Below are 72,089 nucleotides of genomic sequence, written 5' to 3'. Positions count from 1 at the left end.
AAAAGACACCACAGAGTGAGTGACATCTCCTCGAAAAGACGTCAAAAAGGCATAAATCCTCTGGTGCCCAGGGTAGTAAAAGGAGAAAAGTGGAGGAAGAAAGGCGGCAAAAAAACAGGTAATATAATGGTAATATGTCGTGAATTAACACTATACCATTGGCGAACCGTCAGGGACTTCAACGCCTTCTCTGAAGGTTAATTGATGTTAAAAAGGATGCTTTATCTATTATATGTAATATATGTTAATAACGCGTCTCCAATTATTTGTATTTTTCCTATAAATCGGCTTTTAAATCCACTTTTCGTACTTGTGATGGAAAAAAGCCTCAGCGGTGAAATAAAAAATCAACCAATCAGAATATTTCACACCGTTGTTTCTAGGTAAAAGAGAGAAAGGACCTTTTACATTGAGAGCTTTTATTATAGATTGGCAGTTTTATCAACCAATCATATTATCGAATTAGAATCGTGGGGGCGTGCTCCAATTGTCTCTCATTTTTATTTGAAACAAATCCAAAATGTTGCCAATCTGTAGCTGTTGTGTTTTTCTTTGAAACCAGCTCGCTTGACTCACAACTAACACTCAATCGTCATTGTGGCTTTATCCCCTCTGTATGATCTTAGTGAAAACTGCCACTGTCATCATACTGCCCAATCCTAGTAGGTGCAATGATTAGCTTAGATCAGCAAGTTTTAAAATAAATATATATTAAAACACACATATGCTCCTCTGTTCATTGCGGATGCACTTTTGAAATAATAATGTTGCAGTAGGCAAATTGCCCTGATTTGCACTGGTGGTAGTTGTTGTTTTTTATTTTTTTTTAATTTATTATTAATATTTAAAAGTTGTTCTCTGCACTTTGTTATGTAAAATAGTTAAAAAAAAATTTTTTGTGCAACACCTTTATATTTATTGCTTGTTATATGGTAATATTGAAGTAATTTGCTTTTTATTTGTTTGTTTAATAGTGACACAATCAACACAATGATTGATAATACAGGGGGCACCAACCAAAATCTCGCCTAGGGCACCACATTGGTCAGGGCCGGCACTGACTATCCTGGTTCACTGTTCACTTTTTTAAATGATGGCCTCCTGGCCTCTGTTTATTAAAAACTCATAACTGAATTTATCCACAGTTAGAGATAGGCAAGAAATGAATGAATGAATGAATGTTTCAATTTATATAGTGCCTTATTGAACTTAGTGAACTTATTGATCATTACAACCCAGCACGTTCACTTCGTTCACAAGACATTTACATTGACAATATCAACACCCAGAACTTTCATTCTAGTTACCTTATACTTAGCTTGATTGTGTGATTTGTTTGTGACTTATGTATTCGTCTATATAATTTGTTTTTGTGTAATTTGTGTGTTAATGGGCCGCCCAATGGAGGATGGGTTCCCTTTTGAGTCTTGGTCCTCCCAAGGTTTCTTCCTATTCCCCACCATCTAGGGAGTTTTTCCTTGCCACTGTCGCCTTTGGCTTGCTCATTAGGGATTTGGACCCATAGTATTGTTAACCTTGTAAATCCTGTAAAGCGCTTTGTGACAACATGTGTTGTGAAAAGCACTATACAAATATATTTTGATTTGATTATCAGGATACCCAAGGCGCTTTACAATTGTAAACACAGCTACGTCACAGACAACCAATGACGAGAAGTGGCAGCCAATTGCGCACAGCGTACTCTCTACCGGGATCCACAGCCCCCTGGGGGACTGAATGGGGTGCAGGAAGGGGAGAGAGAGGACAGACCTTAGTGGCAGAGCACCATCCCCACTGAGCATACAAGCACACACACTCAGACAACAACTTGTTTTTATTGAACAGAGAGAGACATAGACACACACTCAGGGAGAGACACAGACACACACTCAGGGAGAATTTGTCTGTGATTGCCAATTTACCTAACCTCCATGTTTTTGGACTGGGGGAGGAAACCGGAGACCCCGGAGGAAACCCACGCAAACACAGGGAGAACATGGAAACTCCACTCAGATAGGGACTTGAACCCAAGACCCCAGTGCTGAGAGGCAAACGTGCTAACCACCAAGTCACTGTGCTGCCCAAATATAGACATGTTGGATAATTAACTCTAAATAGGCTCAGCTAGCACCTGAAGGTCCACTGGAGCTAATAGGGACAATATTGAATCCATGTTTCCATGGATTCGAGCTGCGTCCCAGGACTGGTCACTTACCCAAAGTATATTTAGATGGTGCCCTTCATATAGGCTGGACAACCACATACCAAACAATATGCCACATAAACAAGTGTTTTTTCAGACGTGTATAAAGTGGTTTAAGACAAGTGCATCATGACATGTAAGCAAAGTATTTTCTTCTATTAGACAAAAATAATAAAGTGTATATTTTACTGTATAGCTGTACCATACTGAGTACGTGTGCCGCTCTCATCGCAAAGCCATCCTTCTACACAACGATGTTGTGACCACAAGTTGTGCAAACATTTGTTATAATAAGCAATTTAACTTTTGAAGGTAACTGTTTGAAAAGATCACTGTGAGTCTATTGTGCATTTGTTCGTAAAGGCAGAAGCGACTCAGTTGTGCGAATGTGAGAATAAACGGTTGTCATGGCGGCTGTAGTTTTTCTTTTAACAAGCTGCAGGACCATGCCAGTCACCTTGGCTATATGCCATCCATTTTCTATTTTGTTCTTCCGTCGAGATACTTTATGACGGACTTGCCCTCGCAAGTGCAGTTCATGCATTTACAATGAACGAAGGGTCGCCTTTGATCCTTCATAGAGCAAGCCAACAATAACACACTTTCCTCTTCTCCACTTTGGAGCTGTAATTTTCTTTTCTAGGAGCCCTGTTCCTGCAGTAAAAAATGTGGCTCTGCCTTCAAGCCTATAGCAGCGTGAACATGTTTTATTTTTTTATTGAACAGAGAGAGACATAGACACACACTCAGGGAGAGACATAGACACACACTCAGGGAGAATTTGTCTGTGATTGCCAATTTACCTAACCTCCATGTTTTTGGACTGGGGGAGGAAGCCGGATACCTGTTTTGTACTTATACCTCTTTTTGTCATTCTTATCTTATTATGTTCATTTACTTCCTATTTTATTTCCTGTTTCTTGTTGTAAGAGCAGTCAGATTTCACTGCTAGTTACCACAACGACTGTGCACGTGACCGATAAACTGAGTTGATTTGATTTGTTTCTTATAGCAAAAAATCGTTCTTCTTTATCTCGTCATTCCATCAAAATAGCTTCTTGTAACGAGGAAGATGAATGAAACCTGTACAAGCCACGAGCAACAAAAGGACTTATTGCGTTACTGTTGAGTTAACGTAATACAATGACCAGTAATGAGAAAAAAAGTGTTTTCAAGGAATGCATCAACCAATGTGTTTGTCAAACAAAAATATTTAATGTGTATGCGAGATGGAAACATATTTTCCGGAAAGTTTTGAAATACTAAAAATCACATTTTCTTTGATGTAATTTGTGAATGTTTAATACGTGTATTTTCTTTTTCCTTCTTTTGTGAATTTCCCACCGGGATTAAATAAACTTCTATCTATCTATCTTTTGCTATGGAATGTCTTATTATAAAAACACGAAAGGAAAAACACACACAATAACGCTGCTCTGTTCCTTTCTTCTTTCTTGCAGCCTCATGGATGCTCACCCGTACTCCCCAGCAGCAATGCAGCAGCCATTAACAAACTCCCCTTCGTGGCAGATTTACAGCCATCGGCACGCCATTGGTCGCCAGCTTGACAGCTGTGATTTAGTGCTCAGCATCTATTGGCTGGGCTGTGACAGGGGGATTTATTGCTCGGTTGTGATTTGCCACATGGCTCTCTTTGAGTTGAATTATGGCTTTAGCGCTGATGGGATGCAGAAGCAGTGTCGGATTACGGTCATAAAATCAGAGTCCTGTGAAGGGAGGGAGCTGTACATTCAGGGATTGCGTGTGTGTCTGTGCTTTGCGAAGGCATACAGAAAAGGCTGCGACTGCAAGGAAACTTTAAAAAGCCATGTATTAGCATAAAGCATACACACAAGCAACAAAAAACTAAACCAAATAAAACAACCGAGTGACGCTTCATGTCGTTAAGGGTCCCTCCAGTCTTTCAAGCAGTATGAATGTTTATAACTAACATTTCTAAATCGTCTTCAACGTGATGTCCATTCAGTACAGTTAAACACAAATCTTCATACTAGCAAGGCCAACTAGTAACCAATGTGACTTTTTTAAGATTATGCAGAAATCGACCTTTAAAATATTAGCAATGTATGTTCAGTGCCCACTGGTTCTACAGTTCATGAAGATAAAGTCTGTGGTTTGATGTTTAAGTCATAATACTTCATTCAGTTTTATTGGCCATGTGTCTCATGTGACATACAATTTCCTAATACAGTCAGCACAACTTATGGGAAGCACACAATGGAGGAAATGCCATCCAAGTACAAGTAAATCCTACAATTAAGCAAAGAAAAAAGTTGCTAAAATGAAAGATACATCAGTTATATGTTATTTATAAGTATTTAATCTTTTTAGTGTCAAACATCAGCTGGTATTAAAATGGTGCAAGATGCAAAAATGCTTATTCAGACCTACTTTGAAAGCTTTGCTGTAACTATGGCTGCACAACAAATAATCCATTGTACATATCATAGATACCAAGCTATGATAAAATATTCATATATTTCTCTTTTACCCTGTACCATTATTCCTTGAGCAGGGGTATGGAAAGATATTTAAATGAGGTTTGGCAAAAAAGGCGTGAAATGGCATTGCATGCTTTATGGCTAAAATGTCGCATGACAGATTTTATGATGGCTCAAAATTAAATTCCCTACCCCACGAGGGGTGGCAAAGTGTGAACACATATATATCAGCAGCCTACCTGAACACATGTATATTATATATAACGTGCTATATATATATATATATATATATATATATATATATATATATATATATATATATATATATATATATATATATATATAATATTCTTTATTCTGGTGGTTATTCTATCTGGGAGTGGGCATTTGAGGGTACAGCACAGTATTTTTGCTGCTCCTAGAATTGCGCTCTTCTGGGCTGAGACTGATGATCTCATTCATGGATCTGTTGGAGCCACTCCTCAAAATTAGGAATTAGGGGTCACAGTTCAAAGTCACCACTGGGACAAACTTGGTGTTAACCTTCCACATTTTCTCTGTTTCTTTTATCAGTCCCTGGCATTCTTCCATCTTCTCCCATTCCTTTTATTTTTTTTTATGTTTCCACTGCTTGGACATTTACTTACTATTTTCTGCATTTTGTTCTCTATCAAGATATCTGTTTGGTTTTGCTGATCTCCTCTCTCTCTAACTCTTTAGCAGATAGATCTCCATCTCTCTAAGCTAGAGATAGAAATTTCAGCTTCTACATCCGTCAGTTATCCTCTCTTCTCAAATAGGAGCCCAAGTACGTAGCCCAAGGATGTTGCAGCATGGCCACTTAAATACAACCACCTAAAGCAAAGCACGTAGAGCCGTATGCTGAAAGAAAAAGTAGGATTTGGCAGCCATCAGTACAACATTACCACTGTTCTCTTCTTGAGCACGAATCACATACATGTCATACCACATGACATTCACAGTGACATGAGGATACAAAGCTGTCTCAAACACGTATACTCCTTGTTCCATCCTTCCCACAAATACCAAACACTAACTGACTCATATCCCTGGATTATGAGATTAAACATAATCTGTTTTGCAGTAGTAGCCTGATACAAATTTTAATAAATCAGTTGTTGAAATAAACCGTAGGAGAAAACTGTAGGGGAGAGTGGGGTGAGTTGTGCCAGTTTTTACTTAAAGTGATTTTAAAGTGAGACTATGACAGTAATGCTTCCAACTAGAATATGTATGTAACGTGCAAGAACTAGGAGAAGGACACAAATGCTGCTGAGAGTCAGATTTATTAGTAGGAGGGGGAGTTTCCTCCTGTCTCCTACTTAGATTGGCTCAAATCGGTCTTGAACGGCGAGGCATTACATTCACGTAAACACTCAGAGCTTTCAGACACCGAAACTCTGTGAATGTAACAGTAAAACTCTTAGCGTGTATACTAGTACACAGATTACTCAGGTAACACCTCTCAGGCACAGCAGAGAATACACATATGACGAACAGGTTCTTATACAACCAACAGACAAACAAAACACACTCTAGATGGAATATACATTAAACCGAAACACCGCCAAATAGACCTTACAAAAGAGACTAACCGTACTGACTAACACTCGAAGAGCCATAACGAGCGAACTCAATAATGATCACAACACCCAACATGGGACGATCTGTAAAGCAACACTAAACAAACCTGATACTATCAACCAAACACTGAACACGCAATATTCACAGTTTAAATACCAAGGACAGGTCCAAATATCAAAACACGGGGAACAGAACATACGAACACTAGCAACAATACACACCAGAATGACTCACAAGGAAGGACTGGGCACACGGGAATATAAACCAAACAAATCAGGACATTAAACGTAAACAGCTGATTGAGACTAATAATGGGCGGTAGGATCAGGGGGTGTGACAGAAGAATACTACGGAGATGCAACTAAACCCAAAACTAAGGAAAACAGATCTCACCCAGGTTGGGGCGGAGCAAACGTTACAATGTACATATATTTCAGGATGTGGTGCATCCCTGGAATCTGTCACCAGTGCGGGGTAAGTTGTGCCATTGGAGAGAATATATTGGGGTAAATTGTGCCATTGATTACTGAAGTAAAACAATATATTTTGATCTCAAGAACTGTAATGCTATATAAAAGCTAGACAAATTCAATACAAAATTACTAATTTAAGGTTTATTTAAAGTTACTTTACAACATCAAAGGCCAATTTTCTACAAGCCTATTGTGCCACATGAGCACACCAAAGGTCAATTTTCTTAAACAAGGCCTAGCACTTCAGAACAAAGTTCAGTTCAAAATGAAACAAAAACAGTAGAAAATATTAAAAGTTTATTAGCATAATTAGCATATCTCTTCATTTGTCCCTTATTGAGCCATTGCAGTTTACATTTACATTTGCATAAGTTGTAGCTATACGCTTTAAATAAGTACCCAATTTTGTTTCTGTGAACTATCTGCATTGTGATAACTGATAATGAGCACCTGACGAATGGACTTGCCCTTGTAGCGGATACATATATTAGTTTATGGATTATGAACGGGGCACCATCCTGATTGCTCAGGAACCAGTATTGTGATAACGGAGTTAGGTGGAATATGGTTTGATCAGTCTCATTACTAAAGGGTTAAGTTCTGGTTCCGCGCAGTGACCTAATACCATCGACCAAAATATGCATTTACCACCGTGACCAGATGAATAAATGTCCACATTTATTAAATGGTTAATATTACAATTGATACAAAGCATATGAATGATTTGGCTCAAATTGAAACTAAACCTATATGTGAATCTACTAATTTAAACCAGGGATATAATAGTGAACAACAAAGAATATAAAATTAAACAACAATAGCGAATGATAAACAACTGTCGGATCATGAGATTTATTTATTTAACTATCCTAAGGCTTGCCTAACTAGCGTAGGACCCAGGGACGGACACGAGGTCTTTAGAGAGAGAATAGAAAAGAAGAAAGAGGAAGTTTGGGCAGGTTAATGGTAACAGTATTTACTATTTTGGATTCCGGGAGAAATAGCAGCTGGCAACCCCAAAACAGCATATGAACTGAGCGTCTTACTTCGAAGGAGAGACGTGGTTACGCGGACCAACCGGTGCGCGTTCACGGTTCGTTTCTTGAGGCGGCTAAGGTCTGCGGAGCAGGTCACGTGAGACAGCTCGGGTCGCGGAGACTTAGCGGTGACGTCACAGTCGAAGCTTGAGGGCGCAGACAAACTTGTGCAGATGACTTGACTGAGAAAGAAGATGAGCTTGACTTGAACGACTAGACGAAATAAAAGTACTTTTGACGACGAAACGTAGAATAAAGAAAATAAAATAAAATAAAGAAGAATCTTCTGTTGGACTCGGTGAGAGCGTTAGTTGCGGTTTCTTGGCATCGCTCTTCTGGACACTGCGGTGTTCGGCGTGAGTCCAGCGAACAGTCGCGATGGTTTGGCGTGTTCGAGTCTTTGAGTCTTGGCGACTCTGGCGAAGTTCTCCAAGTCTTCCCAAATTACCAGGCTGCCAAGCTCATTGTTTCGCTTCGAGCTAGGGCTTTTAAAACAAGTTTTAGGGGCGTAATTGTAAGGCGCTTTCATGTTCATCAGGCCATTGACCATTGGCCTTTATTAATGAATATTCATGACCTCTGCCCAGACAGGGGAGAGAACGAGAGAGAGAGAGGGGGAGAGCGAGGAGTGCCCGTCTTTCCAGGTCTAGTTAATGACTTAACCAAAGAAGACAGATTAACACAATTCGAAGACAAAGTAAACTAATCCTAAATAAATTGTCTTACATACTCTGCCTAAACAAGAACTAATTTGGTTCTATTAGTCTACACATTGAGCCATTCTCAATTTCCACTTTTGGACAACAAATGACATAATGCACAGACAGGCATAAATGTGAGGTCACATACGTACACATGAGAATGATTACATTCGATGAGTAACATACAAACTAATACATAGATATGCATCAATGTGGTGTGTTTATACAGTAACACGTATTCTAATAAGATCACTTAATACTGAATACATGAAAGATCATAAGTTGTGTCTTTATATCAACCACATGGCACAGTGTTCACATTTAAATGGTCTTGTGGTCCTTTGTTCTTAAGGCTGGAATGCTGAATACTGGTTTCAAGAATAATTAATCTTTCCTTGTATGGAAGGTAGTCAAGTTCGGTGTCTCTAGACTGCATTCGCCGAGCTGGTTCCTGTAGGCTGAAGCCCAATTCTGTGTACAGATCAGATTTGGAGTTACAGAGATCTCTGAAATATTTGTATCTTCAGCTCTGGATTATAACACAGGACATAGAGTGGGTTTAAACTGTGGGCGATCAGATAAGGTTGGAATTTAGAGTTTTATGGTCCTTCCTGACTGTGGTCCCAGTGTCCATCGACGAAGGTTGGTTTTGACCAGCCTCTCTTAGATGGCCTCTCTCCCAAGCTCAGGAGATCATAAGGTCAGCATTGTAGGCTTTTGGGAGGTAAACACCACTATGGATGTGGGTCCTTTGGGGCCTGTTGCTGTGTAAAGAATCAGTCTTTAAATTTACATGCAACCAAAGAGATGTGAGTCAGTTTCTCAGTTCAGTGGGAAAGGATTCCATTTTGGGTGTCACAGTGAAATGGCGTTTAGCTGTCTCCACTACACCCTTCTCCACCTCTTTCACTGCTCTGTCCATGTCCTCTAGAGGAGTAGAGGCCCTGCATGTCTTCCTCTTATAACTCCGTGGCATGAATTTCTATTTTGGGTCTAAAATTAAGAATGTCACATAGATTAAGTGATTAAATATAAGAATACAATGTACAATTACAAAAAAAAAGAATATTATTTAAAATATTCACAAGTGGGGCTGAGTTGAGCCACTGGCACAACTTACCCCAACCCCACCATTTGGGAAAAAATGCATGTGACGGGCAGGGTGAGCAACTCAAAAAGGAAGCGATCACGCCAAGTCTCAGGGAAAGAGGATGGTTTAATAGAAAGTGTGCAAACCAAAAACCCGTGCATTGTTCCAAATGAAGGAAATAATAACCAGCAGTCAACTGGTACAAAGACAAGACATATATAGACGAACAAACGACCCTCAGGTGAGACGGATCATGGGTCCTGCCCACCTGAAGGACGAACATCACGTGACAAAAAACAGGACCGCTGCCGCTGTAACCGGCGGCAACTGGTAGGGGGCCCCCCCACAACGTGACAATGCATCATCCAGTAATTTTAGGCTAAAATCATGCTAGCTGCATAGACTCATAGTGTAGCTTACCAAAGCACTAAAACATGTGTAAAATGTTTTCATACTTCTCTATAACTGTTCAGACACAACAATAAAAAATCCTTGATCATAGAAATTTTACTTTGAAAGGCAAAAAACAGTTTTTTGAACTTAAATGTGCTTTCCTCTCATGCAATGAGGCTCTCTTCTTTACAGCATGAGTAAAATGAATGACTTTTCAAAAATGTGTGGTCACATAACCAATTTCTTCTCTGATTCCCTAGAAACAGGGGGTGGCACAACTTCCCCCCTGGCACAAATCACCCCACTCTCCCCTATAGAAACACACCTTCTTCTTCTTTCGGCAATTCCCGTTTAGGGGTCGCCACGGCGGATCAAATTCCTCCATCTGGCCCTGTCCTGAGTGTCCTCCACTGACACACCAGCCACTGTCATATCCTCTACCACTGCATCCATAAACCTCCTCTCTACCTCTCCTCCTCTTGCCTGGAAGTTCCGTCCTCAAGACCCTCTTACCAATATACCTACCCTCCCTCCTTTGTACATGTCCAAACCATCTCAATCTTGCTTCTCTAACTTTATCTCCAAAACATGCTACATGTGCTGATCCTCTAATAAACTAATTTCTGATCTTATCCTTCCTCATCACCCCAAATGAGAATCTCAACATCTTCATCTCAGACACCTCCATCTCCCTCACCTGTCTCTTTGTCAGTGCCACTGTCTCCAGTCCATACAACATACTACTGTCCTATAGATCTTTCCTTTCATTCTAGCCGACACCCTACTATCACAGATCACCCCAGACACTTTATCCCATCCACACCACCCTGCCTGCGCTCTCTTCTTTACCTCTCTTTCACTTCCTCCATTACTCTGTACCATCGACCCTAAGTAGGTAAACTTAGGGCCATTCAAGATGGCGCCGGTGAGGGCGGCTGCCGTCACGACTGCTCCGCCAACTTTTTACTTATTTCTATTTATTTACAAGTTCTTTATCGTTTTTAATCTCTTCCTCTTCTCACCATGGTTTGTATCAGATATGATAGAAGTACTCTTATTTCTATTAGTCTACAATCCACCCACCTTTCTTCGGTTTTAACTCCGTACTCATCGTGGCCGAAGGAAGTCCTGAGGGACAACAAAGGACTGAACCCAAAGCGGCAGCCGAGAGGAAAACAAGAGGAGGTGGCGTGTGCAGCCCCGTCAACAAGGGGGGACAACCAGGGGGGTGTTCCAGAAAGCGGGTTAAGTGACTAACTCAGGGTTTGTTAACTCTGAGTTCACTAAAACCCGGAGTTTCCTGTTCCAGAAAGCGGGTTAAAACAAACTCTATGTCAGTTGCTATAGCAACTTACGCTCTGAAGCGAACCTGCTCGCTGGCAGGTTAACTTGGACCTGACCCAGAGTTACAAACACGTCATCATGACGTGTCCTTTCCTCGAAGATCATGTGGATATTGAAGCTCAGTTTATTCGCTGAGTTCTTCGTCGGGAACGCCTTATAAAACCCCGAATAGACATAGGCCTACTATCATTTTCGGATTATTTTTTTAATGAACGTTATCGTTTTCAGCACAATCCATTACTTACATCAATAACTTTATTATTATAATAACATTTCAAAATATTACACATCGCGGATCAGCCCTAAATTCTCTCCAGATTGTTATATATCGGTCTTCGTTTTTTGCTAGTGGAAGTTTTCTTTATAGTGTAGGAGATGCGGAATCTGTCAGCAAAGCTACTGTATGTCGGTCTGTCCGAAAACTATGTCCGGCATTAAAATGACTAGTGCCCGGTTTTGTGGTGTTTCCTGGGCTTAAGCCAGTTATGGACATCAAAGAGGAATTCCACAGCATCATTGGTTTGTCTTTAATTCACACGGACAATAAAGAAATTAAGCAAAGGAGAAGCAATATATGACGAACTTCATTCCATTTACATTTTAAGGATTTCCTAGAGTGATTGGCTGTATTGATGGAACCTACATATGCTACCTATTCCAGCACCATTAGAACATGAAAATTCATCCATAGCATTAATGTACAGGTACTAACCTTTATAATCCTTAATGAATAATGTACTTATCTTTAATGGTAACAAAAATAACGTAGCTATTGTAACTGACCGTTCTTCCCATCAAGATCATATGTGATGCTTCCCACCTCATCACAAATGTTGAAGCCAGATGGCCAGGATCCGTGTATGATTCCACACTGTACAACAAATCTGAACAGAGTAGGCCTGCGGTAGTTTTGCTAGTTGTTCACATGCAGTGTAATAGTTAAATCATTGCAAACCCTAGTGTGATTATAGGACATGACGGCCTCCTTCATGGAGACAGAGGGTATCCCTGCCTCTCCTATAGGCCTACCTTATGACTCCCTATTCAGATCCTGCACCTGGACCACAGTCCTGCTACAATCAGGCCCACAGCAAAACCAGGGCAAGAATTTAAATGACCCTAGGAATCCTCGAGGCCAGGTTCCAGTGCCTGAAGGGGCTCAGAGTAACCCCTGATAAGGCGTGCCACATAATAATGGCATATGTGGTATTACACAACATTGCAACCATCCAGGAAGAGCGACAGCCTACCATCTCTGACATGCCCACAGACGAGGAACCTTACATGCATGTAGGTGACAACAGAGATGGTGGAGTTGTCAGAGACTCCATCTGCAATCACTGCTTTCCACATTAAATCATGTACCACCACCCACCCCACCCCACCATCCACCCTGTAACCTTTTAATATACATTACAGTCAAATTCACTGTTATGTTTCATTATTTAATTTTTCCTGTAAATAAATATATTTTATAATATATTTTAAGAATAAGATATAGTTATGTACAGCCATACCACTTTGTACAGTATTCTTATACTTCATTTTTATCTGATGCCATGTGTGTTTCACACCACTCAGATTAGACCTGGAATTAGTAAGTGTTCAATAAAAAATATTTAAAAACTCAATTATAAAGGTGGAGAAAATAATAATATAATCGCACCCTTCTGCTAAATATAAAAATATCATTTTCACTCACGCATTAACTCTGTTGGCAATTCTTTGACATGCTGACTGCCTTTCTCTAGCAGCTACCGCAGTATTACATTTACGTTTAATAATATCTAAATATTCTGCATACGCAGTCATTAATACTTCAAGCTACAGTGGTGTGAAATACGATGTTCGGCTGATTTTCGCGTTTAAGTCCATGATAAATCCTATTTATCTGCGTTCCATTAAGAATGCCTTTCATAGTTACGCGTGAACGCGCTTCTGTCTGGGTCAACCTACTCAGAGTTGAGCGACCCTGATTACTTTAACTCCGATCCGCCGTTTTGGAACCGAAAACTCTGAGTATGTCAGATCAGGGTAAGACAACTCCGAGTTCAGGGTTAAGTTTAGAGTTTGTTAACCCCGCTTCTTGGAATACCCCCCAGTTCTCGTGAAGACGTTAAGATTGGGCGTTTTGAAAATAAACATACATTAAATACTGTGATAAAAAGCGAATTATTTCGAATCATTTCGATTATATGTATAAATATTTTACTTAATTAAGTTTAACGTGCTGGTAAATATTGAAATGAACCTTGAAAGTGACGTACAAGTGCTTGAATTCCACCTTATAAAGGTGTATGAACCCTGCAAACATGACTTTGTTCATTGCGCTGAGGCGCGGCGCGCGCGAAGTTACAAAATTCGAGAGGTGCACGATCAACAGCGCGTGAGGCCCTCGCGCACGGGCGGTGCGACTGCGATTACGGCATTTTCGCGCGAACCCTCGCGCCGCTCGCGACGCGTCAAATATAAACCAGTCAGCTGATGGTTAACAGTAAGTGGTGTGATATCACTAATATTGTCCTTCTCGCACGCTCCTGCATACATAACATGGAACTTCTGGCACTCAAGGTTCGTCCTTTCTACCTCCCTCGCGAATTTACTTCGGTTATTGTGAGCACCGTTTATATTCCACCTCGGGCGAACACGGACACCGCACTGTCTGAACTCCACGATACACTCACACAATTCCAGTGTAATCACCGGGACGCTGCGCTTATTGTGGTGGGGGATTTCAGTAATGCTAACCTCAAGCGCACAGTACTGAACTTTTACCAGCATATTACCTGTCCCACCAGAGGAAAACGGACACTGGACCACTGTTACATTTAATTTAACCCCATTGTGCAGCCACATTCCAGGCGGCCATTTTTAAAATTCCTCAGATGCCCGACATAGTCCACTATAAAACTAGATATCTCAAGTTGTATGAAAATGATCATTCATGGCTCAAACTGAAGTAGACAGTTGGGGGAACATATTGATACACTTCAATATCATATTCCTCGTTTTTTTTTTTTTTTTTTTGAGCCTCTGTCGCAGATGCTAATATGCCAGGAATGTCAGAAATGCACACTTGAACTTGAGCATCACAAGCATGTATATTCACATAGTTATTCAATACGGTCTATAAATTTGCAATATATTTCGCTATGGTCTTTTCTAATAACACAGAAAAATGAAGCAAATCCATGCAAGCATTGCAAAGTTATTCCACTTTGTTCCAAGGAATGTCAAGTTCACCACACCCTGTCCAAATATGCCACACCCGATACACACCCTTAGCCAACCAAGCTAACATGCTAACATGTGGGTGTACCGTCTCACTTCCGGGTTGGCGAAAATTCCGAAAATTGCTCATATATTCCATACAAAGTAATCCTTTTATGTTCGAAAGTATCCGCAATCGGAATAAAAATGAACAAAATAATCCACGGCTGCTTCAGTTTCGCCGAACAGTGTGTTCTGGGGAGCTTGGCTTAGGTTAGCAATGGTTAGCTTATGTTGCTATGCTAGCGGACCGACATTGGAAATGAACCGCGACTTACCGAGGGCTCAATTTAAAAATATAATTCATGGCAATCATGGCAAATGAGGGCTGGTTAGCTTCAGAAGGAAGTAAACTATTGGTTAGAACAGCTTCCAATCACTTCTGAGGCTCCAGCTTGTCTCTGTGGGCTTATAGGTTCACCTTCCACCCCCGCCCCTTCACACCTCGCCGGTGAGAGGTTGTAAAACCTGTCATTCAAAGTCACTACCCCCCCTTCAGACCAATAAAAACCACTCAAGTCAAAGCAGAACCGCTGCAGCTTTGTAATAAGAGGTCAAATCAGCTTTCAAAACGCTTCGGTGACGCTTAGGGGGCAGATTTGTCGGAGCGCCTCATTCAGGAAGTGGATTACGCAAAATTTTGCTGTGAGGTGAGCAAGCTTTTTAAGGTACTTAACCACAACGGATCTACGATGTTAAGGTCTTAAATTAAAGCCTTATTAGTACACGATTTTTAGGTGACAAAACATGGTCATCTTACTTCGCATACTTTTTAAAAGGACAATTTAAATGGCAAGTCAAGTTGCACGTGTAAACCACATGCTGTAAACACGGTGTGTCCAGAAGGGGATTTCTTGAAAACAGTTGCTTGTAGATGGCTGAAAATCGGTATGCAGGATGTTATTAGGGCTCTCAAGTTTAGAATTCATTTCAGAGAGAGTCGGTGGCGAACATAAGTTGTTGAGCGGGGGGTGGCGAATGTAAGTTCTTGAGCGGGGGGGGGGGGGGGGGGGGGTACGAACGTAAGTTGTATATCACGATCGATTGCCAGTGGAGGGTGACATACATATGGATCAGAGGTAAATAAACTAGATTATATATATATTTTTTTTTCGCTGTGTGAAATCAGAAGTGTGGCGTGTGAAGACGGTCAAATGCGTGTATCACACGCTCAATGCGTGAGACTTGAGAACACTGATGTTATACTAGTTAAAAAAAATACAATCAGTGTGTTGTGTTTGCGTTTTAGGAATTTTCGGCGATATTAATTATTTTGTGTGGATAAACAGATTTTGCCCGGCGACGGGATCGCTAGAGGGCGCAACTCTACAAAGAGGTTAAGGACAGTTATAAGGTGAAATTACATCCACCACTGGGAAAGTCTGATCATGCCGCCAACTTCCTTCTGCCTAAATATAAACAGAGGCTGAAACAGGAACAACCAGTTCAGAGGGAGGTGACGCGCTGGACGGAACAATCAGTGGCTGCCTTATAGGACGCTCTGTATAACACAGACTGGGATATGTTCCGAGAGAGCGCTGCTGATGACGTCAGCGAGTTTACGGAAGCGGTCGTAGGATTTGTTGGGAAACTGGTGGACGATACGGTGGAGAAAACCGTAGTGAAAACTTTTCCCAATCAGAAGCCCTGGGTAAATAAAAGCATTCGCAACGCTTTGAACTCTCACACCGCTGCTTAAAACGCGGGACTCATCAGCGGTAACATGGAGGAATATAAAGCTGCGTCTTACGGAGTACGTGAAAGAAGCGAAGCAACGATACAGGGAGAAAATAGAGACTCAATTCCAGCAGAGTGACTCTAGGAGCTTGTAGCAGGGACTACGTACCATAAAGGACTACAGAAGCCCCCCCTCCAGACTGGTGAGTGCGGACGCGTCCTTGGCAACCGAGCTGAATACTTTCTATGCACGCTTTGATGCTGCAGCCGGTAGCGCTGATAGCGCTTCCACCAGTGCTGCCAGTGTGACCAGCATGCCCACAACGCTCGTTGGAACGCAGACACCACCACTCATCATCAGAGAGAGTGATGTACGGAGAACCTTCAGGAAGGTGAACACCAGGAAAGCGGCAGGACCGGATGGGATCGCCGGGCGTGTCATTAAAATCTGCGCCGATCAGCAAGCACCAGTGTTCACTTCAATTTTTTATCTATCCCTGTCTCAGTGCATCGTACCTGCGTGCTTCAAACAGTCCATCATTGTTCCGGTCCCAAAGAAGAACCAGCCAGCCTGCCTCAACGACTTTCGCCTAGTGGCCCTCACATCAGTCGTGATGAAGTGCTTTAAAAGGATCATCAGAGACCTCATCTCCTCATCACTTCCGGACTCTATGTATCCCTTACAGTTTGCTTACCGTCAGAACCGCTCTACAGACGACGCCATTGCATACCTCCTCCACACTGCACTTTCACACCTGGACGCCAGGAGGGGTAATTATTTTAAAATGCTATTTGTTGACTACAGCTCAGCATTTAACACGATTATGCCCTCCAAACTCATCATCAAGCTGGAGAACCTGGGACTTCATCCATCCTTGTGTCGTTGGATCTATAGCTTCTTCACAGACAGAACACAAGCGGTGCGGGTAGGTCATCACACCTCACCTACACTCACCCTTAGCACTGGCACCCCTCAGGGCTGTGTCCTGAGCCCCCTGCTATACTCACTGTACACGTATGACTGTGTGGCCACTTCAAGCTCTACCACAATTGTCAAGTTTGCTGACGATACTGTCGTTGTGGGCCAGATCTCCAACAACGATGAGAGGGCCTACCTCGATGATGAGAGGGCCTACAGGGCAGCGAACACAAGTACTCACGAATAACAGGATAACCGGCATGAACACAGAAACACGAACCAACCGAATGAACAAAACCACAGATAACCAGACTGTGGAATCACAGGGACTAATATACGTGAACTAAACTAGGAACAGGTGAAGACGATGATGACATGGGCGTGGCAGACAGACAGAAACCAGGCAGACAGACAAGCAGGGCGGGGCTAACTGGCAAGGAACAACAGACACGAGGGAACCCAGAGTGACAGCTAGGAGAGGGGGCGTTGCCATACGTGACAAGCTCTGAACGTTACCCTTATTCTTGAAAATATCTCCACTCCTCAGGCATTTTCTGACCTTCCAAGATTCTCTTAAATAACCCAGTCAAAAACTCCACTGCTGTCTCTCCCAAACATCTCCATGCCTCCACTGGAATATCATCCGGTCCAACTGCCTTACCACACTTCATCTCATTCACACACATGTACTCTGTTTTACTCCTGCTCACTTTCATTCCCCTGCTCTCCAAAACATATCTCCATCTTCCCAAGCTCACCTCCACCTGCTCCCTACTCTCACTACAGATCACAATGTCATCAGCAAACATCATAGTCCAAGGGGACTCCTGCCTAACCTTGTCCATCAGTATGTCCATGACAATTGCGAACAGGAAGGGACTCAGGGCTGATCCCTGATGTAGTCCTACCCCAATTTTAAACCCGTCTGTCATTCCTACCGCACATCTCACTGCTGTCACACTGTTCTCATACATATTCTGCACTACCCTCACATACCTTTCTGCTACTCCTGACTTCCTCATACAATACCACAGCTCCTGTCTCGGTACTCTATCATAAGCTTTCTCTAGGTCAACAAACACACAATGTAACACCTTCTGTCCTCCCTATACTTCTCCATTAACACTCTCAAAGCAAACATAGCATCTGTGGTGCACTTAGCTGGCATGAAACCATACTGCTGCTCACAGATCTCTACCTCTCCTTTAAGCCTAGCCTCCACTACTTTTTCCCAGATTTTCAGGCTGTGACTGATCAACTTTATTCCCCTGTAATTACTACAGCTCTGTAACGCGCTGCGGAGCGAGGAGGCGGACACAAACGCTGAGGAGAGCGAGATTTAATAAAGGGAATACCAAACTCAGGGTCAAACAGAAATGCATTGGTCAAAGCCGAAAGGGAGTCCGAACGAGAAACACGGAGTGGCATGACGAAACATGGGACTAGGCACTGAACAATATACTTAAACAAAACACGTGCAGAACGCAGAACAAAACAATGGATCCAGGTAACAGAAACACAGGGCGACAGGGCAGCGAACACAAGTACTCACGAATAACAGGATAACCGGCATGAACACAGAAACACGAACCAACCGAATGAACAAAACCACAGATAACCAGACTGTGGAATCACAGGGACTAATATACGTGAACTAAACTAGGAACAGGTGAAGACGATGATGACATGGGCGTGGCAGACAGACAGAAACCAGGCAGACAGACAAGCAGGGCGGGGCTAACTGGCAAGGAACAACAGACACGAGGGAACCCAGAGTGACAGCTAGGAGAGGGGGCGTTGCCATACGTGACAAGCTCTGAACGTTACCCTTATTCTTGAAAATATCTCCACTCCTCAGGCATTTTCTGACCTTCCAAGATTCTCTTAAATAACCCAGTCAAAAACTCCACTGCTGTCTCTCCCAAACATCTCCATGCCTCCACTGGAATATCATCCGGTCCAACTGCCTTACCACACTTCATTCTCCGAATTGCAGCCCTTACTTCCTCCTTGCTCACCTGAGGCACTTCCTGATTCACAACCTCTACCTCTTCTAACCTTCTTTCCCTTTCATTCTCTTGATTCATCAGTTCCTCAAAATACTCCTTCCACCTTCCCAATATACTTTCCTCACCAGACAACACATTTCCATCTTTATCCTTTATCATCCTAACCTGCTGCACATCCTCTGGGAGTAGCGAGCCCCTGGCGGAGGGTTCTGTCATGGTGACAGTCTCGGACCCTTCCCTGTGGGCGTGCCGCTATGTCGTCTGCGTGTCGTTATGTCCATGTTTGTACTTCCGTGGGTGTGGGTTGTTTGTGAGCGTGTTCGTAGTCGCACCTGTGACTTGTCTCGAGATCACGAGGGTACGTGTTAATCACCTATTTAATGTGCGCTCACGCAGTGTCTTGTGCTCGTCTTTGTCTAAAGTTTCGTGTCTGTGTGAGTGGCTGTTTGACGCTCTCATCCTCCGCACGGAGCTCACGTCAGTGTTCCAAATAAACGTTGTATGTTCACCCTTAAACGTCGTGGTGCCTGCCTCCTACACCCGCCGTTACACCGTCAGTGCGCATATCGAACTGTCAGACAGGCACTGTGCAAAATGTCAAAAATATTTTAAATAAAATGTGCCTGCCTGAAAATATATAAAAGATTGCCACACAACATACAAAAATTATAAGTAAAGGTTCAAGTAACGAGGTTTAGAAAGCAAACAACAACAAAAAATGTTTATAGGCCTACTTGCCGAGATGCACCGAGACGAGACGAGACGACACGATCGAAACGACAAACGGCTTAACTGTTTTTTTTTCACCTTACGCGTTTTAAATGGTATGCCATGTTGGTTGTTGTCGTGCGAAATGAAAGACGTTGATGACATAACTTGCACTTTACTTTGTTTGATTCATCTTTATCTTTTTCAAAATACTTTTGAAGTTTTTTTAGTAGCATTATAATCCCGGCAGATGGGCTATCCTGTAGCGTGTTCAGCTCCGCTCATTTGGATTGTGCAACTGCAGGGTGTGATTTATTAATGTGTAGTAAGGAAGATGCCTATTGTTAATGCATACACATCATTTTAAAATATTTATTAACAGAAATTAGGATGATTTTATTTGACAAAGGGCTATATATATAACAAAAACAAAGACATTTCATGTAACAACCAATTTTTAGCAGCATCCTTGAGCACCCCATGCAGTTAGAATGGTACATTCGACTATGAGGTTCATAGTCGACTATAGTCGAATCAGCGACTATTGCAGGTCACCCCTAATAAGCATCACCCCATCAATCTCTAACTTTACACAGATCACCCTGACACTTACTCTCTTTACCTCCACTACACTCTTACTAAACTTATCCTTCAGGATTACCCCTACTCCATTTCACTTCCTGTCTACACCATGATAGAGGTGTTGGAAGCTACCACCAATGCACCTGGCCTTGCTCCCCTTCCACTTGGTCTCCTGTACACACAGTATATCTGTCTTCCTCCTCTCCATCGCATCAGCTAGCTCTCTCCCTTTACCTGTCATAGAGCCCACATTCAACGTACCAACTCTAACCTCCACCTTCCTGCTCTGCCTCCTCTCCTTCAGCTTCAGAACCCTCTTCCCCCCTCTCCTCCTCCTCCTTGTCCCAACAGTAGTCCAAATTCCGCTAATGCCCTGTTGGACAACAGCACCAGTGGCGGTCATTGTTAACCCGGGCCTCGACCGATCCGGTATGGAATTTCTGTTTATGATCCGCATCATTTGATTTGACACAGTTTTTACACCGGATGCCCTTTCTGACGCAACCCTCTCTATTTATCCGGGCTTGGGACCAGCACTAAAATACACTGGTGTGTGCACCCTAGTGGCTAGGTTATAGAAACACACCAATGATAAGTTTCATGTTGTCAATCCTAAGGGGGAAAAGGTTATTTATTTAAAAACATTTGATGCATAAGGTTTCTAACAATGTAATCTTTACGTGCTATTGTTGCCATTTAGGATTGAAGTAAAAATTATGATCTTACTTATTGAGGTGAGGTGAACTTCCTAGGTTACACCAACAGGCCAGGCTCCGTGCACATGCAGCACAGGAAGGTGGAGGCGGTTGTGAAATGGACGCAGCCTCACACACGGTGCGAACTACAGAGGTTTCTGGGCTTCGTGAATGTCTATAGGCGGTTCATACGCGCGTATAGCCAGATCGCAGAGCCCCTTACTGATATGCTGAGAGGGGGAGGTACCAGGCTTCGCTGCACAGAGAGGTCTACGAGAGCGTTTAACCAGCTGAAGCAAGCATTTGTCGACGCGCCGGTTTTACACCAACCGGATCCTAACCGTCCCTTCATTGTGGAGGTGGATGCGTCAAATGTGGGAGTAGGTGCGGTGCTTTCCCAGCGGCTGAAGAAGCATAGCTCCCTCTCTATGCTTCTACTCAAAGAAACTCACCGCTGCTGAACGTAACTACGGGGTGGGAGACCGTGAGTTATTAGCTATGTGCAAGGCATTCGGTGAGTGGCGCCATTGGCTGGAGGGGGCTAAGCATCCATTCACCATGATTATGGACCACAAGAACCTGGAGTACATCAGGACCACGAAACGGATGAACGCCCATCAAGCCAGGTGGTCTCTGTATTTCTCTCGTTTCAAGTGAAGTACTGGCCAGGAGAGAAGAACCAGCGTGCGGATGCGCTATCTAGGTCCTTTCCTGGTAGCACGGAGTCTACGAGCGAGGAGCCTGTGCTTACACCCGAGTGCTTCGTGAGAGCTTTGGAGTGGAAGATAGACCAGGAGATCGAGGCAGCGAACCCGCATCCAGGTTGCCCGCCACACCGTAATTACGTGCCCCCCACGCACCGTAGTGCCCTCATCAGCTGGGCTCATACGTCGGTAGGGACGGGGCACCCAGGGGTGTCAAAAACGGCTCAGTTGTTGGGGGCTCGCTACTGATGGCCGGGGCTGCACCGGGACGTACTGCAGCAGGTGGCATCCTGCGCGGTGTGTGCGCGTTGCAAGGTGCCACACACTCCTCCTGCGGGTAAGCTCCTTCCTCTCCCTACACCCAAGCAACCATGGACGCACATCGCTCTGGACTTCGTCACGGACCTCCCTCCGTCCGAGGAGAACATGGTCATCGACCGGTTCTCGAAGATGGTTCGCTTCCTTCCCCTGCGGGGCCTGCCCACCGCATGGGAGATTGCGGATCTCCTGTTTCGGCACATATTCCGGCAGTTCGGTCTGCCTGAGGATATTGTGTCGGACAGAGGACCGCAGTTCACCTCGCGTGTGTGGCGGGAGTTCCTGTCTAAGCTCAACATCACAGTTAGCCTAACCTTTGGTTACCATCCGCAGGCTAACGGACAGGTGGAGCGCGTGAACCAGGAGGTGGGAAAGTTCCTGCGCGCGTACTGCAGCGAGCACGCGGACACATGGTGTGCCCTTCTGCCCTGGGCCGAGTACGCACAGAACTCAGTTGTCGGACAGATCCGCCTACCTCGTGGAGAGGTTACTGGACTCGCGGCGCAGAAGAGGTGGTTTGCAGTACCTGGTGGACTGGGTCGGATACGGACCGGAGGAGCGTTCTTGGATACCGGCCTCTCAAGTGTTGGCCCCTCCCTTATCGCCGACTTCCACAGGGAGCATCCAGACCGGCCGACTCCGCGGCGACGGGGAAGACCGCGTGGGAGTCGACGGGAGGGGTCCTTGGGGGAGGGCTCTGTCATGATGAGGGGGCCGGGTCGCCACCAGAGGGCGCGCATCCCAGCCAGCAGCCGATCCCAGCACACACCCCCGAGCACGCAACCACTTCCACAGTCACAATCACCAGTATGCTGAAACACCTGTTCCTTGTTACGTTGCTCTTTTTAAGCCCGCAGGTCAGGTCGTCTGGTCCAGTGCTGCACATTGCCACTACATGAGCTTCTCTGGATCCAACATGATCGTCACTTGTGTTCCGTCCTGTGTACGCGCTGCGAGCGTTACTTTGCATCACTTTCTGTGTGTGCGCTAAGAGCTTTACTGGTTTGGTTGCTAAGGAGAATAAACTCCCTTCTGTTCAACCCACGTCTCCGGCTGCCTCTGTCCCGACGCCCTCGGCGTTACAAATAGTGTGAAAAAGAGTGAACACCTCTCCATTTACATGGTTACCAGCCTATAATACATAGTGATAAACAGTCTAAGAAGCTGTTTACAAAAACAACAACAAAAAACAATAGCCACAAAAACAAACCTTTCACCACTCTCCAGGAGGACCTCAACAATAATAGTTATTATGATTTAAAGTCTGTCCAAGTGACCTATGTAATTAAATTTACAATAATATGATTATTTACCTTTAAGTTACACTGCACACAAAAAGTTAGGGATATTTGGCTTTCAGGTGAAATTTATGGTAAAGGTAAAAAGGTCACACTTCAGTGATAAAATATCATAAAAGCAGTGCATACAAGTAGAGGCGGCCCTCGGGTCATTGAGGTTCTGGGGTACAGAGTTATGAGCCTCTACATGGCGACTCAGCTGATCCTGTAGGTTTTCTATGGGATTTAAGTCTGGAAAAAATGCAGGCCGCTCCATTTGAGGTACCCCAGTCTCCAGCAGCCGTTCCCTAATGATGTGACCTCGATGAACTGGAGCATTGTCATCCATGAAAATGAAATAAGACCTGGTTGTTCATGCAGAGGTACAATGAATGAATTACTTATGTTATTGTAGTATGGGCTTGACACAAAGTGTACGGCAGTTCTGTATTGTCTAGACACACCTGGGCACATTGATACCACCACCACCACCACCACCACCACCACCAAAGGCTTGTCTGGTGATAACAGTGGCTGATGCATAGCAGTCTCCTTGACATCTCTAACATCGTTGACAGCCATAATTTCTGCTCAGCATGAATCGACTTTCATCAGTGAACAGCACTGAGGCCGACTAGTCCCTCGTCCAGCGTAAATGCTCTCTGGCCCATGCTAGAAGATGATGCCTGTGCCTGGTGGTGTGGTCAAGTATCCTTGTAGATCATCTAGCATGGAGACTACTCTTATGTAAACAGTTTTTAATGGTCTGCCATGACACTGGGGTGCCTTGCACCTCCCTTCAATGTGCCTTGAGCAAGGTACTGTTCACAATGAAGCAATCATCATTGTGGGATGAGGCCAAAGCACATCCACTTCTATTCGTTTCTGTGACTCTTCCAGTCTCACTCTATGTTGTGAATTTCTCCATTAAGCTCATTGTTAAGAGAACAGTAAGTTGGTGTGTTCAGAACAGCAAGGACAGCAAGCAAAATGTACTGAAACGTTGATCAGTTCAAACATGTGCATTCAAACGTTTAGAGAAGGTAACACTAAGTTCAGCTTTTATGCTCATCCTGAAATTTTATCTGAAAGCTAAATATCCCTAACTTATGGTCATTAGTGTATCTTTCTAACATACTAAGGCAAAATCTCATAGGTAACTATTCCTCAAATTGATTTTATTTGAAAGTTTCATTTAAGACAACTATTTAGAAATCAAGCACATACTAAAGTGTTTTGGTTTTTCATTACTAAAAAAAACTTCTTTCTGCTTAATTTAAAAACATTTAACATTTAGGCCATTTAAGGTTAAATCTATTTTAGCTTTTGTCTGGTTTGTTTACATCCCATAAATAATAAATTATATAAAGATTTTAAAAGGAAGTAAATAATAGATGTAATGGGTAGAGCATCAACATTTTTACAATTAAAGCATTCATGGGTTTATGGTTATTATGGCATCATTTGATTTTCATATATATAAATCCTACCAGCACATTCCTTTAAGGATTTTTGAAAGTTCATTAGTATGACTATCCAAATTACAACCAAGTAGTCCTATTCTATGTATGAATCTTAGGACTGAGCAAGTAACTGGTACAACACCAACACAAACCACAAAAAATCCCAAGATATTTCAGTGACATGCATATCACAGCTCTTCAGCACAATTCAGACGTTTCACTAAAATTTTATTATGAAACATTGATATTTCAGTTACTTGAACCATGTTTAAATAATTTGTTACATTCAAATATGTTTAACTAAAACGCTGGGAAAGTGTGGAGCTATATAAGAGAAATCCATTTTATTGTACACAATTTATGTTTAACAAACATTGCACTTACCAATAATGTACAGCCCAAATGTAAAAATAACGATGCAACTTTTGAACAGAATGTGACGCTGGGTGGCGGCAGACGGACGAGACACAGAGTCCTTGTTGTCACAAACGTCACTTTTAACTTCAACAGGTATTGCGCAATATAGCGCACGAATAACAGAAACTGTAATACAGAACGTGTAAACATTAGACAACGACGAGCACAGGACACTGCGCGAGCGCACATTAAATAGACAAACCACATTAGCCCCACGTGATTACGAGACGATTCACAGGTGAGACTTATTAATCACACGACATAACCCCAACCACGAATATCCACTGACGCAGACAAAGCACGTGGACAACGTTGACACACGCCCAAAAGGGAGGGGCCAGGGTCCTCAACGTGACAGACGCCCCCTCCAAGGGCACTACCCGTCCCGGGGTGCCAACAGGACCGAGTGCCCCGAACCCACGATGATAGGCGGATCCGACGCGCTCAGTCCTGCGTCTGGGAGGTGACTGCCCTTGGCGAAGCGTCCATCACGAATCGCCTATCACACCCTCCCTGGGAAGACGGGGGAAAAGACGTTAAACACATTAAACGGCACAGGAACAAACACACAAACAGGCACGCTTACACACATCGACACAAACGGGAAAAGGGGGTTTGGTACACATACGGGCAGACTTACGATTACAGGAACCAGGGTTCATACACTTTTTTGACAATTAATTTCCATGACTTTTCCATGACTTTTCCATGACTTTCAGGCAAATTTCAATGACTATACATTCTCTAAACATATGTGTAGACATGAAAAATAAGAAAAAATCCAGGCCAAAAGTATGGAGATGATTCCGTGCCTATTCGAAATGTAATCGCTACTAGGCAAAAATGGAAATGCAATCCACAAAATGCATTGCTTTTCCATACAAACATGCAAAATACGTGCCACAATGAAATGCAAAAGCACTATTACATTACATTTCAATGCACTTTATCTCTTTATTGAAAAACAATACACAAGAATTACCATTCAAAACCAAAACGCTGAATTTGTGCCAGAATTGAATATAATACAGCTCGAAATGTAATCACGGCACCAAGGTATTGCTTTTCACCGTACGGTATTTCTGACATAAATGTCTCCTTTAAATGTAATGATCACGAGATTGATTTAAACACTGATGTGATGAAAACATGCCACAATGAAAAGTAAAAGCTCCAGTGTGTGTGGATTTGTATTTAAAGAAAGAAACGCTGAATTCGTGCCAGAAGCCACCTTGAAATGCAATCGACTGAACGTCATTGTATTCCACTGTGTGTCTCTGCGAAGCTGTGTTCGTGCCAGAATGAAATCTAATCACTGTCCAATAGGAACGCTCGCCTGAATTTGGGGCGGGGCTTAGACTCCAGTCAGAAGCAATCGCTCATAGTTGGACTTGAAAGCAGCAGAAATGTCTTTTCACGACAGAATAAAAGAGGAAATAAACAGTCTAATTGGACAAATTGAGGCTGGTGCAGTTACAGACGACTACGTGCTTAACTTAATTAAGCTGAAGGTGCTGGACAATATTGAAAACGGACCTTGAAAGTGTCGTACATGTGCTTGAATTCCACCTTGTAAAGGTGGATGAACCCTGCAAACAGCGCTGAAGAGCGGAACGCGACCTTGACCCGCCACAGCGGAGCCCCCGCGATTGCTACCCGTATTTTCCAGATTATAAACCGCTACTTATTCCCTCTCGCTTTGAACCATGCGACTTATAATGAGGTGTGGCTTTTCTGTAGATGTTCCTTCACCCGTCAGGGGTGGAACAGAAAGTTAATCAGGTGGTAGGACAAAGTTGTAAGTCAAAGAAGAAAGTGCTCATTTTCATTTAACTCATGCAAGCAGCAGGCACGACGGAGAATTTTTTCCAAACGAGCGTGTTGTGCCGAATTCCGCCCCTCATCCGGAGTTACAGTGATTTAGATTTAGTTAGAACTTAGTTCATTGAGCACTCTAGTTTTGTCCTAACTAGATATTTAGACATAAAACTGCTGTAATACTGCAAAGTCGTGGTCAGAGGTGAACTTCATATAGCCAGAGTTAATTTAAAATAATTAACACCCTTGATCCAGTGTGGCTTTGGACATAGATAATTCCGTGCCGTTTGCTGTGATGGATAATTAAAGTCTAGCTCTTATTTATGCATAGAAACATAAATCGCAATCTGTAGCGTCTTTATGCGCGGATAAACGAATTCAACACAACACCGGCCGAAAGACCTTACAGGCATGAACTCTGAACTGACAGGCACCGTTCAGACACTGATCAGTTCAGTTAAATGTACAATGAGTCCCGGCTTAACGATGGGTTTAGAGACTGAAATGTCCGTCGTAAAGCAGCTTTCGTTGTTAAGCGTGACCCTAGATTTAGATACGCTTTAATTTTTACGCATAAATACAGTATAAAAAAAACGAACAATGTTCTCGTGCGTACAGCGTGAGAAAGAGCGATCGCGTGGCCGAGATGAGCTTATCGTACACAACACTCCACTCCACAATCTTCGCAGTTTGAGATTCGTTTGGTTACTTATTCGCAGCTCCTTATTCGGCAGCTGAAGTTGGTTCCTTATTCAAAAAGGTTATGTTCACGATGCGTGTTTGCTGCGCGCTTTGTTTAAAAGAGATAGATTAAACAAAGGAGCATACATTTAAGAGGTTATTGTTTTCCATACTGATTTTGTGAATGTAGAAAAAAATAAAAATATAATGAAAGCATTCCTTATGTAAAATGGTTTCTATTTCAAGTCGTTCCAATTGTATGCGATTTGTACATGATGATTGAATTCGTCAGCTTTTCTAACGTAAGGAAACATATTCTTAGATTTGAAAACTAAACACAGAAATGCTAATGGGCAGGTTCAGAAGCTTATTGAAGGCCTCATTGATGGTGGACCAGAGAAATAACAAATGCATCATGAAGAACAGGTCACTTCTTAAGAGAGGAACCTGATTTTAGCCTGATCCAACATCATTTTATACCTCAAATATATCTGGAAACACAACATATTGAGTAGGTAAGCGCACAGAAAGCGCACTGAAATTATTCAGAGGGGTTCAGAGGCCTGCTGTATGCCTATAATGCGTTGGGCCAGACAAGCAACACATGCATCATACGTAAACGGTTACTATCTGTAAGAGAAACCTCATTTTGGCCTGGCCCAACATCATTTTCTGCCTCAAATCTAACAGGAAACATGGCATATTGAGTAAAGTGCACAGGTGAAATGGTTCAGAGGGGCAAGCTCAGAGGTATGCTGGATGCCTGTAAGGTCTTGGGCCAGGCAAACCTCAATTGCATCATACATAACTAGTTCTTATATGTATGAGACACCTGACTTTGGCCTGGCCCAGCATCATTTTATGCCTCAAATCCAACAGGAAACATGGCATATTGAGTAAAGCGCACAGGTGAAATGGTTCAGAGGGGCAAGCTCAGAGGCCTGCTGTATGCCTGTAAGGTCCTGGGCCAGGCAAACCTCAAAACTTGCCCCTCTGAACCATTTCCACGTGCACTTTTTAGCGCATGTGGAACACTTCATTATTTAAAACATTACAAGCACATGTTGAATGAAATTTGACTTTTATTTGTAACATTCTCTAAACGTGAGTTTTCAATGGAAAAAGTCACACCACTAACTGATAAAATCCATATCCAATATATACAGTCATTTTTAAGTCCTTCAGTTAACTTCTGTTTACCCACTGTCTGCAGGCCTTGTTGCATATATTTTGCAATTATTAAATCTATAATATAGGCCTACAATAAAGACAGTAAAAAGACCAAAAAGTACGAGAAGGAGTTATAGGCTACTGAGTGTTTTCATTACACGAATGCAGATGGGCATTTTTCACAGGTAATGGGGAACTTCCCGTTTCTTCTTTCACAAACCAGTGTGTTAATTTATGTTGCCTAACAAAACCTATACAACAGAAAACGTTCAGCTTAACACATAGATTTGCAAACTCTACCTTAATTATTTGTATGTGGTCGTCCTCACGTTATCTATCGAGCGACTAGTTTATCAGGTGACCAGTCGGCTAAAAATGCTTAGTAGTTTGGTGCTGTATGAGACATTTTACTGCACAAGAAAATGGTTTCACGTACGAAGTTCACCTCTGACCACGACTTTGCAGTATTACAGCAGTATTATGTCTAAATATCTAGTTAGGACAAAACTAGAGTGCTCAATGAACTAAGTTAAAATCACTGTAACTCCGGAATATCATCTGTAGCGTTTTTATGCGTGTGCAAACGAGGAGACTCTGAATTCGGCACAACAAGTTTGTTTGAAAAAAATTCTCCGTCGTGCCTGCTGCTTGCATGAGTTAAATGAAAATGAGCACTTTCTTCTTTGACTTACATCTTTGTCCTACCACCTGATTAACTTTCTGTTCCACCCCTGACGGGTGAAGGAACATCTACAGAAAAGCCACACCTCATTATAAGTCACATGGTTCAAAGCGAGAGGGAATAAGTAGCGGTTTATAATCTGGAAAATACGGGTAGCAATCGCGGGGGCTCCGCTGTGGCTTGTCGATGTCGTGTTCCGCTCTTCAGCACTGTTTGCAGGGTTCATCCACCTTTAGAAGGTGGAATTCAAGCACATGCACGACACTTTCAAGGTCCGTTTTCAATAAGCACGTAGTCGTCTGTAACTGCACCAGCCTCAATTTGTCCAATTAGACTGTTTATTTCCTCTTTTATTCTGTCGTGAAAAGACATTTCTGCTGCTTTCAAGTCCAACTATGAACGATTGCTTCTGACTGGAGTCTAAGCCCCGCCCCAAATTCAGGCGAGCGTTCCTATTGGACAGTGATTAGATTTCATTCTGGCACAAACACAGCTTCGCAGAGAGAGACACACAGTGGAATACAATGACGTTCAGTCGATTGCATTTCAAGGTGGCTTCTGGCACGAATTCAGCATTTCTTTCTTTAAATACAAATCCACACACACTGGAGCTTTTACTTTTCATTGTGGCATGTTTTCATCACATCAGTGTTTAAATCAATCTCGTGATCATTACATTTAAAGGAGACATTTATGTCAGAAATACCGTACGGTGAAAAGCAATACCTCGGTGCCGTGATTACATTTCGAGCTGTATTATATTCAATTCTGGCACAAATTCAGCGTTTTGGTTTTGAATGGTAATTCTTGTGTATTGTTTTTCAATAAAGAGTTAAAGTGCATTGAAATGTAATGTAATAGTGCTTTTGCATTTCATTGTGGCACGTATTCTGCATGTTTGTATGGAAAAGCAATGCATTTTGTGGATTGCATTTCCATTTTTGCCTAGTAGCGATTACATTTCGAATAGGCACGGAATCATCTCCATAAAAATTCCACAGTATATCATAAATTAATGAAAAGCCACGTGGTTTAATTGAAAAAATAAACATTTACCGTATTTTCAATATCAATATACGTCGCACCTACAAAGTTTTTTTAATGGAAAATGTTGTAGCTATAAGCCGTATCCGGGCTAAAAGTGAGTCCCCGCTTACCGACGGGTTTGGTTAACGACGGACTGGAGTTACAACCGACTTTTCGTAATTTTGCGCGGTGCGCGAAGGTGCAGTGGCAGCACAGTGGAGTGTAGTGGAGTGGTGTATAGTGTATGATAAGCTGAAGCAGCACAGCCTCCACCGTAGCCCATCTCGACAACGCGATCGCTCTTTCTCGCGTTGTACGCACGCAGTTTTTTTCTATACTGTATTTATGATTAAAGCGTATCTAAATCTAGGGTCACGCTTAACGACGAAAACTGCTTTACGACAGACTTTTCAGTCTCTAACCCCATCGTTAACCGATTGGTTAACCACACAGTGCACATTTTGCACGTCCTTGTCTTTCTCAAACCACAGCTTGTATTTGTCCAACTGAAGCAGCCATTGTTGAATCGGCATTTACCAGCATTACGCTGATTTACATGTCAAAGTACAATCTACAGCTCCGTTTGGAGTCCGTCGCTAACGCAGCGAACTAACGTGTGAAGTTACGTTAGCGGTCCGCACAATGAAAAAAAGGCTATATATATATATATTTCTTCCGGTTATCAGAACAACAAACATTTATTGTGTCAAGCAAATTTCCATGACTTTTCCAAAACATTTGAGTATTTTTATTTTTTCCAAAACTTATCCAGGCCTGGAAATTGCTATTTTCAAATTCCATAACTTTTCCAGGTTTTTCATGACCGTACGAACCCTGAGGAACACACAAACACGACATAGGCGCCAGGCTGCGCGCCAGGAGAAGGGCGAGTAGGGGAGAGAGACCAGGAGCTACTGGTGCTGCAGGCGCTGCGGTGGGCGGTGTTCCTCTTGTCCCTGCTGCATACCCTCCACCGGGTGCAGCGCGGCTGGCGGACGTGCCCGGTGCAGCACGGCTGGCGAACTCTCCCCCCAGCTGGTCGTATGGGCTGGCCATCTCGCCTCGCGACCGCCCTCCGGAGTCGACTGTGGGCGCGTCCACGTCCATCTCCTCCGCCTCGCTGCCCCGGCTCCAACTCATGGGCTGCTCCGGGCTGCCACCCCGAGAGCAGTCCATGCTCTCTCCTCCGGTGCGATCGGCGGACGAACTCCACCTCCCCCTCACAGTCCCCGCAGAACACTCAGAGGGGGGCGGACTGTTCTCTCCCTCCATGTATAGTTCGCTGTCCGTGTACTCAGAGACGCCTGAGTGCACGGACAGAGGACGATCGTCCACGTCAAGCTCCTCCTCACCATAGTCAGAGGGGTATGCGGAGCGCTCCGACGGCGTGTAGTCCTCGTTGTCGTCCTCCTCCCCTTTCTCTATGACGGAAGAGGGACCTACGGGCGGAGGGAGGTAGTCCTCTTCCTCGGACTCCTCCTCCTCCTCCTCCCCGTAGTCTATGGTGGACGCGTCGTCCAGCGAGGGGGGGTAGGCCTCCTCCTCTTCCCCACCGTAGTTTACGGTGGAGGCATCGCACAGCGAAGGAGGGTATGCCTCCTCCGCTTTGTCCTGCTCCTCCTTCTCCTCGGAGTCCCCCTCCCCAAACTCATTCTCCGGGGTGGACTCGACAGCTCCGTAAACACCGGAGTCCACCCGCAGCGGTGAGCGGGCGCAAGATGGAGGGGAGTGTAGCTCCCTCCAAATTCTCACCACGCCCTGGCGGAAGATCTCCGCCAGCTCGGGGTTACTCTCCTCTACCCTCCGGGCTGAGGCCAGTTGGAGGGCGCACACCGGGTCCTTCTCCAACTGTTTCTGCATTGGCGAGGTTATGCGGCGCGGGGGAGAGGAGGAAGAGCGGTGGTGTCGCTTGCTGGAGCGAAGTGCCTTCTTTGGCCTGGTGGCGTAGCCTGGCATTTCGGTGTCTCTTGTCGGCTCGTCGTTCTGTGACGCTGGGCGGCGGCAGATGGACGAGACACAGAGTCCTTGTTGTCACAAACGTCACTTTTAATTTCAACAGGTATTGCGCAATATAGCGCACGAATAACAGAAACTGTAATACAGAACGTGTAAACATTAGACAACGACGAGCACAGGACACTGCGCGAGCGCACATTAAATAGACAAACCACATTAGCCCCACGTGATTACGAGACGAATCACAGGTGAGACTTATTAATCACACGACATAACCCCAACCACGAATATCCACTGACGCAGACAAAGCACGTGGACAACATTGACACACGCCCAAAAGGGAGGGGCCGGGGTCCTCAACGTGACACAGAACCTTTAAAAAGAGCCTTGAACAGTTTAAATACTTCTATATAAACAACCTTCAGAGTTTGGTTTCCTAAAAGCAACATATTGTAAATTTTAATAGATTTTTTGGGAGAAGTTCACCCAAATATAATAATAATAATAATAATAATAATAATAATAATACATTTTATTTAAAAGCACCTTTCAAGTGACCCAAGGACACTGTACAATAGATAAAAAAAATAAAAATAAATAAATAAATAAATAAATAATAAAAAATAATAATAATAAAAAAGGTAAGTGCACATACAACTTAAAATGACCATAGAGACAGATACATAGTATCATCCATATGCTAGTTTAAAAAGATGAGTTTTGAGTCTGGTTTTAAAAACATCTAAAGATGAACAAGCTCGCAGTGCGTCGGTAAGACTATTCCACAGCTTTGGACCCGCAACACAAAATGCTCTATTTCCAATGGTGCTTAGCTTAATATGTGGGACCTCGAGCAAATGGAGGCTTGAGGACCGAAGAGTACGCACTGGAGAGTATGGTTGCAATAGACTACTTAGGTAAGAAGGGGCAAGGTCGTGCAAGGATTTAAACACCAACATAAGCAATTTGTACTGTATTCGGTACTTTACTGGAAGCCAATGAAGACGACTTAGGACTGGAGTAATATGCTCCCAAGATCTTGTATGGGTCAGTACCCTAGCAGCAGAATTCTGCACATATTGCAACCTGCTCAAAGCCCGAGCAGGGAGGCCACACAACAGAGCATTGCAGTAGTCAAGTCTGGAAGTAACAAATACATGGACTATAGTCTCGGCGGCAGTGAGAGAGAGGAAAGGGTGAATCCTAGAGATATTTTTGAGATGGTAGAAAGCTGTCCTACATGTGTTGTTGATATGTGAGTCAAACGATAATGTACAATCAAAGATTACTCCGAGATTTCTCACTAGTGTTGAGGTAGAGACAACAAAACCAGGGATACAGACAGTAGTGTCACTAAGCCTCCTGACAGTAGCAGGAGAAGCAATTATGATGGCTTCAGATTTATTATTATTTAAGCTCAGGAAGTTCTCAATCATCCAAGCCCTCACAACAGTTAAGCATTTCAGCAAGGCACCAGGTGGCAAGCTGTGGGATGGTTTTGATCAAATATATCAACAGTGAACACAGTGAAACTGCAGCCCATGATGTCTAATGATGTCACCAAGAGGAAGGATATACAAAATAAAGAGCAGGGGCCCGAGAACAGGCCATGTGACAAGGAGCATGTGTCAGATCGAAAACTACCCATTGAAACAAACTGCTACCTACCAGAAAGATACGATTGAAACCAAGCTAATGCAGTGCCAGTTACACCAACCGTGTTATTGAGCCGAGTTAGTAAAAGGCTATGAGACACCATATCAAAGGCTGCAGTAAGGTCCAACAGTACAAGAGGACTCAGCAGTCCTTGGTCAGCTGACATCAGCAAGTCATTGACAACCCTAACAAGAGCAGTTTCAGTGCTGTGATTCCTCCTAAAACCTGATTGGAAAACCTCAAACAGATCACATGATTGAATATGTTCTGTAAACTGAGCAGCCACTGTTCGCTCCAACAGTTTGGCAAGGAAAGGGAGATTAGAGATGGGCCTATAATTTGCGAGGTTCTCAGGATCTAAGCCAGGCTTCTTGAGAACTGGAGTAATAGCTGCCAGCTTCAAAGAAGCTGGGACCATTCCTGAACTAAGTGAAGCATTGATAATATTGGTAATAAGAGGACAGATAAATGGAGAACAGGCTTTCACCTGCTCTGTAGGAAAAGGGTCAAATTGGCATGAAGTTGCCCTTAAGAATTTAATAATCTTTTAAATAAGCTGTTGATTTACCATATTGAAGGTAGAAAAATAGCTGCTGCTGAACTGAGGAGATAGTTGTGGAATGTTTAGCCTGGTTGCAGAGGGTTGGAACTGGGAGTAAATTGTAAATATTTTGTGATTTAAAAAGTCCATGAACCAAGAGCAGAGTTCAGCTGAAAGAGCCATAGGGAAACTTTTCACAGGTTTCAATAGGCTATTAACAGTAGAAAAAAGAGCTCTAGGGTTACTGTGGGCACCAAGAATAACACCAGAATAATAGTGTGTTTTAGCTTCCTGAAGTTTTTCCTTATAAAACAAGACATGATCACTATAAGCAAGGGCATGCACAGTCAGGCCAGTTCTGTTTGAGAGTCGTTCAAGCTGGCGACCAACAGCTTTCAGCTTGCAGAGCTCAGTAGTGTACCAGGGAGCAGACTGAGAAAATGTAACCAAGCATGTTCTTAGAGGTGCCAGGTGGTTTAAAATATGTGACAATGTTTCGTCATAGTGGGTCACTAGCAAATCAGGATCTAAGCAGTCAGGTACCGGACTCTGACTGAGCATCTCCATGACAGCTAGAGGACTGATATTTTTAACGCCCCGGAATGTAAACTGGTGTGATTGACGCTGCCCTCGCTGTTGAGATGATAGTGGAAAGTCAAAGAACACAGCTTTATGGTCAGATACACACAGATCAACGCCTCTCACATTAAAAGGGGTTTTACCTATAGAGCAAACAATGTCCAAGGTATGGCCCTTATTATGTGTAGGGAAATCAACATGCTGAGAAATACCAAAGCTCTGTAAAACATTCAGAAAATCTTTAGCAAGCAAACAGTTTCCAGAATTAATATGAATATTAAAATCGCCAAGCAGCAACAAATCAGAATAAACAGGAATAAGTGTGGAGATCAGAAAACTCTGCCACAAAAACAGATGAGGTTTTTGGGGGGCGATAGATAAGCAGAACCAATAAAGGTTTAACAGCAGAGACCAACAGTGCCAAACACTCAAACGATGTTATATTTGGCATTAAAACTGTTTTCACTTTGAGGCCAGGGCTGTACACCACTGCAAGACCTCCTCCTCGTCCAGTTAAACGAGGTTTGTCCACGTATTGATAATGTGGAGGCAAAGTCTGATTGAGCGCAAAATACTCATTGGGCCTCTGTCAGGTTTCCGTGAGACAAAGCAGGTCAATGGCATGTTCCTGAATAATATCTGTGACAAACGTTGCCTTATTATTTAAGGAACGAACATTAAAAAGAGCACATTTAAGATTATGATCAGTGCTCGGAGCATGTAGAGATGTTGTAGACACATAACACAGGTTCCGGTTGTTTGCGCGATCAGTTGAGCCTGCCGTCGCCTGGGAAGATTTACGGCGACATGATGACCACAGCGAGGGAATATTGTTGGGGTGCAGATAGTAGTTATGAGTCCGACCAAGACCCCGATGACAATATTTAGGTCGTCGCAAAATGCCAAGGTGACGATGGGTCAATCACGAAGCAGGAGTTTTACACTGTGCATTTCGGAGCACAAAAAGTATATCTAACGGTGTTGCTAAGCCAGTGTTGCTAAGCAATTATCCCTTTAATAAAATCTTGAAAGAAATCGGCTCTGTTCGAAATAGCCTACTACATACTGGATACTGCATACTGGACTCAGTATATACTGGATACTGCATACTGGTCCTCGTAGTAGTATGCAGTACAGTTTCCAGTATGCAACAAAAGCAAAGCATACCACGGGGTCACGTAGCGTTGCATGATGGGATGCAGTACACCATGAAGATAGCTCTGTTCGCGTACTGGAATATTTTGCGGAAGTAGTAGGTCATCCGGGTATGTTTCGCGTACTGGAAAATTTCATTTTGGTCACATATTGCAAACGGCATACTGATTTGGGGCTCGATCAGTACACCAGTAGTATGTAGTAGGCTATTTCGAACACAGCCATGATCTTTAGAACCTACTCTGCTGCATAAAATCTAGGTTAGTAATGTATGGGCAAAGCTGACAAAGTTAATATACAGTGGGGTGCGAAAGTTTGGGCACCCTTGTTAATTTTCCTGATTTACCTTTATAAATCATTGAATGTTTGGATAAAAAGTGAAGAAGTGAAATTAAGTTTATATGATTTACAGAAAGTGTGTAATAATTGTCTAAACAAAAATAGGCAGGTGCATACGTTTGGGCCCTGTTGTCATTTTATTTAAAAACCTTTAGAACTCATTATTGGAACTCAGATTTGGTTTGGTAAGTTCAGTGACCCTTGACTTCCATACAGAGGTGACTCCAATTATGAGAAAGGGTAGTTAAGGGTGGCAATTGTAAGTTTTTCTCCTCTTTGCATCTTCTCTGAAGAGTTGCATCATGGGAGTCTCAAAACAACTTTCAAATGACCTGAAAACAAAGATTGTTCACTGTCATAGTTATAGATTTCAGCTTTCAGTCTCCACTGTGAGAAACATTGTGAGAAAATGGAAGAAGACAGGCACAGTTCAAGTCAAGGCTCGAAGTGGCAGACCAAGCAAAATCTCGAATAAACAGAAGTGAAGGATTTTGAGAACAGTCAACCCACAGACCAGCACCAAAGACCTACAAAATCATCTTGCCACTGTGCATCGTTCAATTATTCGGCGCACTTTACATAAGGAGATGCTATATGGGAGAGTGATGCAGAAGAAGCCTTTTCTCTGCCCACATCACAAACAGAGCCGCTTGAAGTATGCTAAAGTACATTTGGACAAGCCAGCTTTATTTTGGAGGAAGGTGCTGTGGACTGATGAAACGAAAATAGTTATTTGGCCATAACAAGGGCCGTTATGCATGGAGGAAAAATAACACAGCACTCCAAGAAAAACACCTGCTACCTACAGTAAAATTTGGTGGTGATTCTGTGGGGCTGTGTGGCCAGTACAGGGATTGGGAAACTTGTTAAAGTTGAGGGACACATGGATTCCAGTCAATATGAGCAGATTCTGGAGACCAATGTCCAGGAATCAGTGACAAAGCTGAAGCTGTGCCGGGCCTGGATCTTCCAATAGGACAACGACCCTAAACACTGCTCAACATCTACTAAGGCATTCATGTAGAGGAACAAGTACAACGTTCTGGAATGGACATCTCTGTCCCCAGACCTGAATATTATTGAAATATTATATTATTTATTGAATATTATTGAAAATCTGTCCATGCTTGGAAACCATCAAACCTGAATGAACTAGAGAGAACTAGTTTTGTAAAGAATAGTCTAAAATACCTTCAACCACAATCCAGACTCTCATTAAAAGCTATAGAAAGCGTTTAGAGGCTGTTATTTCTGCGAAAGGAGGATCTACTAAATATTGAGTTAAGGTTTTTTTTTTGGTGCCCAAACTTATGCACCTGCCTGTTTAGACAATTATTGCACACTTTCTCGAAATCATGCAAACTTCATTTCACTTCTCAAATATCACTGTGTTTGTCCCCTATATGATATATCTGATAAAGGTAAATCAGAAAAATTAACTAGGATGCCCAAACTTTTGCGCCCCACTGTAATTGTACTGAACTTGACACATTCTTTGGCTGCAGTGCCAGGGTTATCCTGAGTCTTGGTGACGGGCTGGGCAAGGGTTTCTGGAAGAAAAAAAGGGAACAGCACCATCTTGTGGGGTAATCAAATCTGTTCAACGTATTTTATAGTTTCACCTGTTTGTTGAGTTCTTACCAGAGCACTAACTCAGCTGATACCACTTGCTGTTGTTCTTAAATTGTATGTCTGTCTATGGTTATTTGTGTTTCTTGGCAAACGTCTAACTTGAAAAACACTAGGTAATGACATTGACTCCTGTAGTTTAGTAGTAGTCTGACTCTATGGTGTCTTGAATTCTGGCCCCTAGGATGTATTCTGTGATCAGAAGCAAAGCACTTTGTAAGTCGCTCTGGATAAGAGCGTCTGCTAAATGCCGTAAATGTAAATGTTATAGATGCCATTGGCCACCGTTTCAGGACACCTGTAAAGTCTAAAGAAAAACAGTAAATATGAACTTAAAATCTGGTATTTCCGTCCCAGATTCTGTTTTGCCCTGAGTATTTTCAAAGATATTCAGTCATGCCAATTTCTTTTAAAGGATTTTATTTCTGCATAATGGAAGCCCCTCTCCTCACTCCACACAATGAAAACTAATTGGATCACAAGGTTGTTTGGATTCATTTGCCCATGTTTACAATAATTATCAATACAGCATTTTTAAGGAAGAAAAAAAAAATCAATACAAGTTTTAACAGTAATAACTGCAATGGCATGCAAGATAAAATAAAGAACTACTGTTAGCTACTATTGATGCAGTTTCTTTCCTAGCGTTTCTAACCATATAATTCACTAAAATAGTGTGGTGGGAAAGATTTTCTATGACATTTCTACCAATTCAAATAACTCCCCCCCCCCATTTTCCTTAAAACCTGAACATTATGGAGGAACCATGATAAAATACCATTCCAAACTGTTCAGTCCATCATTTCGAAGAGAGGCTTTGTCTAATGACTACAAACCATTTTTAATATAAAAACAAAAAATGTCTCTAGTTTAACTTTCACTTTTTGCTCCAGTGTTTTAAATTTATATTAGAAATAAAAAACGTTATTAAAAATACACACAGCATGTAGCTACAGAACTAAGAGAAGTTGTAGTCCATTTCTTGATATATAAATCATACATAAAACACAAAGGGAAAAATATGTTGTTTCATAAAAACGTGGCAATGTCTTGTGTTACTAGTCAGTTAGCATCTCCCCACAATACACCTAATTTAATATAGAGTTTTCCAGATATCACCAAGTGGCAGATATTTGCTCAACTGACAAACTGGTATGTTAATTGGTACCAAGTACACAAGAAGTCCACAGAAAATGGTGGAGATCTACACTGAGATTAAAAACAGAATGGGGAGACATTAAAATTGTTACTAAGCTATTTGGTACAATTATCATCAGTTCATATTTCACTTTGTAAGCAGCCCATACGTGTTAAAGGCATTTAGTATGCAAACTAGGTGTGGGTAAACCTCTGAATAGGATAGAGGAAGAACCCTGCACTATATAGTTGAGAACCAAAACAAAGAACATGGCCACGGAACTGACAAGAATGAGACATTATCACAAGGTACCATACTGGAAATGTTCTTGATACTAGTCAAACTTATTAAAATAAGTTTAACAATTTATAGTTATTATAAAAAATGGGATGTTTCAGCACAGTGGTGCTTACAGAGACGGCAAGATATAGTTACAATGATGGCTTAAAGGAAACAAACAAAAATATACAGGCAGTGACTGTCCACATCTTTTAACATCCCTGTAAATTTATGCACTTATTTTTTTGAGATAACCAAGTAAAAAACAAAAACAACAAAAATAAACCCCCCCAAACAACCACTTCAATATGAATACATGATTACATCCTAAGGCCACAAATTCTTTAAAAATGTAGATCTGCAGGTTATGTTTAGGGTCTTTTGGGAACTTCCATTGCATGTAGATACATCACTGACAGTAACACATTATGTAGTAGTAATGTGATTGAATATGAACTATTGTAGATGGACAAGTGTTTATCCTTGCACTGTGACTGCATATCACTTGTGCCATCTACACCAAATTAGACAAAAGTTACAGCACAAACCAGTTAATAGAGTTACATTTAAATATAAATCCTTGAAAGTCATATTTAGTGAGAATATTGGTGTGAAGTTATAGTGGAGAGAAAAGGTTTGTTTAATGAAATGAATAATGAATGTATGTAACCATATTGTGCCATTTTCACAAGTTGCGTATTGTAGACAGATCCTGTACTAGTTGAAGGACATTTCCTGAGTCCTCAGCACAGTAGGGTACTGGAGACAAGATGGTGGATTTTTTTGTTTGTTTTTTATTATTATTATTTTTTTTACAGTATACGTCACTTTTTTAGGTCCAGTAGAACAAGCATATTTGTGTAAATGGTCATCTTTTAAGTCTGTAACGTTCCACTGTTGAAAAGCTTAAGAGCGCCTTCACATAAATCCTCATGATTTCTCTTACTGGCTAAATCTGGTAGTCGTGCTTTTGTGAAATGTTATTCAGTCATTCTTCCCTGATTGGCTCAACCGTGATGTCCCCTGACCCCCTTTTCTTGTTCCCATCTTCCACGTACCACCGAAACGGTCAGCCTATCTTTGAAAAAGGTGAAATAAATCTTTTAAAGTATAAAACAACCCCAAATCTCTCTTTCTCTCTCTCTCTTTCTCTCTCTAAATAATAACATGGTAGAAGGTAAAGAATATTTCCTCCCTTATCCCTCTGAAATATCAGTCTCAGCCAGTGGGTGAAGCCACTGTGCAAGGCGGCAGCGAGAGGCAGGAGCGTCCGCATTATTTTTAAGGGTGGTTCTTGGAGGCTAACAGGAGAAAGTCACACTGCAAGTCGGCCAGGGGGTGGGTGCAGGGGACTCCAGGTAGCTGGAGGTGCTGGGGGTGGCTCCTGGGGGAAGGGGCGGGGCTCACAACAGGGCTGAGCCTCCACTTTAGCCACACCCCTGCCTTGGCACAGCCGCCGATGCCTTAGCAGCCTGTCTGTACGCGAGAAATTCTGTGAAGGGTGGGTGGAAATAAAATGAAGAAAATTAGGAAGGAGAGAAAGTGACAAATAATAATAGACAAACCGAAGAAGCAGTAGCCTTGCATTTGATAATAAGCATTTTCAATTAAAATCATGTACTGGTTTGTTTTAATTTGGGTTTATTAACAACTACTAGTTTTCTTTGGCTTATTTTACTGGAACTAGGCACTTGACCAAGGAGCACTAATGCTGTAGATCAGGGGTGCCCATTACGTCGATCAAGGAAGTGTCGGTCCCCCAACTTCACTCCCTTATTGTTTTCATGGTTTCATAATTCATGAACTCCTAACTCCAACGGAGCATCTGAAGTTCTATTTGACAATTTGAGCATTTCAGCAAGAGACTTTGATGGACATTATAGTATAAGTGGTTAATCGTCTCTTGAAGACAAATGTTCATAAATATTAATTATTTTTAAAGTGCTTCCTTATGTAACAAAATATTTTGTTTTTGATCAGTCATCTGAAATAGTCATGTGAAAGCTATGTCTCACAGTTACACCATCACTACAGCAAAGACTTTTGCATTTCATGTTCATATAAATTTCTCTTGTGAAATGTAAAGAGAAAAAAAACTGACATCAAAGTTAGTATATTGTGCAAAGCAAAATATGAATTTCCAGCTTCCTGAGAAAGTTAGAACCTTAGAAATAAATACCACCACAACAAAACGGAAAACATAAAATCAAAATCACCGTGTTGCTATAGATACATGCAGACAAAAAAATCCACAAAGTGTAGATACAGGTTCAGTAGGCGGAGTATCAATTTTCATCTTTTTTTGCTCTGAATGCCATTCAGAACTGCAGTGAAACGTAACCATGTTTGCCAAAAGTAAACAGCCATGTCAGTTTATGGACATTTCTGCATTTGCCTTTTATAAGCAGGGTGAAAGCAAGTCCACAGAGTCTCACCTGCTGACACCGCTCGCACTGATAAGGCTTCTCCCCGCTGTGCACACGCTTGTGTCGTTCCAGGTGGTACCTCTGGATGAAGCGCATGTCGCACATGTCGCACGCAAATGGCTTCTCCCCTGCCAGACACAGAGGTCAGGGTTAATTAACTCAAAGGGCTTTTCATCACCATACAATACAAATCACTATTCATGCATAATGCAGCAGACTGAACACAACAGAAATTATTAAACAGTGTGCAAGTAATCCTCAAATGATGCTACAGCTATACAACTAGTGTCTGGGGATGGGGGTGGGGGGCTTCATCCAAACTCGAGTTTGTAGTGAAGGCCAATATTCAAGAACTGCGTGATGACGTAAATGCAACATGGCACACCGGGGCATGTTTAGTGTTCTATTGTGATGGACACCTAATCTCCATGGTCTTTATTTACTCCTCATATTAATGTTCAATTCCTCAAAACACTGATACTTTAAAACAACACTGTGAAATCTAGTTCTCCTAAATGTACCGACCTGTATAGTTATAAAATAAAAAATACAAAACATGACCGATATGAAGAGAAAAAAAAAAAGAAAAAAAAAAAAGTTTAAATTAACTAAAAATCTAATAACCAAATAATGATATAGCCTGATGTTTTTTTATGGTGAAAGACTAGTTTTAGTTCACCAGTGACTCACACTTGTCAAATATGATCATCATCAACTGTAAGGTAATATAAAATACTGTCGAGCTCTATACATACATATGTGCGTGCATGCATGTATTTTATATTTAAAAAAATGTGACAGGAAAAATAGAAGTACAAACCAAAAAGAGTTATGGTCTGGAATACTGGATACAAGGAGTTAAATAATTAAAAACTGGTGCCATGTGTCTTTAATACAATGACTGAATCATGACTAGCTAACTTCACGATTTAAGCCAGATCCAAGCGTTGCTAAAAAATTGGTGGCTTTACCAGGAGGGTTACAGGGAAAGAACACATACCAGTATGAGTGAGGCTGTGTCTTTCCAAGTGGTAACGTTGGAAAAACCGCATGTCACACATCGAGCAAGCATACGGCTTCACCCCTAAATGCACAGAGCACCAATTCTCAGTGAACCTCTACATTTAACATTGAAAGAAAAAATAAATTCTGCAATTATTTGAACAGTGACCATTGTTGTTGTTTTGGCTCCATATGCCAGGTTACAGTTAGATCTTCTCAAACTATCTACAAAGGAAGTGCAAAATATCAACTTGTACTGGGTGAACCATGGCATTACATCATTACTTCATGCATAGTGAATTTTAAATGGTTTGGAATATTAAATGGTCATCTCTCAACACAAGGACCGAACACATTTCAGTACCTTCAAAACAGGCCAATGTGAGGCTGAAAAATTAGCAAAATCAGAGTCATAACTAAGCCATTAATTATGTTAAATAGCTATGTGTGACATTAAGCTGTGCTTCCTGGCCACAGCATTCTACACTTGTGGAGGAATTTAATTCATATGAAAAAAGATTTCAGCTACAGACCAAGAACATTGTTCAATATGTTGGAACCTACAGTATGAGCAAGAAAACATCGACATGCAAACCAGGAATAAGCATTCGGAGTGATGAGAAGGATAATATTTTACAATCACAAGACAGAACTGTATGATGTTCCACAAGGTCCTGCTTTAGGAGCCTTATTGGTCTCCCTTCATGTATAGCCCCCATGGCATGTAATTCACTAACTGGCCTTCATTTATATGCTGACAACACACAGTTAAGCCAAACAACTGAGCGGGATTCAGTAGCTCACTTTTTTTAAACTCTTCTAACAAAAGTACTGATGTTCACAATTCTCAAAGTAAAGTTTTAGCCTAGAACTTGATAAACTCAAAAGCTGTAGAAAATGATCTAATTGTAACCCTTGATGCTTTGATGTCTTCCATTTGAATAGCTTTTCTGAAACCACATTTGGAATGAACACAATCCAATTTTAACATATATTGCTGATCTGAAGCATTTATACTCCATCTAATCCAATTCAGATAGCTGAAGCAGGTCTACTGTTAATTTGTAGAACCATTTGTAACTCCGATGGTGATTGGGGGTTTTTCGTATATAGCTCAAACTCTGGAACACTGTTCTAAATATTATTAGGAATGCAAACTCTGTAGGACTTGTTACTTAGGAGGCGGTTACCATAGTCTATAGCCATTTCATGATATGCAACAATTTTATTGCTTTATGTATTTTAGAATGTAAACTTTTTAAAAATAAGTAATAAGTAATTTTTTTTCTACATACAGCATTTTGAAATACCAAACAACATCTGACTGAATTTCAATTTTGATGAATGTATTCCAATTGCGATCCAAATATGCTGAAGAAACGAGCTGAAAAGTAGAAGGTTCTTGTCTTTCAATCACCAGAAATACCTGTATACCACAGAGTATTAAATACATTTGCTGAAGACAAGGCTGAATATACAAAGCTCTCACCCAAACTCTAGTCAAGTGAAAAGCGCTCTCCCATACTCAATGTAATTGATTGAGATTTTATTAAATTGCTCTCTGAAATGGAAATGTATTAAGTGGACTGTGGATCTGAGATGGTTCACCCAGCAAACACATGTTTTAAAGTGGACATTCTGCACTTTATATCAGCTGTCAAATCCTACATGCCTGAATACAAAATTAAGAAACAACATATTGCCTAACTGACTAATTATCTGTGGCCTGCATTGTATACAGTTTTACACAGTATACTATATTGCATGTGCATTATTTTTCTGCCGAGCAGGCATGTATTCGAGAAAAGAAAGTTTATTAATGCTTAATATGAAAAATGGCTTATAAGCAAGTGGGCCTGCCAGTTCTGGAAGATTCGTCCACACACAGCTCAAAATCTTGATTAAAAAAAAAAAAAAGCAAAAAACTATGCATATCCAAGAGGTTTCATGAAAGAGTCTAATCTTTCTACCATGCAAGAGTGACTCAACCTTTCGCAGTGCTCAAGTTGATATCCACAATTAGTTCCTTTATGTCTAACATACATTTTTTCGTGCACCGATAAAGGCAAAGCCGGTAAAATGAAACCACACATACCCGTATGAGTGAGGCTATGTCTCTGCAGATGGTATCGTTGAAAAAATCTCATGTCGCACATCGAACAAGCATATGGCTTCACCCCTGAATACACAAAGCACCAAGAGTTCATATATGCCCCTTTTTGTTTTAAATATGTAGGACCTAGCGTAAAACCTATGGCTGTGAAAATTATATCTGTGTAAATATCTGTTACCTAAAATCACTTACATATTTATTTTCCCCAAAAAAAGGAAAAAGGGAGGAAAACCCTTAATAATAGCAAATGTTGCATGTGCTTTGTGTTTTTTAAATTGATTTTGTACATATTGCGATATATTAGATCACCATCTTACTTTTAGCCTGAGCACTTAATAGTGCTCATCGTGAAAGGCAGCATTTTTTGTTGGGTTTTTTTTTTGGGTTCGCAGATAATCTAATGATGTGCTGATGTGTACTGATGACTCAAGTCCTATTGCTGCCTTTAACGTTCAAATGAGGATTTCAAAAGAAATGCAATGCTGCAATGGTTACAGTGTTTTCACAAGACAGTATGAATGAACTAAATGAATGACACACGAGGACCTCCATCCCACCCAATGGCCACTCCAGCAGAGGAATTTCTAACACCCCATAGTAAAACACACACCATCTGCTTATCCTGAATAACACACAGATCATTAGCCATATGTCCTAGCACTGTACAGTAAGAAATCCTACACAAGGTTAGATCTAAAAAGAAATAATAATGAAAAGTAAGCAACTGTGCGCATTTGTTCTAAGAGATGGAGGTCAATCAGCCTGTGAAACTAAATGCCAGTCACCATTTTAAGTGCTCTATGTCGGAGCAACTTCAGATCAACCTTTATATCCAAATCAAACTACAATAAAGCTACTCAGCTTATAACCATTAAGATTCCTCTAGTAAATATGTCTCATCCAAACATGCAATATGCACCTGCTAATTACAAACAAGGAATGCCATCACATTATTAGTCAAACTAAACACAAATTGTGATCGGTCATAATTGTGCAGCCATAAAATGGAATATGCATGAAATATTCTTGTAATGACAGTTACAACACAAAATGGGCACCACCATTAGAGGCATAACCATGGGGTGAAGTGGATGTTGTAACTGGATGTTCCAGAACTACAAACTCGAGTTTGTTTTATTTTGTGTGTTCACCTCAACATTAAGAACACACCATGTGCAATTACTCTGGCCGTGCATTGTATGCAAGGGGTATGAAGAGACGACACCTACCCGTATGGGTGAGGCTGTGTCTCTGCAGGTGGTAGCGTTGAAAAAAACGCATGTCACACATGTTACAAGCGTAGGGCTTCACCCCTAAATGCAAAAAGCATATGTGTATTAGCCATATGGCTTCCCAACAGACTGACAGCAATTACCACATGAACTGCCAACAACGTGTTCCTGTTGGAACAAGAGTTGTGATAGTGTGGTGGCAGGTGAGTCATAATCAAATTTTGATGGGGTGTTTAAAAAGAGTCTTACTTGTCAGTCTTACTCTCACATGTTTTCCATAAAGGTAAAATATTACAGTAATTACATTTTCCAGCTTGAATACAATGACTCACACTTACTGACATAAGGTTACCAAAAAACACAGATATTACCAATTATATCAAGCAAAATTTACAAACATCATACAGAAAGAGTTGTGTGGTTCATGAGGATTTGATTAAGCATGCTGAAGCTCATGACAGTGTTGCCAACTTGAATGTATAATCAACAATTCTGTGCATCATCTGGAACTAACAGCACTAATGCTAAAGCGAACAATAATGTAATTTTATAATGAATCATCATATTTTTCATGAATCAATCATTTTTATAACATACACACACATTTTTTGTTCCTCCCCTCCAGGATCAAAAACTCAATTAGCTATTAATTATGGTTACAAAAATTGGCAACAATGCTCAGGTAGCATCTGCATGGCCTGTATCTAGAGAATTGGGGGTAAGGTGGAAAGACACATACCAGTGTGAGTGAGGCTGTGTCTCTGCAGATGGTAACGGTGGAAAAAACGCATGTCACACATGGAACAAGCGTAAGGCTTCACTCCTAAATGCACAGAGCAAATTATTAGTCATGTGCATTTGCTTTATCAAATATACACGCTAAAGCATTTACAATTGCAAACATGGCTCCCTGGTACAACACCTTGAGAAGGTGAGATTGAATGTTTCCATCATCGACAACACATGCTTTTCATTTCCTTAAAAAATTAAAACAAGGTTAGCCACAGGCTAGCCATTAAATTAATCATTTATGCACTTAGGATTAGTTTAAAGTAATTCTCAAAAGGTTGGAAATTGCATTAAGAAACACTAAAGATGACCATATCAAAATTAACGCATTGCAGTCAAACGCAGAGTTTGAAATATTTGATATATCAAATTATATAATAGATTATATTAGATATCTATTATAATATTTAATATATTTAATATATTAGATTATATTAGATATCATTTGATCTAAATATAATTTGGAAAACTCAATTGCAAAAATCAAAGTAAACAATCAAAACATCAAAGTAAATGTCTATAAAGAGTTACATGGAGAAAAAAGTAATACCAAGTATAAAAAAGAGGCAGCTGTTAAGTTTTTTTTTTTTCCATGATGTTTGTTACTGCAATAATAGCCAAAAATGGACACATTATTTAAAACTATCAAAGACTTCTACAGAGTATCTACTTTTGCATAATCCATATACTCTTCTATATGAACTTTCTTAAAAAGTCCTGCCGCAACTCAACCCTACTTCCAACATACGGTTACAAGTATGAATGTGTATGAGGCTTAAAACAAACACTATCCTGATGAATCTTAATGCATTTCCTGGCACAGCTAAGAATCTTGCATATAAAATATCTGCAAGGTTAGAGAGGAAAAATGGAACAAAATACAAAGAAAGTATAAATTTCTAAGTGTGCAATACTAAGGGTGACTTGTGTTGGGATCATGGGAAAACCTGCATTGGGGTTGACTGTGTGGGTTACAAAGAGACAAGACATACCCGTATGGGTGATGCTGTGTCTCTGGAGGTGGTAGCGTTGGAAAAACCTCATATCGCACATGGTACAAGCAAATGGCTTCACCCCTAAATGTAGAGTACTAGTATTAGCATACGATATATATATTTAATGGGTTCAGTGAGGTCACTAAATCAATAAAATTTCCTATCCAATCTCAAAAGCTGTCTTGAAAGCAAGCTCTTTATCCATTTGTACCTTTAAACGTGTATGCATGTGTGCATGTAAATACTGTATACAACACCAAGAGTCCTTAATTAAGTAAACAAACAATGAAGTTAGGAATAATAGAGGCCAGTAAAAGTAAAAGGAAAAACAAAATACTGCAATTAAAGCCACCTAAAAGTGGTCAAATCCGAGGTGCATTTTATCACAACCTTTTGCTACATGCTTCTCTGTAATCAATATTGGTAACGTCAAAGTAAAGGGGCACAATGAGGGGACACGTACCCGTGTGGGTGAGACTGTGTCGCTGAAGGTGACAACGCTGAAAAAATCTCATATGGCACATAGAACAAGCATATGGCTTCACCCCTAAATAGAGTATGACTGTATTAGTATTGGGTGACCAGCAACAATTTCTTCAGCTCAACTCTAAGCTGTCATTTCTAAAGTAAAAATTCCTCTGCTGGCATTCGACCCACTCTCAGAACGTATTATTTTTGTGATACTAGTTTTTAATCCAGGTCTATCAGGTCTAGGCTGGTGTACAATTAAATCACTCCAAATTGTTCAATACTGTGTTTACTTAAATACCGGATGCATAAATATTCAAAACCTTGATACCTTGAGCTGTGCAGTGTTTGACTTATTTTGTGAATGAAATATTTGAGATTCATCATCACGTTCAATAGTTATGGTTGCCTTTACATAGTTATTAGCTGGCATTAACATTAAGCTGAGCCCAGTATAATAACTGGACACCCATTGACAGTCCCATTCATTTCTTTATAAATCAGAATCATATGCTTAAGCTAGTCAAATTGAAAGGTTACTGTTTACTTATATTTTTACATAAGTATATTATATACTACTTATATTTATGTAAAAGTTTTCTTTCTACATATTTAAAACTTGCTTTTTGCCAGTAATTCTGAGCAGAGACGTGCCGAGGACACGGAGCACAACTGACCAATCTTAAACTCTCCCACTGCTGCTTGTTTCACCAGTGGCAAATGTGGAAAGAACATATAAGAAATTAAGACTTCTGAAAACATTTGTGCCTCCTTTTCTAAGCAGAAAATATAAAGTCTTTCTGTGCCATGTATACATTTGTAAACATTAATGGGAAGTTATTATTGACACTATTGTCACATAAAATACTTTAACTACCTTAAATTTCAAAATGACTCAATTTGACTACATAAGAATCATCACCCTGTACTATCTGTCATGAGATCCATTCCTACCCCCACCCCCAAGATAACCAGTGATATATGAAGTCTGCAAGCCAGTTATGCCAAAGATCAAAACGAACTGATGAATAAAATGAATAAAATCAGCATGCCATGAAGACGTGTCTGGATGGAATAATTGAATATATTAAAGCTTGCAAAATATATAGATATAAACTTGCACCTCAAGATTTGCTTTGAATTTGGTAAAGTAGCCTACAAACAAAAACCTCTGCAGCCTGTCTAGATGAATTGTAGAGCTAATTCAGATTGCCCAACAACAGTGGTATACATTTTTTAGTGCAGTTTGATTGAAACAAAACAGAGTTGATGTCACCAAACAACCAATGTTTGACAGTAATTCAGATATCAACAGACGCCAATATATTATTGGTCAGTAGCATTTCTGTGGACGAGTCTTAGAATCAGTCAATTATGTGGTGAGCAAATCACCAAACTTCACTAAATGGATGAACCAATGGGTGGCAGGCAATGGAAACCTGTACTATGCATGATTCTTTTCCCAGAAAGTTTATAATTTCACAGCTATCATAGCGAAAATGACCTAATAATAAGCTGTTCTTGCAGACTTTACCATAGCTCATATTATTGTACCATGGCAGCTAGTTCAAAAAAGAATATGTTGAAGGCATCACCACAAATTCCAAACACTACACAGCCATAATTACAGAATGTAGTTTCTGTGATTTTCTAACAAGCTGAATGACAATGCACCAACAGAATAGGTGTCACATTTAATAACTGAAACTATGAAAATTCTTCTCCAAGAAAAGAACAAATAGCACAGCTCTAAAAGCACCAATGACAGCTGCAAAAACACACTTAAGTGTTGACACCCTTTACTGCAATAATAGCATTTTCTCATATTACCCACCCCTAAATTATTTGACCTGATGCTAACTAGGTCTGAATAGTTATGCAACCAGTATTTTTCAGTTTATTACTGTGATTAGTGTTGAAATAAAAGTACAGAACAATGCATGTTTACAAACATTTGTCGATTAAAAATGCATCCTGAGCATCCTTATATAATGTTTACAGGAATTTAAAGGATCTGGCTATGGTAGTCCATCAATCTATTTATAGATTTATTGCCATCAATCTATTTATTGGGTTGTAGCAAAATGTAGTAAAATGTTTTTTCTCCTCCCAACTAAGATTTTACTCTATATTCCATACACTTCATGAGTTCCATGCAAAGCAAGGCAATCTACATAGAGATCTTTACTTAAGTAAGCTTACAAAAGTAATTACAAAAGATACCCAACAAAGGGGTCTTGCATGGACACATACCCGTATGGGTTAGGCTGTGTCTTTGCAGATGGTAACGCTGAAAAAACTTCATGTCACACATGGAACAAGCATACGGCTTCACCCCTAAACACACAGAGCACCATTGTGTTAAGCTTTAGTAAACAATAAAAACGTGGCTACGTATCGTTAATACCACATTGCCCCCGTTTTCAAATCACCACATCCAAACTCGAGTTTGTTGCAGCCAGACCATCAATGGAGAGGACAGACAAATGTGGCACATGAAATTAAGACTCAGGCGCATTGTTGCCAACTGTCTGACCCGGTACTTGTCATCTGAGAAGGAGGGGAGGAAAGGGGGATGGGGTTGGCCATTGGGACACAGCGTGTTTCTAATTGGATGTCAGTATTGCTCATCAACTCCCACTTGTTGAAATGCAATTAAAAGCCAGATGCCAGCCAGTGGAAAGTTGGCCATGCAGGTCCTGCTTTTTCTTGTTCAAGAGATTGTTGAAGCTATAATGAAAACCCATCCTGACTTTATCAGTCATCTGCCGAGGATGAAAAAAATCCCTCGTCCATTGTTCTAAACAAGTTGGCAACAGTGCTAAGCTGCGCATCTGTGTGGCCAGTTGCAAGAGTGCAAGTTGTAAGTAGAGACGACCCATACCCGTATGAGTGAGGCTGTGTCTCTGCAGGTGGTAACGTTGGAAAAAACGCCTGTCACACATGGAGCAAGCGTAGGGCTTCACCCCTAAACGCACAGAGCAAATAATTAGCTCACAATGAGGATCAAAATCATCAAAGCACATTTTATCCAACACGCCTGTAGGTCACTTTGACAGGCACTGACATGAAGTAGCATGCTCCTTTATCATTGCTTAACACTTGAACAAACCAGACAAGAGTTATCCACAATATTTTCAACTATGCTTCTTTGTGGAAAATGATGGGCCAAACTTTTGGTCTTAAAACAAAAGGTGCAACCATTTTTTACTTTTACCAAAGAAAGTAGTTTGTCTTGATGCACTCCTGTCAGTCTTTGATCTATAGCATAGCTATTGGTCGACAACTAATTAAAAAATACACGTTGCTTAGTTACATCAGCATATTTACAACCAATATTATTGGCCACTTTTAACCCAAAAGACAGCACTGTGGAAAATGTATCAGCCATCAATAACCAAAATGTTAAAAATAGGTTTACTAGGAAAGAACAGTATATTTAAAGTTTTTTTTTATATGCAAGGTCTCTTGCTGATGAAAACTTATTCTTTATACAATTTACATAAACATTTTACATTCACTTACATTTTAGTATGCAAGTTCATGAAATACACATATGAATGCTTAAAAAAGTGTACCATATAGCAGCAATGAAGCAATATGTCCATGCATCCCAAATATGAGAAAAGAGAGGAACATAAATAGTAGCACCAGAACACTTACAATGTGTGTTGTTGTGCTAGATTAGATATGTTGCTTTGGACCAGTGTCTTCACAAGCATATTGTGGTGATTAACAGTTTGTAAACCTTCTAGAAGTTTCTATATTTCGGCCTAGAATTGACCTAAAATGTTATCAGGTTGTCACACAAGTCCAAATGAAACAAATGATAAACAATAAGACCATCCTGTGAGTGGCAAAATATGCAAACCTTTAGGATTATCAGAACATTTGAAACTGAAATTTGAGTTAGGTGTTGTCAATCAATGGGATCACAATCAAGTGTGAGTGGGCACTTTACTAGATCCATGCTCTTTAAAGAAAACAAAGTTTATCAAACGTTCACATTTATGCAAATGGCACAAACAGGAGATTTCTGAGGACCTGAGGGGAAAGGGGAAGAAGCTGTTGTAGCTCATCAGGCTGGAAAAGGTTATAAAACAACCTTTAAAGAGTTTGGACTCACCAAACCACAGTGAGACTGTGTATAAATGGAGAAAATTCAAGACTATCATTGCCCTCCTAAGGGACAACCAACAAAACACACACCAAGAGCAAGGCATGTAATTGTGAGGTCACAAAGGAACCCAAGGTAACTTCTAAGCAATTAAAGGCCTCTCTGATATTGGCTAAGGTTAATGTTCATGGGTACACCATCAGAACACTGCACAACAAAGGTGTGCATGGCAGGGTGACGGAGAAAGCTGCTGCTCTCCAAACAGCTGCAGCTTTCCAAAAGGAACATTGCTGCCCATCTGCAGTTAGCTAAAGATCACATGGACAAGCCAGCCAGGTCCTTGAGCAACATTTTGTGGACAGGGGAGATCAAAATAGATCTTTTTGGTTTAAATGAGAAGCATTATATTTGGAGAAAGGAAAACACTTAATTCCAGCATAAACAAATGTTCCCTTCTGTGAAATATGGTGGTGGTAGTATCATAGTTTGTGCCCCTTTTGTTACATCTGTGCCATCAATAATGGGGAAATTTCATATAATAAATTCTATCAGCAAATTCTAAAAAGTCAGGCCATCTGTCCATGAGCTGAAAGAATGTGGGACATACACCAAGAAAATGACCCTAAGCATGCTTTGTTCAACATTAATGAATAGAATGGTAAAGCTTCTGGAATGGTCAAGTCAACAGACCTGACCTTAATCCCACAGGACTAATCAACAATTACCATAAAGGTTTTGCTACTCACAGGTATATAACGCAGGATCATTATCCCCCCAAAATGAATAATTTTATGTCATTTGTTTGACTTCGTTCTCTTCTACTTTTAGGCCTTGTATGATAAAGTTTTAGGTCATACCAATACTGAAACATAGAAACTTCTGAATGACAAACACACTTTCACACAGAACTGTAACTCATTAATGCATGTGCTGTCAAATGTTTTGGTTCCTCAAGTTTTCTATACTGATCTTACACAAAGTTAATGATGCAATTCCTCCCTGCCCTCCCCTTCTGGGGCACAGGAATATTGTGGATACTCTGTAAAATACTGGCCCATTAAACACTTTTTATCTATATTCTTAGCAAACACAAAGTATGATATTTGCAAATAATATAATACCATAACCATAGCCATTACCCCATAAGTTTTTGGGAGACAGCCATATTTGGTAATTAGTTTATTTACCTATTGCCAAAGAATGACAAAAGACAAAAGAAAGGACTGCCTTGGAAATAAAGCAGAAGCCATGCTAAGAAGCGTGGTAAACAGATTGAACAAAAGCAAACTGTGGAAGGTTTTGTGCTGCAAAAGTGGAAAGTGGCAAAATTCCACGGAAAAGCTATGTTCAGAAAGCCAATTGCCCAACCAACTATCACAAAGATGAATAAAAAAGTTATGTGGTGCTTTGGTGCAGTCGGCTGCAATAGTGCAAGGGGCAAGGGGTTAAGACGAAAGGGGTCATACCCGTGTGAATGAGGCTGTGTCTCTGAAGGTGGTAACGTTGGAAAAACCGCATGTCACACATGGTGCAAGCATACGGTTTCACCCCTGAACGCACAGAGCAAAATGTAAATAAAATGCTTCTGTAAAACAGTCAACCTATTCAGATAATTATGGTGACCACCCATTTGATATGAGGTACAAAGAGCCTGGAAATATCTTGGTTAGGTCCTAAAAGTAGATCTGCTATAGTTACAAGCTATATGCAGTCAGTCCACAAGTTACAAGCAATTAGGCTAATATTGAATATTTAACACCTTGAAGCTTTTGTTCTGTGTAGACGAACACTGTTCTATATTTTTATAGCTATTCAAACATTTAAAAAGCAAAGGCAACTAATCCTGCACTGCAGCAGGCTGTACATGCTCTATTGTAGTTTGTGCATAATTGTTTTTTAAACCACACAAAAAAGTTACAAATAATAAATCAGTTATTTAATTTATCTAAAAAAACAGAACACCCTAAAAGACATGTAAAACATTGAATATTAAAGTTAACTAATGTAATTTTTTGGTGTACAGCATGTTTGGAAACGAAAGCATAAAATATAAAATGGGCTAAAATCAATGTATTTGCTTGGATTGGCACTATAGAACATCACATAATACCCTTGCTTTATTGCCAGTCATATGGCACACTGTGAATATTCTTGTCCAGCATAATGATGTTTCAAGAACAAAGCAAATTTCTTGCCTAAAAGAAGTTAACTTATTTGTTTAGTGACAGTATTGTTTGGGCTTAGCATCACTACTCAACACATTTAAGTATGAAATACTATAAATACCATATATGGTTAAAACCATATATGGTAGGACTTCATCTTTTCACTAAACAGTTTTTTTGTTCATGTTTATGTCTAATATAATGACACATACCAGTATGAGTGAGGCTGTGTCTCTCCAAGTGGTAACGTTGGAAAAACCTCATGTCACACATAGTGCAAGCATATGGCTTCACCCCTAAACGCACAGAGCAGTAGATTTAGCGATCGTCTACACAGAATCAAAAACCTGAATAAAAAAAAGGCTAAACGTTATTGACTGGTAAAGTTATCAGAACATTAAAAGAGGGGTTAGTCATTTAAAGCACAATATGTGTATATGTCTGTTTTAACTTGCTGCATTGCCGTAGAGCAAAAATCATAAAAGCACAATAATGTCCAATATTTTTCAGAGGTCAATGTTAATTTCATCGAATTTGAAGGGTGCGAGGTTTGGCTTGGTCAATGGCTAGAATTAGCATCAATACAGAAGCTTAGCTTTATGCTTTGTCCTAATATCGTCTTCAAAAGCTTAAACGTAACTTTGTCTGGGAATTAACGCAGCATCACAAACACGATATGCGATCCAAGTCAATGACTATTCAAAAACATTTTCTGTCTATTTTTCATTAGCCAATGTTCATTAGTCTGATGAACAAAATTCTGAGCCCCACTGTCCACTTTGGCATAGCCTGGTCGGGTTTTCATTCTAATTATGGATATAACAACATGTATCTCTGGGATATATAATTTAATGCAGTTACTAAACCAATGCAGTATTTTACCATGAGTAAATTAAATGTATGGTTTAGCAGGGAGCAACATAGTGTTGTATTCCACAGAGAAAACTTACTACTAAGATTGGGTAGTATGCAATTTCAGACTCAAGCACACCCCAAAATACAGGTAAACAGAAAATATTGCAAAATAAACCTGTAGATTTCAATCACACTGTAGTCAGAAAAGGATAAAAGAACTGAATACAAGAGTATAAAGGTAGAACCACTGAATGATAACATTTGTGTACAAGGTATAAAAACAAAGCTTTGATATTTGATATTTTAACATTTAAGATCTTGGATTGCTAGATTTCTTTTTAACTATTCAATACTAAATTATTTTTGGGTAATTTGTATTTTTCAGGATCTTAATCTGGAACTTCACTATAATGAGGAATAACAGGTGATTACATTCAACTCTACTCAATCTCATTCCAAAGCGTTTTATACCAATGAATTGCCAAACAAATGTGAAGTCCCAATTTGTGAGGTTTGTGAATGTGGCAGAAATAAATAAAAACTTTACAGAAAAGGTATTGACGGAGGTCTCATACCTGTATGAGTAAGGCTGTGTCTTTCCAAGTGATAACGCTGAATAAATCTCATGTCACATATGGCGCAAGCAAATGGCTTCTCCCCTGTGTGAACAGAAGAGTACAGTGAAGCATACAAAACAAGCAGCTGGCAGAAAACATGTAGTCAGAGGATGTCACTGTAAAAAACCACCTGAGAGGTGGCACATTTTTTTAATTAGTGGCCAGCTTTCACAGAACTCTCTGGAACACAGGAAAACCATTTTAGCACTTATAGATCACAAATTTACAGATATCAAAACAGGCCAATTGCAGAACCAAATGCACAGGGTCCCCAAACAATTGACATATTTATTAATTTTTTTGTAAATGAACAAATTCATTGAATTTTCCTCATTGTCATTACAGTCTTTTGTGGTTACAAAAGCGTTATGCCTACACTGTATTTATGATGGGTCAGAGCTGTAGGCAGTATAAAGGTGCTCTGCACCGTGTTACATGACTAGTGTATGTAACTATAATACAATAAAACTCTCAAAACTAGCAGTTTCTTCAAGATGAATGGACATAATCCACATGGATCACGGGTCTAGGGGTTTAATTAACAATGCACAAGTTTACTTTCGGAATGGGTGAAGGACAAATTCCTTCTCCTTTGCATTAGAATCTTTTTACAGTGCTATAATGGAGAACAAAATCGATCTTGTTTGATCAAACCTAGTGGAAAAGGAACATTTTTCCTTTAAAATTATAGTTAGATCAGTCAATTCTAAAAAACAATTTGAACTGTGCAGAGGATAGGAATTTAGAATCGGCAACATGTAAAATGGTAGAAATACACTGAAGGTGAAATCTGTACCAGTATGAATGAGAATGTGTCTTTTCAGGTGATAACCACTTCTGAAGGCCCCATAGCAGTGATCACAGATGAAATTCTTCTGCACTTTGGAAAGTGGACAGTTCCCATTCTCGTCCACCACAACAGCCTGTGAAAAAAAACAATCAGGCTTAATAGTGATGGTGGAGTATCAGCAACCAATGAGCATCTCTGAAGTGAAATAAAGCAGCATTAAATCCTTTAAACAAGCTATTTAACTGCATGTTGCCACAGGAGAATGTCACTGTAATCAGTTTACGCAGGCTGCTTCAGGCAAAACAATAATCAAAAGAACTTTAATATTAGCCACCTACAAAGCTAAATTCCAACAGTCATTTCTGTCAGCAGTGTTACATATCTAGTCTTCTTATGCTGCATATTTGTGACAATAACTAAAAAATGACAAGTGGCTCACCGGCAGCAGTTAAAACCTATAACTAGGGTTGCAATGGTATGAGATTTTCATGGTATGATAACCGTCTCAGAAAATACCGCGGTGTCAGGGTTATCACGGTATCACAGTTACATATATTATTAAGATACACTAACCCTTAAAAAAATTACAACAAACATTTTTTTTTGTTCAATGAACTATTTATTGTAGAAACCTGGAACTATTGTACACAAAATGTCTCCTTTAAAAAAATAAGCTGTACACGTGTTTATAAAAATACTGCAAAATTAGAGAAACCTAAATCATGGATTTCAGTACAATTATTTAATATCTGATAAACTGAGCCTGGGTCAGTGTCTGATCAACAACTATTGTAAACATCCGTTTTACTGCCAAGCTGGAATATAACCAGATACTGCAGAAAGAGAGGATTTATTTCTGACATGATCCTCACAATAGAGATTTCTATTTTAAGGCTTTCACAACGAGTCTGGTATTAACATATGAAAAACAGGCATGTCAGAATTTGTTGTCCGAAACGAAATGTGGTAGCAAAAAGAAACACCCCTCAAAAACAGGGGAAGAAACATTTACCTGATGAATTTTAATGTTGCTTTGTGTTTCAGGTTTGAAACATGCTGGAATTTAGGCTAAAATACTTGAAATTGTAACTACTTCGTTTCACAACAAATAGCTGTCTGACTGAACAGTTCACCTGTATTACGTTAACAAATACAAGCCTCTTGTAATTCCAGGATGAAACATGAGAACGTGACGACGTTAAGATTGGGCGTTTTGAAAATAAACAACCATTAAATAATGTGATAAAGTGAATTATTTCGAATTGTTTCGAGTATAAGTATAAATATTTAACTTAATTAGGTGCTGGGAAATATTGAAATGGACCTTGAAAGTGACCTACAAGTGCTTGAATTCCACCTCGTAAAGGTGTAGGCTATGAACCCGGCAAACATGCCTTTGTTCATTGCACTGAGGCGCAGCGTGAGGTGCACAAGGCCCTTGCGCAGGCTGGCTTGCCTTTTACCGGTAATAAGCAAATGCACACGGTATGATAACCGTGCATTTTAATACCATGGTATACCGTGAAACCGGTTACCGCTGCAACCCTACCTATAACCAAGAACTGATCATGGTTACACAAATACAATTTATATGAATATTTTGTCCATAGTGCTGAACATTATTTCAGTGCTTGGTACTATTGAAAGAACTGTCAGTGTCTTTTGGGTGCTGCATTTTAGTATGTTGCCAAAGAAACCTGGTAAACCTAAAAGTCTGCTAATTTCAGTCTGGTTTTCAAGATAGACATAGCACTGAAACTGCCCTGGAGCTTAAGAATGATCTTGTCAGCAGGCTGAGGGGCTTTTATCATTCTTATTTTGTTGGATCTTAGTGCTGCCTTTTTCACAAAATATGGTTTTGTATTATCTGAAACTGTGCTTACTTGGATTAAGTCTTACCTTTCCTACCATTTAGTTCTTGGTAGGTAGTAACAAATCTCAAACTACAGGTTTGCGAATATGTCCCTCAAGGATCTATGCTCTGTTAGTTCTCACTCCGCTGCAGCCTCTCAAACTTAAATCAATCACTGAGGGCATTTTCATGTAGAGCACCAATTATAAAATGTTCTACCTGACCTTATTAAACATTCTGAAACATTAATTAAAAGTGTCCATTTACTTGGTCCTTCAGTTTCATTTAAATATTTAATAATAATGAATTTTTTCTTTAACAATTCCTAATGTTTTTTTCAGATTTATCTTCCAAATGTGCATCCCCCCATTATGTTAATTATTAATCAAAACAGACACTTGTCTGTTTTTTCCCTGCTTTTTAGAACTTTGCATTTTAATTTGTGCTACTCAATGAATAACCTTACTGAGTAAGTAATTCAAAAAATATCTAAAGGAAACAACCTAATAGCATGACAGTACTGAAAATAATGCAGCAAAGTGTGTCCATAGTATTGGGTCTTGTCTGCCATCACTGCTTCAGTACGTCATTGAATGGAAGGGCTAAGAAATTAAATCAGTTTTTACTGAATGTAAATCTTTATACAGTATTGTCAATCATATATATATCAATATACAAAATAATTCAGTGTTTTATCCATGGTTCATTTAAGGAACGTTGCACTGTAATTGCCATCATCACAATGTAATTATGCTAATTAAATAGGATGGACTACAGATCCAAAACAATAAGTGAAACTAATAAAATATTTATACTGTAGTTTTACAGTATAAAAAATCTAATGTAATTTCAATAGTAGGCACTGAAACCAAACAGCAAAAATACGAACCGACAGGCCATGGCTATTTGTCCTCAGCTGACTGAAGACCTTAAAGCACTGACACAACATGAGACCAATATATATAAACCATTCCCTTGTACTTAAGATACCGACTGGAGACTCATTGTCATCTAAACAATCATTTCTGCTCACTAGACAGCCAACGCAATGCAAATATCTATTTTTTTAAAGTATACCTGGTGTGATCACACTAGTGTCTTTAAAAAGAAACTATCAAAAGTAGGGTTTTTATTGCATCCAAATTCAACTAATCACAGAACAGTTGCCTTTCTTTTAAACACAATAACTGGTATTGTGCTCCTAATCCTCCCCTCTGTCTTTTCTTTTCAGAGAACCCCACCCCCACCCTTCCCCCACACCCAAACTAACCACCTCCTCCCCCCATACCAACAGAAATGTGAAGGGAGTCTGGTATGCACTGACCCACACACTACTGTCTATGTGCAATACTGGTTCATGAATTAATCTCTGAAAAAGAAAAAAACTACTTCTAGATATGTTTGTAACAATACAGACACACACAACCCAATAAGAAATTCAGAAGCATGTGTTCACACAAACCATAGTGAGGTACAGAGGCAAGCTGAAAATGTAAAACCACAGAATTGACACCAAGTCACACACGCACACACAAACACACTCCTCCCCCTCCTCTCCACACCCCTTCTTCAAACACTGACCTTCCCTCCTTTCCCGTCCTGCTCCCTGACTTTACAGGGCGTTCCCGACTTCCTGTTCTTTTTCTTCAGCTGCATGTCCTCATTGGGTGCCATTTCCTTCTCATCCAGCAACCGGGGCGCGTGGAAATCTCCTTCTTTTCGGAGAAGCTGTGCATACACATGCACAGAAAAACAACATTTAAAATCCAACTGCATTTATTATTAAAGGGTACACTGCTACAGGTCTATAATTTAGAAATATTTCCGGTCTCCACTAAATAATACAAACAAAATATAGAATTTAAGTAAATGCATATTCATATAACCAACATCTGATGCTGTGTGTAACTTCATTGACATTGCATTAATTACAACCCCAATATTGTTTGGCTTGGTTCAGGAATACACCATTTCCCAGTTTGATTCATAACCCTTTGAATCCCCTTTCTCCTAACCAGTGGAGGACAGCTCATTCCCGTTGGCAAGACCATGTGTCCTTGAGGACCGCGGTCCTGAAGATCCCTCTGACCCGAACCATGGCCTGGAGGTGGACCCAGTGGTGACATCATTTTCTTGGGCGCAGCCATGGAGCTGGCTTGCATCAGGGCCATGCTGGAAAGAACTGCTTCACAACCGAGCAGCCCCGCCTCAAAGAGATGTTGCAGACAGACTTTAGTCATACACAGCATAAACTGAGTACTTCGGAAGGGTTGTTGTCACACCAAGAAATCTGGGAATATAAGAGCTAAATGCAAAAGGACAAGCCTGAATCTGCACAGCCTCAACATGTAGGCCAAGAACTGAGCAAATTATGTTTTTTCTTGAATCTCCATATATAAAGACAGAATGAAGAATTGTGGGAAAACAAAAAATCTGGGATTTGACCATGAGGAGACTGACCCATTTCATATGGTCACGGACCGAGCTGCTTGGTATGTGTGACATCACCGTGGACACCGGATGAGAGAGGGTGGGGAAAGGGGTGGGGACAAGGTGGCCAGAAGAGATGTCACTCAGGATGGTGCGCTAGACAATAGGTCACACCTATTCCTATCATCTGGCACTTGTTTCTGTCCTTTTGAGGGGCGGTAGGGGTTGGATACAGAACAGAAAGATGGAGGAATAAATATTGTAAAATCACATAGCAAAATGTTTTAAATTACAAAATTTGTAACATATCACCACTTCCATTTTACCTACCCATTTGGAAGGATTTACAAAACTAATTAGATCCATTCACAGCAAAAACAGCTCATCATTCATCAAATGCTAAATATATGTAGTATACAATTTTACTTATCTTAAAAGAGGATAAATTTGATTTTGAAATGCAATTTAAATATCCACTCAATCAGACTTCCTGCAGATTATTCATTGTTAGTTGATGTTCTCCTACCATGTACTCATAAATCAACTTATTTTATTATGAACTTATTTTATTCTGTGTGAGCTTAAAAAGTTTTAAATATATACTACTAGCAATTCTGAACCACAATGAATAGATACCATTTCTGGGAAATTAAGCATCTTATGGTCACCAAATACATGAAAGGTTCTGTAAACATGTTTCTCCCAATTTCTTCTGATTATCAATAACACAAACATTCCACATATCTAGCATTTCCTCTAAAAATAAAAACACTGCACAACATCTATGGAAACATCAGATAAGCACGCATCTAGCCTAAACATCAGAAACACAGCTGCATGTGACATCTGTTCAGGAGCAGCATCATGCTTTCCTGAGATCTTAAGTGCCTACTACACACAGGTCAGCATGTTCTATATTGCCACAGGATGTTAGGACTGAAATGGGAACTGCAAATCTATGTAAACGCACCCCAATCCTAATTTTAAGCAGCTGGCTCTTTACCTTACCACTAATCATGGTGAAGCAGTACATCATGTATTGCCTTAAATAAATTGTTTAATTCAGTCTCAATCTAGCAAGAGGAGTATTTTACCTCCACTTCGGTATGTACAAATGTAAAATGCAGAAGAAATAGCAGCCCCTAATAAAGCATGTCAAGACATACGTTTAAAAAACAACGTCAAACGAGATACACAACACTTAAAATGAGTCCGTATCCCCATTCCAGACATACGAACGTCTAATTTGAAAGATGTGCAAGTAGGACATGGCTTTCTAAGACTAATAAAATACCAGACGCAATATATATTCTCAACTCCAAACAAGCCGTGCATTATCTTGCATATAATGCTGAGTAAAGGAATTAACTACAGAAACAATGCACTGCACAGCGTAGGCTGTAGTGTAGGCTAGCCAGCTTAGCTATCGATGGCTAACTAGGGCTATACAGACGTTGGGCTAACATATAAGCGTGTTAGCTAGCGGTTTACTTTATTCAACCCGTATATCTTAGAAACGAGAAATATTATACTAATCTCGTGTATATCCACCTACAAATATTTTGCTAGTTAGTCATTGTGTAAAGTAGTCCCCTAACTAAGTTAAATCTGCAATTAACTTACTACCTTGCTAGTTAATAAATGCTAACTAACGCTTAGTTAGCTGATTTAACGAATGAAATTATTCAGACCACTTAGAAACACACATTGGCGGGAAGTGAAAATATAACCAGCTAAATAAATGTTATATATAAATATACCCATGTGCTTAACTAACCAATTGCCGTTACCACAATCATATCTACTGGATAACATGTTGAGGTGATTGTTGCAGCTAACGCTTGATGGATGCGTAGCAGCGAGCTATCTAAATAACTAGCTACAAAAGCTAACTGGCTAGCATACGTCGGCCGCTAACATTAGCTAGCTAGCAAACTCAACTCCCGTCGGAAACAATTCGTGTGGGTCAGTGAAAATTTTCATTGCGTAGATTGTACGTTTGCACACGAACATTACCTCCTGTGTAAACCAGATTTAACAAAAACACATTTAACTAGATGCACACTACATTGCGTTTACCGATTACTCCTCGTACCTCGTGAGATTTCGTTCTTTATCAGACCGTCCACATCAGCTAGCTAGCTAGCCTTAGTTTACAAACACAGGAAACACCACAGGAAGTGTTCCCCCAGAAAGCCCGCTGTATAGGACTGAACCAAAATACTCCGACAGTGTTGTTACTGTTTTTAAAAAGCTGTTGTACTTCCGTTATCAACACTCGGTTTACTGTGTATTGTTTAGATATGTATTGAGACTATTTCCTTCTTTTGCTTAGTATATAAGCTGTAAATATCCCTATAAATTCACCAGACGTGGCTATGAATCAGAAGTATGTACCCCACCTTTGTAAAATACAGCAGTAGGCCTAATTCAACACCAATTCAAGAATCATATGTATCCGTAAGAAATTCTATTTATTTACTTTTAAAATATTAAATGATATTTAATTATTGTGCCATTCAAGTGATATAGCTAAAACATAGTCCCTGGTGCTTGCCAAAAGAGGAGTTAAGACTTTAGGTCAGATTTTAGGTCATATAGAAATTTGTTTAGAGGTTATTCAAAGAACATCTAAATTCACCCTTTACACAAGTCTCCCAACAATCTGCTATACCAGACAATATTTACTATCCACTGAGATTGATTTGATTGTGTGATCTTTATATAGTACCTAGTACCTTTACATAGGCCTAGCAGCAAATTACTCATGCTCAAAAATATAGCTCAATACATAAATATCAAAAACCAGCCATAGAATTATACATACATGGTAACACATGGTACAAATCTGCTTGGCACCTGATACTTAACTCATACTTTCAAGATTCCTCAGTGCCAATAAAGTAGTGCATAAAAACATAAATTGCTGTAGTCTGCCACCTGTAGTTCTGACCAGTCTGTAATGACAAGTGTGCCTGATTGCTTTTAAACTCATACGCCACATCCTAAAATTCAGATTTAACAAGTTTGCTATTTCACTGCAGATGCAATATTGCAAAACCTTTTACTGCAATATTTTTTTCAAAATAATTCCAGTCATATTTGGTTGAATTTAAGTTACTAGTGTATAGGTATAATGTTTTGTGCATCAATTTTAAAATACACTAATTTGTGAAGAAAATGCTTTTTTTCTTCTTAGACACACAATTCTTATTCTATTTAAAAGCAGAATTAATCTTATTTTCTTTAATTTCATTAATTTATTTAATCTTACATTTTTGTTGTTATTATTGTTTCTTTGGAGTCTTAAGAAGGCTTACCCATGTCGCTGGATACTGGTAGATCTTTACCACTGCATCACTGAGTGCATACTGAGAAACTACATCACAATGTGGTATTGCAATTGCTCCACATCTGACTGTAAACCACTGTCGCAAGTGGAAAACTGCCCAACGCCTCACATGCCCCCAGTTACCTACCACTGAGAACATTAATCACAAGCACTGCCTGTGGAGTACAAGAATCATCAAAGACATTTCTCTTCCTAACTATGGACTTTTAACCCAACTTCCATCTGGCAGGTGTTACTGGAGCGTCTGCTCTCCGCAGGCTCAGGAAGAGTTTCTTCCCTGAGGCTGTAACCCTGCTAAACTCCACAGTGCCACCTTATATGACTCATTGCACTCACTGCTCTGTTAATGTACAGTCGTGGCCAAGATTTTTGAAAATGGCACATTAATTTTGGTTTGGAGGATGTTTGATACCTACCATTCCTTATTCATGGCAGTGTTCTTAGGCAGAATTTTGTCTGGTAGGTTCCCCACTAGATATTGGTGGGGACGTGTTTCTTCCATCCATGCTAACTCTACTACCTTGCATTGCAACCCCTTAGCAAAAAGAAGTTTATTCAAGTGTACTATGAGTATACTTTTTTTAACTAGAAATGTTCCAATTTAGTTCGAAAAAGTATTAAATTGGTATACTTTCTAGTCAACTTAAAGTATATGGTCTGTGTATATATATATATATATATATATATATATATAAAACATTAGCATGTAGCCATACATGTAACTGCAAATGCAACATTCAGCATTTTTTGCATATAAAGTGCAGGAAAGTAATAGCAATGCTGTGGTAACAATAGAAAAACATAGATGTGCATAGATAGCAAAAAGGTAGTATACTTAAAGTTAATTTTGTTAAGTATACAAGTGTGTATATATATATATATATATATATATATATATATATATATATATATATATATATATATATATATACACACACTTGTATACTTAACAAAATTAACTTTAAGTATACTACCTTTTTGCTATCTATGCACATCTATGTTTTTCTATTGTTACCACAGCATTGCTATTACTTTCCTGCACTTTATATGCAAAAAATGCTGAATGTTGCATTTGCAGTTACATGTATGGCTACATGCTAATGTGGTAACATCATTAACTCTGTAATTGCTATGCCTCTGAATTGTATCTAGCTTTGAAATTTGGATTCCAGCTCTAATTCCAACTGATCCAAATACAAATATGATATAGCAGGATAAAATTGACAGGGTATAACTGATATGAATCTTTCTATACACATGACAAATGCTCAAGGCAGTTTATAAAAACAAGAATTCACATACTGCAAAGAAATCACAGTAGCAGAGAGCAATGAAGCCATGGTAACAGTATAGCAATATTGTGTAGAAGAACATTACAGCTTTTAGGAAATAAGCTGTTGCTGATGCAAAGTAAATAAAGAGAAAGAGAGAAAGGTTGTGCACAGCAATTTTCACTATCTACAGCAGGTTTTTGTTGTATGATGCCGCAGACATTGAGGAGTGAAGAGGCGGACACAAATGCTGAGAAAAGTGGGATTTAATAAAGGGTATTTCGAAATCAGGCTCATACAAACCTGCTTGGGTCAGATCAGAGAGGAAGTTTGAAAATGAAGCATAGCCAACACGCAAATACATATTTAAACACAAAAGCACAAACTGTAAAATGACACCAAAGATAACACTAAACATATCAAACCATATCAAAACATAGGGTTTAAATAAACCAGACTAAACACAGAACACCTGAATACAATAATGAAGGGGCCGGGTTACAAACTACTACTCTACCTTACACTATTTAATTAACAGTTGTACATATTTTACTATTGACCAGTCAAAATGTCTTCAGGTGTTTTCTTTCTCTCAAATTAATTTACACAAAGGTGTAAAGAAATCCAGCTGCACACAGCCATTATAAATCACAACAGCTAAACACATTTGGATTGACGTTTTACTATAACGGTTTAGAGGATATACAGCCATCAGAAATGGTGAGCTGTGTGCTGTTAGCTCAGTGGCGTCCTCCATGACAGGAAGAGGAAGGATAGTGAAGACATGGGCAGACAGTGTAGGTGACAAGACAGCAAGTTTAACAGGAGACAGGGAAACCCTGGAAGAACCCACAGAAACAGAAGCTACATGGCTCCCAAGGCTCACATGAACTTTAGGACGCTTGCATTGCCACCCTAGGGAGTTCCATAAAATGCATTTCTGTGTATTCATTCATCCATATCTCTGCTTCCTGATCACTCCTCCCTGTAGCCATGATCCAGATGGGCATACTCATGGCAGTTACCTGGGGTCTTGTCACAAAAGCTAGTTGAAACTGAAAGGAACTAAGATGGCCTTGTACCTGTAGCACCAGTGGTTTACCATCTCTGGCTTGGAGGTGTGAAGACATGGTTAACTCAGACTGTAGAAAGAGTGTTGTTCAAGCCAGAGTCTCTCTCGCTGTGTCCTTAGAGGGCTGGTTACACTAACGCATAGAGAGCATGAGGCAGATGCATGTGCTGAAGTGCTAAATTTATTCAGTGTAAATTCAGTATCTCAGTCATAAAAATGGTCCATGATCAAAGAGCCAACACAGAAAATCCAGAAAACAAACATACAAAAACACAGAGGCAACAGATTAAACAATAATTAACAACACTGACTAGGATTAACAAATACCAGCAACAAGAAAACATGGGTTTTACATACACACAAGTTAATAGGAAAAAAAAACTAGCATCAAGTGAAAACAATAACAAATAACTAAAGTAAGCCTATAACCACTGAAAACAAAACATCAAAATGCAAGGAAAAGAAAACAAGGAAGAAAACCAAAATACAGGTGACTATAGAAACGCTGAAGCTAGGGAGGGGCAAGCATGACACAGTAAACCATGATGCAGGCAGCACAGAGGAAGGTAGAGGCACAGGAATGCTCAGAGACTCGTTATTCTCCATATCAAGCTTGTAGGTCAAATAAAGAAGCTGACATGATGGCAATAACAACCAGGAGCGGACTGGGGGGGGAAAGTGGCCTGGGAGTTCCTGACAGACTGGCCCACTATATATATATATATATATATATATATATATATATATATATATATATATATATATATATATATATATATATATATATATATATATACAGGGCCGGAGTGGGCCACTTTTTCAGCCCGGGAGTTTCATGCCCAAATTCGGCCCAAACTAGAGATTGACATGAGCCGGCCCATCGGGAATCCTCCCGAATCTCCCGATTAGCCACTCCGGCTCTGTATATATATATATATATCTGTATGTGTGTGTGTATATGATGGCTTTTATTGTCATATGGACAATATTAATTCCGGCAATAATATGATTACAAAGCCACATAGTGGCTTTTAAATAGTCCATCATAAGACCACCAAACAAGTTGTTTTATGCAAAGTGCATCCTAAAGAACAACCTACAACTCTAACGTGAGTATTTCTACCTCTTACCTATTTGTGGTGGTTAGTTTTAATCTAAGAATTTCAATAGCTTTAAAAAAAACAACATTGCGCAGTGCTCTGGAACCTTTAAGACCACCACTCGCGTCCGTGTTAACCGTGTTAAGGTAATTTGTAGATGGTGCCTTAGACGTTGCAGAGGCGACAGCAGTACATTTAAAATAACATGTTATCTACAATTTAAACTGCTGTATGTTTTTGTAGTCTGGCCCGGATTTTCTGGGACAAGTTGATTTTTTTCTGATCTCGTTGCATACTGTCAGCCCGCATCAGCTGGCCCAGTCCGCGGCTGCGCGCTGAGCAGGTTTGCCTGACTGGAGCGGGGAAGAGGTGATAGACACAGTTAAACAGCAGCATGACTACGGGCCAGGGCCGCAGTGCGTGGTAATGGCTCCTCTATGGGCTAAGTTAAACCACCGGCGGCCAGCGGCCCACTAACCCATCGGCCCACCGGGGAAATTCCCGGTAGTAATGTATGCCAGTCTGCCCCTGATAACAACTCAAAGTGCTGATAGGTGCTATTGACAATGAAAACAGGCAAGCAGGAGCAACTTTGAATCTGCAGGTTTAAATATAAATCTGCAGGCACAGGTGTAGGTGGTAACTAATAAATAGGTGATTGAGAGCAGGGTGACCTGCCCATGGTGTACTCTGCCTTTGCCCGATGATGCTGGGATTGGCTCCAGCCCCAACTGCAATGCAACAGCTCCAACTGCTCCAAAGTGTGATTGCAGTTTGATGCTACCAAAATATTTGTGAATATAGTAAGAGATGCAGTAACAATATTTAAGAGAAGCAACAGACAAACTGTACCTTCCACACCAGTCCTGAATGATGAGAAGGTTGCCAAGGAGCCATGGCTGTTGCCACAGCAGTGCTGGGAAATTTTCCTTGAACAGTCTAAGTCTCTAATTCAATTAATTTCATTCACTGGAACAGTAAAGGTGTTTCTTGGCCCATGTCCTGTACTGTGTTGTCAATGTCAGTTGGAGTCTGAATTAATGTTTATTCCATCACCAGCACAGCCGTAATTGGAACTGCAGCTGGGACTGCTGGCATTTCCTGTTGATGGTTGCTGGTAGTGGGTTAAGTATCCACACTGGTACCTGTATAATAGTGTACAATATAATGGTATTGGGTATTTCGTTTTGTTTTGCTGTTTGGTTGTCACTGCAGCCTAATTAATCACCTCTTCTTTTAGTTCTCTTTCCTTCTGTACTTGCACAGTGCATTTTTGTGCTTTCTTTCACATATTCTTCTTTCTGTATCTTTACATATGATGTATAATATGATCTTTGAAACTTTGCCACTCCCTGTTATTCAGATCCACAACATTCCCCATGTGTTTCCTGAGGCAGCTCCTCTTCTACACCATCTGGAATAGTCTTCGGTTGGTTTCACTCTGGTTCCATGATGATACTATTTCTTCCTTTGTAACTTCAGTTCCATGCTCTCCAACTGACTGATGGAAATTATTGTCTAAAAAACAACCCATATCTTGTTTCTATGTATCTAATGAAGATTCTTCCAGTCTTGTTTATAAATATTGAATTTTTCAAGCAGCACATGTAAATCCATTACCAAGGCACCCATGTACTTTATATAATGGGGGACACCCTATAATATGATTTCTCTGTGTTATTTGTGTAGACCGTCTCAGTAGTTTTTCTTCACTTTCCCTTTGGTCTTCCTCAAAGGCCATAAACTCTTCTTCCCGTTTGAAGTAGAGTATATTTCCTGACTTTCTTCTACCCCATCTTATCCTTTTGTATCTTTACCATTTCTTCTGCTATTGCTTCCAATTCCTGTTAATGTCTTTCTCTTACTTGTTGTCTGTGATTTACCTGTTCTTCATAGTGATCATTCATAATTTTATATATCTTCATATATTTAAATTGTTTTGGAAAAAAGGTCTTCACCATGCCTGTTTTTCCAGTTCTATCATCACTTATCCTGAAATCCATGTAGAGTCAGCTCATCTTATCTCTCATCTCTGACCTTACTTCTTGTCTCAACACATCTTCCTAGCCTGCAGTGTTTATGTGCCTTGTCTACTACCCTACTTGCCCTATCATGGCTTCTGGAGTAGTCAGTAAGCCTAGGTGCTCTTGGCCAGGGTGTTTGGCTTGGGTCCAAATAGGGATTTCTTCCACTGTTGGTCTTCCACTAACTTCTTCCTCTATTTCTTCCACCACCAACATTGATTGGATACATAATTGGAGCTGTAGTTGGGACTGTTGACATTTTCTGCTGATAGTTGCTAGTTGCATGTTCTCCCTGTGCCTGTGTGGGTTTCCTCCGGGTACTCCGGTTTCCTCCCACAGTCCAAAGACATGCGTGTTAGGTTGATTGATCATGCTAAATTGCCCGTAGGTGTGAGTGCGTGCGTGTGTGTTAGCCATGCGGTGGACTGGCGACCTACCCATGGTGTACCCTGCCTTCGCCCGGAGATGTTGGGATTGGCTCCAGCCCCCCCGTGACCCCGACTAGCGGGATTAAGCGGTTCAGATAATGGATGGATGGATGGATAGTTGCTAGGGGTGGGGACTGGATAAGTGACCACTGTTGCCTGTATAATAGTGTTATGTGATTGGGGCAATAATGTTGTAGCATTTGGGAGTTTATTTTATTGTTTGGTTGTCACTGCAGCCTGATCTTTTTGCATAACTGTCTTCTCCTTGAAGCGTTGAACCTTATCTCTCAACTTTGATCATAGTTTTTGTTTCAACATGTAAGTGGTAAAAGTCACCAATATTGACAGAAATAGAAATCAGAAACACCATCTGCTTAACAGCACCACTGCTTAGAGGATGGGTAAAAACACCTAAACATAGTTTTATACTTTCTATGTACTCAATTGGATTGATGTTATTTTTCCAAATGGTGAAATTAATCGGTAGTGTTTCTGGACTTTGTTTGTACTGCATGTTGGCATATTTTGTACTTTTGGCTTAATTGCGCTCGATTGGACTTAAGAAATACACTTCCATACAATGGACACGAGGTTTCCTTTCTTTGTGATCATCTTCATTTTTTTCTCTTGAGTCTCTCTCCACTGGTCATCATGACAAACACTGTGGCAAACACTGGTTACGTGTTTGAGGTTGATGTCTGCTCCAGAGCACATTGTAGCAGATCTCTCATCGTGAATTGCCCACTTTTCTCTTCTGGTTGTCACGCTACAGCCCCGAACCCCTCCCTTCGGGCGTGTGTTAATGTAGTCCATGTCTTTATATGTATGTCCGTGGGTGTGGCTGGGTGTGTGTGTGTGTGTGTGTTCACTTGTCTCTTGTGTGTTTCATGCGGCGCTTGTTAGGCTACATGTATATAGTTTGTGTGTTTGTATCGTTTGGTGCTCGTCTTTAATGTGAAAACTGTTCTGTGTTAGACTGTTGTTTCAGCACGCTA

General features: G+C 40.4%; 1 protein-coding gene across 23 annotated transcripts; it reads right to left on the bottom strand.

The window, feature by feature from the left end:
• Window positions 1-38,982: 38,982 nt before the first annotated feature.
• Window positions 38,983-64,087, bottom strand: znf740a (zinc finger protein 740a). Of its 23 annotated transcripts, none has more exons than XM_076977934.1 (18): window positions 63,943-64,087; window positions 61,878-62,052; window positions 61,433-61,624; window positions 60,999-61,145; window positions 57,572-57,698; window positions 56,734-56,817; window positions 55,516-55,599; window positions 54,605-54,688; window positions 51,906-51,989; window positions 51,275-51,358; window positions 49,017-49,100; window positions 48,551-48,634; window positions 47,509-47,592; window positions 46,767-46,850; window positions 45,520-45,603; window positions 43,423-43,506; window positions 42,432-42,550; window positions 38,983-41,488 (listed from the first exon to the last, which is right to left on the bottom strand). In XM_076977934.1, the coding sequence occupies exons 2-18, from the start codon at window positions 61,920-61,922 to the stop codon at window positions 41,312-41,314; spliced, it is 1,731 nt and encodes a 576-aa protein (XP_076834049.1). In that variant the 5' UTR covers window positions 61,923-62,052; window positions 63,943-64,087; the 3' UTR covers window positions 38,983-41,311. The 23 variants fall into 23 exon arrangements, with proteins under 23 accessions (XP_076834049.1, XP_076834135.1, XP_076834214.1 ...); XM_076978020.1 differs by having other exon boundaries at window positions 63,927-64,062; XM_076978099.1 differs by having other exon boundaries at window positions 61,878-62,047; window positions 63,943-64,052.
• Window positions 64,088-72,089: the final 8,002 nt, after the last annotated feature.

This window comes from Brachyhypopomus gauderio, chromosome 1 (assembly GCF_052324685.1).
Source record: "Brachyhypopomus gauderio isolate BG-103 chromosome 1, BGAUD_0.2, whole genome shotgun sequence".
Taxonomy (NCBI): domain Eukaryota; kingdom Metazoa; phylum Chordata; class Actinopteri; order Gymnotiformes; family Hypopomidae; genus Brachyhypopomus; species Brachyhypopomus gauderio.
The sequence above is the reverse complement of the archived record's forward strand: the minus strand, read 5'-3'. Positions and strand labels throughout refer to the sequence as shown.

Excerpts from the sequence above, each read along its gene's own strand:
- znf740a (XM_076977934.1), bottom strand. The coding sequence starts at position 61,922 with ATGTCACACATACCAAGCAGCTCGGTCCGTGACCATATGAAATGG. Across the intron at positions 48,635-49,016 it reads ACACAGTCTCACCCACACGG|GGGTGAAGCCATTTGCTTGT; the intron begins GTACGTGTCCCC and ends CTCTACATTTAG. Across the intron at positions 47,593-48,550 it reads ACACAGCATCACCCATACGG|GAGTGAAGCCTTACGCTTGT; the intron begins GTATGTCTTGTC and ends CTGTGCATTTAG.